Genomic DNA, 70,311 nt, shown 5'->3' on the forward strand with positions numbered 1-70,311 from the left:
GAGATAGGGTCTCCCTGTAGCCCCAGCTGGCCTGGAACTTGGCTGTGTAGACCAGGCTGGCCTCGATCCAGAGATCCACCAGTCTCTGCCTTCTGAGTGCTGGGATTAAAGGAGTGCACCACCAATATTATTTTTGATTTTTTTTTCTTTTGTAGTGTTCTGCCTGCGTGTATACAAGTGTGCCATGTGAGTGCAATGCCTGTGCAAGCCAGAAGAGGGTGTTGGATCTCCTGGAACTGGAGTTATAGATGGTTGTAAGTCACCATATGGGTGCTGGGAACTGAACCTGGGTTCTCTGCAAGAGCAGCCAGTGCCCTTAACCACTGAGCCATCTCTCCAGCCCCTCATTAGAGTTCTTAATGCTATGAGGAGACAGCAACATGGCTGGGGCTCTGAGAAAAGTTCAGGCCCAGGAGGCAGAGCAGGGGTCCTTGCTTATAGGTCTTGGGGGAGGATGGGGGCATGTTTCCTGTCATCTGGTTGATGAGTAGCCCATTATCAGAGACCTGCAACCCAGATGCCTCTGGTTCCTGAGCAGCAGGGAGAGAAGGAATTTCCGGGGTATAGGAGAGGAGGGGTAACCTCTAGTAGAGATGTTGGGGGGATGTGTAGCCACAGGTAGCCCTCTAGCCCTCTGATGTCTCTAAGTCTGGAAGCCTGAGGTCTGAAAGCTTCCATGGGAAAGTGAGAACAGTGTGTTCCTTTCTCCTGGGGAGTCAGGGAGTTAGAGATTCATTTCCTTTACAGTGGCTGCAAGGAGGAGGCTTGGGGTGAACATGGCTGCTGCAGTCTGGTCTGGATTCTAGCTCCATTTCTACTCTTCCCACTTTTATCCAATATAGTACTAGAAAACAGTGGCAGGAGCAACTGAAGGTAAGGAAATAGGGGCTGGAGTGGTTATGAGTGCTTGCTGTCTTCCAGATCAGAGTTCTGTGCCTAGCACCCATGTTGGGTGGTCCACAACCAGCTGTAACTCCAGGGGAATCTGACATGCACTTCTGGCTTCTTCAGACACAGCCCCACCCCTCACATCACACACACTCTCAAGAATAAATTAATCTGGGGCTGGAGAGATGGCTCAGTGGTTAAGACCACTGGTTACTCTTGCAGAGGACCTAGGTTTGATTCCCAGCACCCACATGATGGCCAACGACCATCTGTTACTCTAGGTCCAGGGGATCTGATGCTACCTTCTGACCTCCAAAGCCATTGCATGACACGAGTGTACTTACAGATGTGAAGGCAATACATATACATAAAAATAAAAGAAAATCTTAAAAGTCTAAAGCTAGGCATGGTGCTCCACACTGTAATCCAAACACTTAGGAGGTGGAGGTTGGAGGAGCAGGACTTCAAGTCCATCTTTAGCTATGTAAGGAATTCAGGTCCATCCTAGGCTACAGGAGACTGTCTCAAAAAGTCAAAACAACAGGAAAATAAGACTTGGGGGCTGAAGAGTTGGCTTAGTGTTTATGAGCATATACTTTTGCAGAGGACCTGGGTTTGATTCCCTGCACCCACATGATGGTTCACAACTGCCTACTGTAACTCCAGTTCCAGGGGATCAATCTCTCTCTTCTGGCTTCTGCGGGTGCTGCACACACCCAGAAGTAGCTAATGTACCTGTCAAGACCTTTGTCTTCAGAAGAACCCTTTCTGGGCCTCAGGCTCTTCTCAAGTAAACGATTTCTCTCTGGGACTGGAGAGATGGCTTAGTGGAAGAGCACTGGCTGCTTTTACCGAAGACCTAGGTTCAATACCAGCACCCACATGGTGGCTAACAACCGACTGTAACTCCAGTTCCAGGGGAGCCAACGCCCTCTTCTGGCCTCTGTGGGCACTGCATGACATGAATACACTTACATGCAGGCAATAACCCATACACACATATAAAAAAACTCTCGACGGGCGTGGTGGTACACGCCTTTAATCCCAGCACTTGGGAGGCAGAGGCAGGTGGATCTTTGTGAGTTCAAAGCCAGCCTGATCTACATAGTGAGTTCCAGGACAGCTGGGGCTTGTAAGCCTCTCTCTGTAGGTAGACCCTGCTTCAAAAAGACCAAAACAAACAAACAAAACAAAATAAAAAAAACTCTCTTGGGCTCCCATGAGCATCGATCCCTGTCTCAGGAACAACTAACTCATGTCCAAAGGCTGTGAGGTGGAAGCCCCCACCATTCTAACTGGGATATTAGCTCCAATTCCCAAGGTCTAATCAAAGGGACCCTGCTTTCAAGGCTGCTGCAAAGCACACTGTCCCAGAGCCTGCCTGCCTTGTGGTTCACCTTCAGAGAGAACATCGAGACAAGATATCCAATTCCAATAACTTAGATTATTTGGTCTCTTAACTATCATCTGTTTTTTGAGACAGAGTCTCATGTAGCTCAGGCTGTCCTTAACCTTGCAATATAGCTCTGGCTAGCTTTAAACTCCTAGTCCTCCTACCTCTACCTCCAAAGTGCTGGGATTACAGGTAGATCCCTATCTGTCTTTGTCTCTGTCTCTCTTTCTCATAGGGTTTCATGACACCCAGGCTGGTCTCCAAGTCTATGTAACTGAGGAGGACCTTGAACTCCTAATCTTCCTGCCTCAACCTCCCTTCCTGCTGGGATGATAGGTGTGTGCCACCATGTCCATCTGGTTTCTAAGAGTGGTTCTTCTGGGCTCACTAGGGGTCAGGAGCAACTTAAGTTCCTAACCACTCCTGGGTGCCTAGCCTGCTCTGGAAACTGATGATCACCAATCCATTAATGGGCTAGAAAAGCTGCAGTGTGAAAAAGCAGTCGCTGGGAGGCGACAAACAGCAACGTGGGAACCTAATGGACTTAAAAACTTTGGAGGACGGGTGGATCTTTGTGAGTTCAAAGCCAGCCTGATCTACATAGTGAGTTCCAGGACAGCTGGGGCTTGTAAGCCTCTCTCTGTAGGTAGACCCTGCTTCAAAAAGACCAAAACAAACAAACAAAACAAAATAAAAAAAACTCTCTTGGGCTCCCATGAGCATCGATCCCTGTCTCAGGAACAACTAACTCATGTCCAAAGGCTGTGAGGTGGAAGCCCCCACCATTCTAACTGGGATATTAGCTCCAATTCCCAAGGTCTAATCAAAGGGACCCTGCTTTCAAGGCTGCTGCAAAGCACACTGTCCCAGAGCCTGCCTGCCTTGTGGTTCACCTTCAGAGAGAACATCGAGACAAGATATCCAATTCCAATAACTTAGATTATTTGGTCTCTTAACTATCATCTGTTTTTTGAGACAGAGTCTCATGTAGCTCAGGCTGTCCTTAACCTTGCAATATAGCTCTGGCTAGCTTTAAACTCCTAGTCCTCCTACCTCTACCTCCAAAGTGCTGGGATTACAGGTAGATCCCTATCTGTCTTTGTCTCTGTCTCTCTTTCTCATAGGGTTTCATGACACCCAGGCTGGTCTCCAAGTCTATGTAACTGAGGAGGACCTTGAACTCCTAATCTTCCTGCCTCAACCTCCCTTCCTGCTGGGATGATAGGTGTGTGCCACCATGTCCATCTGGTTTCTAAGAGTGGTTCTTCTGGGCTCACTAGGGGTCAGGAGCAACTTAAGTTCCTAACCACTCCTGGGTGCCTAGCCTGCTCTGGAAACTGATGATCACCAATCCATTAATGGGCTAGAAAAGCTGCAGTGTGAAAAAGCAGTCGCTGGGAGGCGACAAACAGCAACGTGGGAACCTAATGGACTTAAAAACTTTGGAGGACGGGAGCAGCCTGTCTGCCCAGTTTTTTCTTGTAGTGCCTATTTATTGCCCCAGAAGAGTCCAAGGAAAGTGGCAGAGAGGGACCTGCAGAAAATACCTGTAGGTGCCTGCGGGCTATTTGGCATCCTTAAGGATTGCAAGATGGGGTGGAAAACCTCAAGACTTGTCTGTAAAGCCAGTGCTTGGGAGGTGGAGGCAAAATCACCCATGTGAGGCCAACCTGGGCTACAAAGCTAGACCTATTTAAAAAAAAATCAGCTGGGCATGGTGGCACACGCCTTTAGTCCCAGCACTCAGGAGGCAGTGGCAGGTGGATCTCTGTGAGATCCACGCCAGCCTGGTCTACATAGGGAGTTCCAGGCCAGCCGGGGCTACAGGGAGACCCTGTCTGAAAACAAACACCCTCCCCCCAAAAAGGCTTAAAGCTATGAGTCCAGCTTAGCTTATAAAAGTTTATTACACTGGGAGTACAAGGCCAAGTAAGACGGATTGCATCGTTTGCTTGAATACATAGTTTTAAATGATCTCAATGCATATGAGTAACTTAATTACAAAACTATGCAAAAGTTTAGTTTTGAAGATGGCGTACAAGAGCCATTCCCAGAATTTCCACATATATTCTTCACCTTACTGCCAAAATGTTCTTTTGTTCTCACTGGGGAGGCTGAGGCAGGCGGATCTCTGTGAGTTCAAGACCAGCCTGGTCTACATAGTGAGTTCCAGGCCAGCTGGGGCTACAGGGAGACCCTGTCTTGAAAACAAAAACAAAACAAAACAAAAAACCAAAACCGAAATAAAAAGTAATGAATCGTGGGTTTCTGCTTGTAGTTTTTCTTGGGTGAATGCACACATATAAACCTTTAAGTTCCAGAAAGTTCTCAAGTGTCCATAAAAGAAGCCATCGTTTTCATTATTCTGATGTGTGGTAATAGTTTCATATGTATCATATAAACACTCATCAAACTTTACACATCAGCTTCAGACTGTGTGGCTGTCTTCCAGTATAGAGTGGGCAAATCCCCAGAGATGTGGAGATCCATGGTTTCCAGGGTTGGGGACTGGGAATGACTGTTCCATGAGTCTGAGGTTTCTTTTTTGTGGAAATGGCAACCTCTGGAATTCGTGCTGATAGCTGTACAACTCTGGGGCCATGCTAAAAGCTACTGAACTAGGCCATGCATGGTGGCGCATGTCTTTAATCCCAGCGCTTGGGAGGCTGAGGCAGGTAGATCTCTGTGAGTTTGAGGTCAGCCTGGTCTACATAGCAAGTTCCAACCCCCTCCCCCCAAAGGCTACTGAACTGTGTACCTGTGTGTGTATGTGGAAGCAGAGGTCAGCACTGGGTGTCTTCCTTGATTGCTTCCTGCAGGGTCTCTTACTGAACTTGGAGCTCACCCTCCCACCTAGGCCAGCACGTCTCTGGGCTCTGTCTGCTTTCGTTCTCCCACTGCTGGAACTACAGGCATATACACACCTGTGTACCCAAACTTTTACGTGGGAGCTGGGGATCTGAACTCAGGTCCTCATGCTTGTGCAGCAAGCACTTTATTCACTGAGCCATCTTCCCAGCCATGAATTATACGTTTCAAAAGAGTAGGTTTTTTTTTTTGTTTTTTTTTGTTTTTTTTTTTTTTTTTTTTGGACAGCCTACAGTTCAGGCTGACCTGGAACCAGTGGCAATCCTCCTGTCTCAGCCTCTGGAGTTCTGAGATTACAAGCAGGAACTACCACCCCTGTTTTAAAAGGTGAATGCTGCCGGGTGTGGTGGCGCATGCCTTTAATCTCAGCACCCAGGAGGCAGAGACAGGCAGATCTCTGTGAGTTCGAGGCTAGCCTGGTCTACATAGTGAGTTCCAGGCCAGCTGGGGCTACTGGGAGACCCTATCTCAAAAAGACAAAAAAAAAAGAAAAAGAAAATTATGAAACCAGAAAGCAAGGTTCTGGTAGCCAGTGCTCAGTCTGCCACTAAAATGTCATACTGTAGCTATGTGAAGTTTATGTATATCAGTTCTATGCTGATAAAGCTGTATAAATACTTTTATATAGGGCTGGAGGAATAGCTCGGCCGTTAAAGGCTCAGGCTAACAACCAAAATAAATACATTTTTTTTGTCTTTTTGAGACAGGGTCTCTCTGTAGCCCCAGCTGTCCTGGAACTCACTATGTAGACCAGGCTGGCCTTGAACTCACAGAAATCCACCTGCCTCTGCCTCCCAAGTGCTGGAATTAAAGGCGTGCACCACCATGCCCGGCTTATGTTATGTTTTTTAAAGAAGACTGATCTGAAGAAAAATTCAGTTGTTCAAAGCCTAATATGAAAGTAAAAAATAAAGCTGGAGAGATGTCTCATCGGTTAAGAACACTGGCTCTCTTACAGAGGACCTGGGTTCGGTTCCCAGCACCCACACGGCGGCTAATAACCACCTGTAACTCCAGTGGATCAGACACCTTCTTCTGACCTCTGTGGGCATTGTATGCATATGGTGTACATACATACATGTAGGCAAAGCACTCATACACATAAAATAAAAATAAATATGTTTTAAATTGAAAGTTTGTAAAGTGTTATTAAGTTTCTGGGAGAAATTCTGATCAAAATATTTAGTGGTCATAGGATTTCCCATGGTTAGGCTGGAGATGTAGTTCAGGACAGAGTCCATACAAGAATGAGACCCTGGGGTCAATTTCTAGGGCTAAAAAAATTTTATTTTTCTGTTGCCAGGGAGTCAATTTGTATAAAGATTCTATCCCTGGGCTGGAACTCTGGGAAGAGATTACAAGTTTTGTGTTGTTTCTTTCTTTTCTTTTCTTTTTTTAAAAAAAATTATTATTTTCTTTTTATTTTATGTGTATGAGTATATTGCCTACGTGCATGTATGTGTCATGCAATGCTGTGGAGGTCAGGAGAGGGCTTCGGATTCCCCTGGAACTCAAGTTAAGGAGGGTTCATAGCCACCATGTGAGTGCTGGGAATCAAACCTGGGTCCTCTGCAAGAGCAGACAGTGCTCTTAACTGCTGAGCCATCTCTCCAGGCCCTCTTTTCTTGTTTTAATGATTTAAAATTTTTATTTGTACAAGAGTTTTGACTTCCAGTGTGTTTGTTGGTATGTGTGTAGAGCCTGTGAAGGCTGGAAGAGGGCGACAGAGCCAGAGCTGCCATGTGGGTGCTGGGAGTTGAACATGGATCGTCTGGAAGAATAGCAAGCGTTCCTAACCCCCGAATCATCTCTCCAGCCCCTCCTGTGTTGTTTCTTTTTTTTATTGAGCTTTTGTACATTTTGTACAACAGTTCTTAATCAAATTTAGAGTCCCCCTCCCCCATTCCCACCTCCCACCAGACCTCATGTATTCCATTATACATGTTAAGTCATATCCAGGCAAGCATTTGTATCCAGATGTCCTTCAGTCTTGTGTTGTTTCTTGAGGTAGGATCTCATGTAGCCTAGGCTAGCCTTGAACTCATTATATAGTCAAGGATAACCTTGGACTCTGATCCTCCTGTCTGTACTTCCTGAGATTACAGATGTACTCCCCCTACAACTTCTTGTTTTCTTTTGAATTATGTGTATTTCTGTGTGCACATGAGTGAAGATACCTTTGGAGGCCAGAAGAGAATGTTAGATCCCCTGGAGCTGGAGTTACAGACAGCTGTGAGTCACCTGACAAGCGTTCAGTCTGGCCTTAAGTCACTATGTAGCCCATGCTGACCTTAAACTCAGGGCAATCCTCCTGCCTCAGCCTCTGAAAGTGCTGGGATTGCAATTGTAAGCCACCACATTTGGCTGCAGCTATAGTATTTTTAAAATAATTTTATTTACTATTTTATTATTATTATTATTATTATTATTATTATTATTATTATTGGTCTTTTTGAGACAGGGTCTCCCTATAGTCCCAGCTAGCCTGGAACTCAGTATGTAGACCAGGCAGCTTTGAACTCAGCAGAGATCTGCCTGCCTCTGTCTCCCAAGTGCTGGGATTAAAGGCGTGCACCACCACACCTGGCTTTATTACTGTATTAGTTACTTTTCTGTTGCTATGATAAGAGACCACAACAAAAGCAACTTACGGACAGAAGAGTTTATTGGGCTTCCAGTTCCAGAGGGATAAGAGTCCGTCACGTCAGGGAAGCATGGTGGCAGAAGGTGCCAGAGCAGAAAACCCAGAGCTCACATCTTCAAGCACGCACGGGAAACAAAGAGAGACGAACTGAAAACCAGGCTAAAGCCGGTTCCCAGTGACTTATTTCCTCCAGCATGGTCATACCTCCTAAAGGATCCATGACCTTCCTCAAACAGTATCAACTGGAAACCAAGTGTTCAAATCATTGGAGCCTAGGGGGGACATTCTCATTCAAACCACCATGTTTACTTTTAAAATATTGTATGTGTTGTCAGTTGTAGTGTTTGCCTTTAATCCCAATACTTGAGAGGCAGAGGCAGGCAGATCTCTGTGAGATTGAGGTCAGCCTGGTCTACGATGTAGCGAGTTCCAGGCCAGTTGGGGCTACAGGGAAACCCTGTCTCAAAAAAATTAGTGTGTGAGTGTGCATGCGTGTGGCAGACAAAGGACAACTGTGCGTCAGTCTTTGCCTTCTCCTTCTTAGGGACAGTCTTGTCATAGGTGCACTGGAATTACAGATGTATGCTGCCACATCCCAACTCATGTTCTCCTGTGCTGTGCCATGCTCCCCCCAGCCCCTTCTTAGTATTTTAACAAAACCAACTTCCTTTAGCTATTTGAATTTTTAAAAAAAAATTTATGGGGGCTGGACAGATGGCTCAATGGTCAAGAGCACTGGCTGCTCTTGAAGAGGACCTGGGTTTGATTCCTACCCCCCACATGGTGGCTAACAACCATCCATAATTCCAGTTCCAGGGGAATCCAACATCTCCTTCTGACCTCCCTGGGCATTGCACAGTGTGAGTGCACTTACATACATGGAGGCAATATACTCATACACAAAAATAATGCACGCCCATTTAGTGTCATGCAATGCCTGCAGAGGCCAGAAGAGGGCATCAGGTCCCTTGGAACTGAAGTTATGGATGGTCGTTAGCTGCCATGTGGGTGCTGGGAACTAAACCCAGCTCCTCTGTATGAGCAGCCAGTGCTCTTAACCACTGAACCATCTTTCCAGCCCCCTGCCTCAGATTTTTGAGTGCTGGGATTACAGATACGCACCTCCACATTTGGCTGTTTGAACATATTTAATTGTTTTGTTTTATTTGAGCCCAGAAAAGGTAAAACTCTTGGTGATCCTCCTCCCTCAGCCTCCTGAGTATTGGCTTATAGGCATGAACCCCCACATCTGGCTTATTTGAACATGTGTATAATTGTGATTTTGAAGACTTTGTCATTCAATATAATTCCTGCTCATTCTCACAGGCTGTCTTGGCAGTTGCAAGGGGGTCATGCTTTCTTTGTTCTAGAACTCACACGATTCCTCTTTGCTAACCTGCATTCCCAATAGAGCGATGACAAAGACATCTTTATCTGTACCATCCAATAGGTCACCCACTAGCCAAATGTCAGTACTGAGCACTTGATGGGGCAAGAACAAAATGAGAAGCTGAAGTATATTTATATTTCATTTTGATTTGCTGAAATAGCCATATGTGTAGACTAGACATATATGTAGGCTCAGTGGTTGAGGCCTTGCTGCCCTTGCAGAGGACTCAAGTTTGGCTCCAAGAGCCCATATGAGGTGACTCACAACCACATATAACTCCAACTTCAGGGGATCTGACACCCTCTTTGGGCCTCTGGTCTTCAAAGGCATCTACACACACATAGGACACATCCATACACAGACACATGCACGCATAAATAAATCTTACTTTAAAATATTTTTTTTTGGTCTTTTTGGGACAGGGTCTCCCTGTAGCTGACCTGGAACTTGCTATGTAGACCAGGCTGGACTTGAATTTAAAGAGATCCATCTGCCTCTGCCTCCCAAGTGCTGTTATTTTGTTTGTTTTTTTTGAGATAGTCTCACCATGTAGCCCTGAACTCATAGAGTACCTGCCTCTGCCTCCTGAGTTCTGGGATTAAAGGTGTGTGCCACCATGCCTGGCAAAAATAAGTCTTTAATTTTATCATTTATTTTTATTGTGCGTATGTTTTGCCTTCATACATGTTTGTTAAGTGGAACTGTGTCATGCAAAACCCAATGAGGCCAGAAGAGGGTGTTGGATGTCCTGGAACTGGAGTTAGGAATGTTTCTTAGCTATACATACCGAATGGCCACCTTCCTGGACAATGAGGTTCCAGATCACACGTTGAATCTCTAGTTTCCTGGGATTTATGCCTACATCCGAGTCAGCTTTTGGCCCCATGTGTGCCTCTGTCTTCCACCAGCACCCAGGGCAGATCAGGCTGATGTATGCATCCCTAGACCCAAGACATGAGCAAGAGGTACTCTAGGGGAGATGAACCAAGCCCTGGTGTGTAAAGTGGGTGTCCTTATACATGTGGATGACCCCTCAAAGGTGGGGGTCATGGTCACAGAGAAGGGTGTGAGCTCCAGGTAAAGAGCCTGGTTTGGACTATTGGTCTGGGATAAATGTTAGAGATGACGGGGTTTGTTTTGGAGGGGCCACAGGGTCTCACAGTGTAACTGGCCTGGAACTCACTGTGTAGTCCCAGCCGACCAGGGACTCATGGCAATCCTTCTGCTTTAGTCCCCTAAGTGCTGGGATTCTAGATGTGAACCGCCACACACAACTTGGGGAAGTGTGTGAGGGTGGGTATATGCATGTATATGTATGTGTTCATGTATGTGCATATGCATGTGTGTGTGTGTGTGTGTGTGTGTGTGTGTGCTTACCTGGAGGTCAGAGGCTGATTGTATTAGTCACTTTTCTGTTGGTGTGATAGAAACACTGACCCAAGCGATTTATAGCAGGAAGCGTTTATTTGAGCTCATGGTTCCAGGGGAATTACAGGCAGGGAGGCATGGTGGCTGGAGGTGGCTGGAGGTGGCTGGAGCAGGAGCAGCAGAAGCTGAGCTCTCACATCATCACACAGGCACAGGAAGCAAGAGAGAACAACTGGAGATCTGGCAAGGCTTAAGAACTCTCTAAGCCCACCCCCAGTGACGTGCTTCCTCCAGGATAGCCACACCTTCTAAAACCTCCCAAAACAGCGCCATCATCTGGGGACAAAATGTCCAAATACTTGGAGCCCATGGGGACATTTTCATTCAAACCACCACACTGATATTGGCTATTTTCCTCAATTGCTCTTCACTCTATTTTTATTTTTTAATGTTTTATTAATTTATTATAAATTTATAATTAAATATTATAAATATTTATTAATTTATTATAAAATTTTTATTTTTATTTTTTGGTGTTTTTGAGACAGGGTCTCTCTGTAGCCTCAGTTGAGCTCCCTGTATAGACCAGGTTGGCCTTGAACTCACAGAGATCTGCCTGCCTCTGCCTCCAGAGTGCTGGGATTAAAGGCATGTGCCACCACAGCTGGCTTGTTTATAATTTTTTCTTGGTGTTTTATTATTTTTATTTTTTGTGTATGAGTGTTATGCCCACATGTATACCACATGCATGCCTGGTGTCTTCAAAGGTCAGAAAAGGGTGTTGGATCCTCTAGAGCTGGAGCTACAGGTGGTTGTTAGCCACCATGAGAGTGCTGGGAATTGAACCTGAGTCCTCTACAGGAGCAGCAAATGCTCTTAACTGTTGAGCTATCTCTCTAGCCATCTCTCACAATTTTGAAAGTGATTTAAAGTGACCACTATTAGAGGGGCTGGAGAGATGGCTCAGAGGTTAAGAGCACAGGCTGTTCTTGCAGAAGACCTGGGTTTGAATTCCAGCACCCACATGGTGGCTAACTAAACCATCCATAACTCCAGTTCCAGGGGATCCGACGTCCTCTTCTGGCCCTTGCGGGCACTGCATGACATGGGTGCACTTACATACATGCAAGCAATACACTCATACATAAATAAAAAGTTAAAAAAATTCAAGACTAAAGAAAGCACTATTGGGACCAACCTCAAGCTGTCCTCAGGACCCACAAACCTTGTCTCGCTCTACTCTTCTCCTGGCTCTGAGTTCCAGCCACACTTACTTTCTTGTCCCAGCCAGCAAGGCTGAGTTTCTTGGAGGAGGTTTAGTTGGCCACTTATTTAAAAACCATTCATATTAGGACACAAAGCAGTGTATGATGGGGGTCGAGTGAGGTCTGGAGCAGACGGCTGGTGTGCCTGGATGATGTGGTAACTGCAGCTCCCCAGGGGCTGGGAAGAAAGGTACTACTTATGTAAGGAAGCTGGAGATGGTTCTGAAGGCTGCCAAAGAAGGACGCATGGTGGTGGAGGGAGCCATCAATCAGGTGCCCTGAACAGGTGGAGGCTGGGGCGACTCTCAGTGGAAAAGCCGCATTCAGAGCTCCAGTTACTGGGCTATTGCTGCTGATGCCAAGAGGGAAAGGAGGGGACAGAGGCCTGAGTCAGTGGAAAGAGCAACCGCAGAGCACCCGAGGTGACTGAAGACCCACAGGGAAGGCGCTAAAGACCAGTAACAGAGCGTCCAATTCAGTGGTTGTCAGAGTGACGTTCCCTGGGCCAGGAACTTCACCTTAACCAGAGAGCTCATCAGAAATAGAATTCTCAGGCTTCCCCTGGTGACAGTCAGGGAGGGAAAAAGATGGAGCACCAGTCTTTTCTATTGCTGGGCCACACTCCCAGCCCTCACTGGGAGATTATAGGCAAGTGCTCTACCACTGAGCCACACCCCCAGACCCTCACTGGGGGATTCTAGAAAGGTGCTCTACCACCTAGCTATATCCTCAGCCCTTAAAATTTTTTTGAGGGGCTGGAGAGATGGCTCAGCAGTTAAGAGTACTAACTGCTCTTACAGTCAGCACCTACATGATGGCTAACAATTGTCTGTAACTCTAGTTCCATGGGATCTGATGCCCTGTTCTGACCTCCGTGGGCATTGAACGACCCAGGTGTACCTATCTAGGTGTAGGTAATACACTCATACACATAAGATAAAAATGATAAATAAAATATTAAAAAACAATTTTGAGACTGTGTCTCACTACGTTGCTGGCTGGCTTTGAACTCATTCTGTAGCCCAGGCAAACCTTGAACTTGGGATCATACTGCCTCAGACTCCCAAGTATCTAGGATTATAGGACTATGCTATCAGACCTGGTGGTTTCTTTTCTTTGTTATTTATCTATTTTTGTCTTATTAATCAATTTTTTTGATCTTTTCGAGACAGGGTCTCCCTGTATCCCCAGCTGGCCTGTTGAACTCAGAGATCCGCCTGCCTCTGCCTCCCAAGTGCTGCGATTAAAGGTGTGCGCCACCACGCCCTTGGGATCAATTTTGTTTTCTGACAATTTCATACATGTATATAATGCATTCTGATTATCTCCCTCCCCACCCTCTCTTGTTTCCCTCTCACATTTGCCTGTTTATTATATATATTTAATATTTTTATTTTATACATATGAGTGTATTGCCTGCATGTGTGTAAGTGCACCCATGTCATGCAATGCCCACAGAGGTCAGAAGATGGTGTCAGATCCCCTGAAAATAGAGTTACAGATAGTTGTTAGCCACCACGAGGATGCTGGAAATCAAACCCAAATCCTCTGCAAGAGCAGCCAGTGCTCTTAACCACTGAGCCATCTCTCTAGCCGTCTCATATATAGAGTCCAGGGTGGCCTGAAACTCACAATCCTGCCTCTGCTTCCTGGGTGCTAGGATTAAAGGTGTGCACCATCATGCCTGGCTGCAATTAATGCTTTCAGAAGCCCTCTGGTTTGAGTCCAATGTCCAGTGAGCCTGAGAACCACAGAGCTCACTTTAATTAGCATGATTCTATAACAGGCACTGTTTTGAGAGTTTTACCTCTGAATTCACTGACCCACCTTAACAGCACTATAAAACAGAAGTGGCCCCATGGTGAGGCAGGCAGGCATGGGGAATTGTTCAGCAACCTGGCACTCCACTTGGCTTGGGCTATACATACGCCTCTTTTCTAAGAGCACTGTACTTGGCAGCCTGAGTCTTACCTGCATGTGCTACATGCACACCCCACTCCCCAAAATGGACCTAGGACATACCAGCAACACACACCTGCCTTGAGCTGCATGCACACCCAGCTCTGAACACTGGAATAGCTTTCTCCTCCCTTAATGACCAGCATATATAGATCTATTCAGTTACCCTCTCCTTATGTCTGTCTAAGAGACCAGAAAGGCTAATCGGGCTTGAACTGGTTTTGGGTACAGGCAAACTGTTTTCAAATGACCTTTTAGAATCTCTTATTTACTTCTGACTGCACATTAAGAGTTAAGCATGCATGTAATTAAAACCAGATGCATTATGGGACATAATCTATCAATAAAAAGAGAACCAGCTTTAATCCCAGCATTTGGGAGGCAGAGGCAAGCAGATCTCTGAGTTCAAGGCCAGCCTGGTCTACATGGTGAGTTCCAGGCCAGCAGGGCTACAAGGAGACCCTGTCTCAAAACAAAACAAAACAAAAAAAACCAGAACAAAACAAAAATGGAGGACCCCTGAAACTGCACCCCGTAGTAAGTCACCCCTCCTTCCTTCCTTTAGACCCTTTAGGGGACCCGGGGCTCTTAAGCATTTAATTCTTGTGGCCGCTTGCTCTTGTGCAGTGCACTTTGACCTGTACCATCACTTTGCTTTCAACAAAGTTTCCTTGCTACTTTTCAATCTGTGTGGCTTTTATATCATTCTTGAATTAGAGGCCAAGAACCTGGAAATGCCCGATCCAAACCCCGACCACCAATAATGGCAGGATGGTTTAAATCACTCAACTGAAATCAGATCCACTCGGAGGTGGAGGTGCACTCTGGACTTCCAGGGCATTTTCTTCCTTCACTGTGTGTGCTCCTGCAGCAGTGTTCTGACTTGTGCACACAGCCTGCGCTTCCAGGAGCAGGGCTACTTGAGCAGGCCTTGGAGACTGGGCTACTGCACCAGGTTTGTATTTCACAGGTGACCTGAGTGACGCTCAGTTCATAGAAGTACTGTGCTGTTAGGCGAACTTTCCAAGGCAGAATTTGGTCTGGCAGATGGAAATGCGTGCACACACACACACACACACACACACACACTTTTTATAAGTATCTTTAGCATTTAAAAAAAAATTCAGGGCCTTTTTTTTTCTCTTTTTTGAGACAGGATCTCCTGTAGCCCCAGGTGGCCTGGCTGGAACTTGCTATATAGACCAGGCTGGCCTTGAACTCACAGAGATCTGCCTGCCTCACCCTCTCAAGTGCTGGAATCAAAGGCATGTGCCACCATACCTGGCTGAAATCCAGGGTTTTGTTATGTAGCCCAGGATGGCCTGGAACTCACTATCTAACCCAGCCTGGCCTTGAATTTGCAATCCTTTCAGCTTCCAGGCCTTGACACAGGGCCTGATGCCTACAAGCTCCCTAAAGGGTCAGCTATGACACACTGACTTGATGGGGCACCAGACAAGACACAGTGGCTGCAGACAGAAGAATGCAACTCTAAAGGGCTTAAATCAAAGGAAATCCAGTACCCCACTCAACAAGATGGAGGTAGGTTCCAGCATTCAAGTTTTTTTCTTTCTTTTTATTTGGAGACACTGGTAGCCCAGGCTGGTCTCAGACTCAAACTCACTATGTAGCAAAGGATGACCTTGAGTTCCTCGTGCCTCCTCCTCTTCCCAATAATTTCATTGATTTACTTAATGATTTAATAATGTTAAATTAGAGCTAGGCATGGTGGCACACACCTTTAATCCCTGCACTTAGGTGGCAGAGACAGGTGGATCTCTGTGAGATCGAGACCCTGTCTCAAAAAATAAAAGTAAAATTATATTATATTTTAATTTTGTGTGTATGATTGTTTTGCTTGCATATATGTAAGTGCACCCCATGTGTGCAATGCCTGTGGGGGACAGAAGAGGGCGTCAGATTCCCTGGAATTGGAATTATAGACAGTTGTTAGCCACCATGTTGGTTCTGGGAACCAAACCTGGGTCCTCTGCATGAGCAGCCAGTGCTCTTAACCACTGGGTCACCTCCCCAGCCTCAAATTAATAGGTCAATTAAAGTTTTATGTAGGGGCTGGTGACATGGCTTGGTGGGTAAAGGGACTTGTCACCACGCCTGACAACCTGAGTGTTGATCCTTAGGACTGACATGGTAGAAAAAGAGAACCAGCTCTACCTGGTTATCCTCTGATGTTCACACACAAGAAATAAATGTGAAGTAAATTATTTTAGAAAAGTTATAGCAAGATTGATTCTTTCCATAAGATGAAAATAGGAGGGGCAGGGGGCTCAGTAGGAGAGCACATTTTTGGCAGGCATGAGGCCCTGGGTTCTACCAAGACAATGGTAAAATGTTCATTCAGGGTCTGAGTATATAGCTCAGTGGAAGAGCAATCACTCAGCATGTGCAGAACCCTGAATTTAGATCTCCAGCATACTGCAAACAAAACCAGAAATGTTCATTTAATGTCTTGCTTGGATAATTTGCCTTTTGCTATAGGAGTATCCGACCCTTACGACCTTCTTTGAAGGGGAAATAATCAGCAAAAAACACCCTTTCTTAACTCGCAAGTGGGATGCAGATGAAGATGTTGATCGGAAACATTGGGTGAGTAAGGCTATGCTCTGCCCTGGGCAGCAGAGGTCAACTGGAGACTGCAGACCTGCAACCAGAGGCCTTCCCCCTCACTGAGAGTTAGTTGGGGCCTATTCCCACACGCAAGCCACAGTTGCCCCACTATCCTGAAGAGAGTTCAGATTCTGCTGATCCTCCTTTTTTTATTATTATTACTACTATTTTATTGCCTGAATGTTAAGTGCACCTGTATCGTGCAGTGCTAAGAAAAGGGCATTAGATCCCCTGGAACTGGAGTTACAGACAGTTGTTAGCTGCCATGTAGGTGCTGGGAACTGAGCAAGAGCAGTTAGTGCTCTTAGCCATTGATCCATCTCTCCAGCCCCTAACCTTTTTTTTATTATTAGTTTTTTTATGAGTGTCTTGCCTGTATGTATATATGGAGTTTGAGTTATAAACAGTTATGAGCCACCATGTAGGTGCTAGGAACTAATCTTAGATCCTCTCCAAGAACAGCCAGTGCTCTAAACCTCTGAGCTATTTCTCCATCCCTGATCCTCCTCTTAAGTAACACAATCCCCAAGTTCCATGCACAGCTCAGTACAGCTATTAGAATTGGCCAGTGTCCTCTGTCCTGCCCACCTGTCTGCTCATCTTTTCCTATCATCAACTACTCCTGTCATCTCTATATGGGGAAACCCCATGAGACAGGTAGCAGTTGCCTCTCATGTCTGGGTTGGCCCACAGCAGACATGCTGTTCATGGAAATCCAGTGAGGGCAGAACTGCCTTGCTTCTTTTTGTCTCATCCTAATAGACTCAGGACAGACTTAACCTACAAACAATCCAGATAGTGCTGAGAAATTCAGGTTCCCTGTCCTTAGTGTGCAGTATTCTCATTCCCCAGTGGTAAGCATTTCAAGACAATTTAGAGCTACTGCCCTGAGCTCTCTCCTCTGGTTATTATACAAGTTTTTTGTCTTCAGAAATGTGTTTTGTTTGTTTGTTCTTTGTTTTGTTTTATTTTATGTGTATGGCTGTATTGACTACATATATGTAAGTGCACCCATGTCATGCAATGCTCTCGGAGTTCAGAAGAGGGTGTTGGATTTCTCTGGAATTGGAATTATAGACAGTTGTTAGCCACCATGTTGGTTCTGGGAACCAAACCTGGGTCCTCTGCATGAGCAGCCAGTGCTCTTAACCACTGGGTCACCTCCCCAGCCTCAAATTAATAGGTCAATTAAAGTTTTATGTAGGGGCTGGTGACATGGCTTGGTGGGTAAAGGGACTTGTCACCACGCCTGACAACCTGAGTGTTGATCCTTAGGACTGACATGGTAGAAAAAGAGAACCAGCTCTACCTGGTTATCCTCTGATGTTCACACACAAGAAATAAATGTGAAGTAAATTATTTTAGAAATATGATAGGGCTGGAGATGTGGCTCCGTAGACTCTATCATCTCTCTATCTATCTATCTATCTATCTATCTATCTATCTATCTATCTATCTATCATCTATCTCTATCTATCATCTATCAATCATCTATCATCTGTTCATCCAAGAGTCTAGTTTATGTCTGCAAATCTTTTTCACTATGAATTCTTCAATTGGAATCTATATCTATCATCTATCAATCATCTATCATCTGTTCATCCATCCATCTATCATCTATCTATCTATCTATCTATCTACCTATCTATCGATCTATCATCCATCTGTCTATCATCTACTATTCATCATCTATCTATCCACACCTATATGTGTGCCAGAGGAGAAAACAAAGTCCCTTTGGTGCCTGGGTGGCATTATGGAGGACTTAGGTTGCTCTTGTCCCCTTAGCATGACAGGCAATTCACCAAGATGGTGGCATCTTCCCTCAGCTTTGCCTCCCTACGTGGCACACTGAGAGGCACCACAGGGCTCATCCCCTTTTATACTCAGAAGTATAATATACTTGCAATGAGATATACCCACCTTACATGGAATGGAATGGATCCTCCAAAGTCTTTCACCTTTACTGTTCTGTTTTGTTTTTTCTGTTCTTCCTTCTCTCCCATTAAATAGTTACTTTGTGCGAATGTGGGCATGCCCATGCTATGGGGTATGTGGAGGTCAGAGGATGACCTTGGGCATCAGTCTTCAGTTTCCATGTCAAGACAGGGTCTTTGTTCCTTTGCTGGCGGGTCTCTGAGCTTCTGGAGCTGCTCCTGTGTGCACCGCTCCTCTCCCAGTAGGAGTGCTAGGGCTATACACACTCATGCCATCTGCCTGGCCTTTTTATTTTATTTTATTTATTATTTTATTTTACGTGTATGCACGTATTGTCTGCATGTAGGTAAGAGCACCTGTGTCGTGCAATGCCTTAGGAGGTCAAGGTCAGAAGAGGCTGTTGGATCCCCTGGGACTAGAGTTAAGGACAGTTGTTAGCTGCCATGTGGGTGCCGGGATTCAAACCCGGGTCTTTGGCAAGAACAACCAGTGTTCTTAACTGCTGAGCCGTTTCTCCAGCCCCTCACCTGGCTTCTTTACAAGGGTTCTAAGGATACAAACTCAGTTCCTCACAATTGCACAGCAAGCACTTTTACCCTCTTACCATCTGAGCCACCTCCTAAGCCCCTCCCCTTTTTGAGATAGGGTCTCCTTGGAGCACCAGCTGGCCTAGAACTTACTATGTAGACCAGGCTGGCCTTGAATTGAGTGCTGGGATTAAAGACATGCACCACCACGTCTGGCACCCATTCTCTCTTAAAAATGTTTTTATAGGGTTGGAGAGCTGGCTCAGTGGTTAACGTGCTTAGGAGCACTGGCTGCTCTTGCAGAGGATCTGGGGTTGGATCCCAGCACCCACATGGAGGCTAACAACTGTCTGTAACTCCAGTTCCAGGGAATCTGATACCCTCTTTGGACCTCTGCAGGCATTGAACATACATACTGCACTTACATGCATGGAGGCAAAACACTCAGATACATAAAATAAAAAAAATGTTTTCATCAGCATATTAATTATACATAATAATGGATTTCATGACATTTAAAAATATTTTATATTTTATTATTTTTATTTTGAGTGTATTGCTTGTATGTGTGTAAGTGTACCCGTGTCCTGCAATGCCTATGAGGGTCAGACAAGAGCATCAGATTCCCTGGAACTGGAGTTATGGATGGTTGTCAGCTGCCATGTCAGTGCTGGGAATCGAACCCAGGTCCTCTGCAAGAGCAGTCAGTGCTCTTAACCTCTGAGCCATCTCTTCAACTTTCATTGTGACGCATTCTATAAAACCTAATGTATTTCATCATGTTCATGCCCCTGTGATCCTCCTGAGTCCTCCCGCTGATCCCCTTCCTTTCTAACTAGTTCCTCTTCTGCTTTCATGTCTGTATGAGTTACTTTCTGTTGCTGTGATAAAAATGCTGACCAAGCAAACTTGGGGAGTGTGCCGTATAGCTTTAATGTCAACTTGACACACCTGGGTTGAGGGAGTCTCAGTTGGGGAATTAACTCCATTGGACTGGCCTGTGGCCATGTCTGTGGGACTAAGACAGGGAGGAAAGGGTTTATTTGGCTGCCCCAACTTGCAGTTCATCACTGAGGGAAGCCAGGGCAGGAACTGAATCATGGACCATGGAGGAATGGTGTTTTCTGGCTTGCTCTCCTAGCCTGTGCTCAGCCTGCATTCTTTTTTGTTGTTGTTTGAGATGGGGTCTTCCTATAGCCCCAGCTGGCCTGGAACTCACAGAGATTCGCTTGCCTCTGCCTCCCAAGCACTGGGATTGAAAGCGTGTGCCACCAAGCCTGACCAGCCTGCATTCTTATACAACCCAGGACCATCTGCTCAGAGGTGGCACCACCCACAGTGTGCTGGGCCCTTCCATGTCACTCAACAATCAAGAAAATCAAGCCTCACAGACATTCCCACAGGCCAATCTGACAGAAGAAATGCAACTGAAGTTCCCTTGACCCAGGTTCCCAGAGTGCCACCTTTGTCAGCTTCCTGATGGAGGTGCATGAGAAGAAGCATGACTGCCCAGCATCAGCTGCAAGAGCGATGGGCCACTGGAATCCTTGGGGATCAGCCTCTTCTCAGCACTGAAGGGGTGAGGAGCTGGAAATGCCTGCCGGCCTATCAGTGTCTCTTTATTGCATGATCTTGGTAGACACATGTGCCTAGTCCCTTCTAGAGCTAGGAGGTTTAGGACACAATTCCTCTGGTAGAAGGTAGGAATGTTGGGACACTCAGGAACAAACTTCTTCTGGAAGCAATGAATGGTATTGGGGCGTGGCTCAGTGGTAGACGACCTGCCTAGACTCCACTGGTGAGGGGCTGGGGTGTGGCTCAGTGGTAGAGAACCTGTGTAGAATCCCCCAGTGAGGGGCTGGGGTGTGGCTCAGTGGTAGAGAACCTGTGTAGAATCCCCCAGTGAGGGGCTGGGGTGTGGCTCAGTGGTAGAGCCCCTGCCTAGGATCCCCCAGTGAGGGGCTGGACCAGGGTTCATCGGTAGAGTGCTTGAGCAGCATGGGTGAAACTTTTGAGTTCAATACCCAGTATGACAAAAAAAGCAAAATACCACAAAGCATGCATGGTTCAGAGCTCACTTGTCCTGTGTTGATTCGGCTAACACACTACCACTGTGCTGGGTTCTAGAGATGACGTGGTGGCCAAGGAAGCCTTGTCCCCATCCTTGTGGATTTGTCAGTCTAGTGTGGGAGACAGGATCTTGGGGGATGGCTTAGTGCTGAAAGCACTTGCATGAGGACCTGAGTTTGGATCCCCTGCTAAGGAAGATGTCTGTCCCAAACCCAAGCAGCCAAAATAATTTTTAATTTTATTATTAGAATTATTACATTAAATTTTATTTATTTTGAGTGCTCATGTGTGTATAGGTGCGTGGCATGGCATTTGTGTGAGTTCAGAGTGTAACTTGTGAGAGTTTGGTCTCTCCTTCCACCTTGTGGGTCCTGGGGAATCAAACTCAGGTTGTCAGGCTTGGCATCTTGATGGCTCTCCTTTTAAATTTCCCAGTAACCATATAATAAAATAAAAACAAAGTTAATTTTAATAATATATTTTATTTAACTCAAGATATCCAAAATATTACCGTATCAACATGTGAGCAATATAAAATTATTTTTTGTACCATGTCTTTCAAATCAGGTGGGTATTTTACGTATAAAATACATTTCAGTTCATACCAGCCACATCTCAAATGCTGCAAGCCTCAGGCGGCTGATGGCTGCCCAACTGATTGAACAGCACAGTAGGACCCTTGCTGCTCCAAGCCTTGGGTCAATGCTAGCAATGCGGCAGATTGGGCCCTTCCCAGACGCTAAGGAGTTTTCAGCTCAGCAAGATCCCAGTAAGATCCCAGTGGGATCAGACACACATTCAAGACTGAGGAAAACGGGCCCCGTTCTGCTCGACATACTCCTGTGGTTGTCTCCTATTGCTCTCATGGTAAGTGTCTAGCTACTGAGCTTGGCAATCATCCATCCATCCATCCACCCATCCGTCCATCCATCCACCCGCCCATCCATCCATCCATCCATCCATCCATCCATCCATCCATCCACCCTCCTGCCCGCCCATCCGTCCGTCCGTCCGTCCGTCCATCCATCCATCCACCACTTGTTCTGCACATGTTCCTTAGCACTTGCTGAGTGCCAGGCCCTGTGCAGGGTGGTCTGGGTGGTGCTGGGGACACAGTAGGGCAGACAGACCTGACTCCTGCCCTCCTAAAGCTCCCAGGCAGGCATCAGTGATCACCAAATTCATGTTCCTTTTGACCACTGTTTAGGCCAGTGCAAAGTCAGACAAAGGAGGAGCATCCCTCGAGGCCTGACTTGGCCAGAGTGGACAGAGATACTGAAACTAACCCAAATAAGGGAAGAGGCCACAAACAAGGCAAACAGCCACAGGAAGATTAAACGTCCTGCTGCTGGGGATGAGACTGCCAAGCAACCTGGCCTTTCCCTGGCTATTAAGGATCACTTTCAGGCCACAGAGAGGTGAGGAGACAGGCCCCAAGCGTAAGGTTACAGGAAGCCCGCCAGGGACACAGCCAGGGTGAGAACATGACACCACACACAGAAACCTCTGCACTTGGCAAAGTAGGAGATAGGGAACGGAGGCCCAGAACATGACTCCACTGGTAGCAGGGGCATATCTTGGGTCAGAGAATTCCAGGCTATCCTTTTTAAAGAAAGTCTTCATGAAACACACTTGAATTTGCTTTTACAATTGACCAGGGGACGAAACCAGAAGGAAACAGATGGAGGCAGGCCTTTGGGAACAGGGGATGCATTTAAGGCTTTCTAACTGCATTTGTGTATGTTTCAATTTTTACCTAAAACAAAGGTTTTTTTTTTTTTTTTTTTTTTTTAACTTCAAAACAACTGGGGACATTGGGAAGGTTTTTAGTTGCTGGAGAAAGAAGTCATTTAAGCCTTTCTTCCTAAAGAGAGAACTCACAAGATTGGAAACCTCACCTCCTTTAAGCATGGAGTCAAGGAAGAAAGTGGTTCAAGGTGTGCCCAGGGAATCAGGACACCTGGCTTCAGACCCCAGCTGATTTAAAGTCAAAATGCTTGAGCCCTGTGGGGTGGCACAGGCCTATGATCCCAGTACTCTGGGAGGTGGCAGCTTGGGCTACATAAGACCCTGTCTTCAACTAAACAAAACAAGCATTAAGTTTAAACTCTTCCATGGCTTACTGAAAAACTGAGGAAGTAACGGTGACTACCTCTTAGGGGCTGTCCTAAGGCCACCAAGTCAAGGCTGTGCTGAGGCTCACTCTTAAGGCCCCAGATTCTGTCCCAGCACCTCTCCTGAGAAAAATAAAAGGTAACTGGATGAATGCCCACAAAGGGCTCAGGATGGAGCCTGGCAGGGAGAAGACACTGCTTAAGCACTGGCAGTCATTATTGTTACTAGCTTGGGTTTTGAGAAGTCTCACTATGTAGCCCAAGCTGGCCTAAACTTGTGATCTTCCTGCCTCTTGAGTGGTGGGATGACAGGCCTGTCACCACACCTATCTGGCACTGACTGTTACAGCATGGACACTGAGCTGCTGCCCCCACAGGTGGGCTCTAGAGTGGATCTCTCCTGAGGTAACCAACACCTCAGGAACCTGGCACAGATATGGAGTCCTCCACAGCTCTGTTACTCCAAATGTTGTGACACACTGGAGAGGCCTTACGTAAGTCATGGTTATGATGACACCCAAGTGACCGCCGAGACAGCTCAAATGCCTGTGGAGCTGCAGCATAGATGTGATTCAGGAGCACACAGACTCCTTCAAAGTCTTGCTGTGGCCACAGGATGGCTGCAGAGAACCTCACTCCATCCCCGCCTACTGCTGAGGAGCCTTGCAGCAGTAAAGCCATTCCCCAAGGTTTCCTTCCTCTTAAGCTAAGCACAATGCCGTTTCTTCTTCAGTTAACTTTTCCCTCAGTGGGTTTAACTGTGTTGAACAGGGAGATGGGCTGGGAGCCCACCTAGGCAAGGTGAGCAAGGGCGGTGGAAGGAGGCCTAGCAACAGAGGGAGAAGATGCGGGCGACTGGTGTCCATGAGTCCTGGTGGCCAGGCTGGGATGCGGCAGAGGGAGAGTGCAGGATGAGGACCAGGCTCTCTGCACTGACCATGCAGGGGCCACTGTGAGACAGGGCAGGGAGGAGCAGTGGGTAGAACTTAGGGCATGGTGAACGACAGGGGCTCAAGGCCCACCAGGGTCCAAGGGTATGTACAGGGAGTTTATGAGGCCTCAGGTCCCCCAGGTCTGAGGCCCAGAGGAGAAGTCAGGGTGAAGGATGGGGAGTGGACTGTAAGAGGGCGGGATGGCCTGGAGAGGACAGGAGAGCCCCCACACCTGAGGAATGGGGAGAGCACCAAAATGTGCCAGATGTGGTCCCAGGTCAGCAGAGCTGCAGGGACAGTGCCCCGGGCGGGGGGGCTGGCCTGGCCATCACTGCCAGTTTCTGCCAAGATGACCAGTAAGACAAGCACTAAAGAACCCACTGAGGTGGCCTCTCACCAGCAGGAAGGGAGTGCAAAAAAGGCAGGTGTGTGGACCCTCAGGCACTAGACCTGAGCCAGAGACGCTGCTCTGAACTCAGGGTTTACTCTCTGCACAGAGAATGCAGAGGTGTGCATGTTTTTGGACAAATGCACAAGTGCCCTGGCATTAGCCAGGAAGGAGACCCCAGTGTCTAACACTGTCCTCCAATAGAGAGACCCAGAGCGCCCTGGAGAAACAGCCAATTCTAGGGCCGGGGCAGGAAAATCTACCAGCTTGGGGCTACGGAGCAGGGGCAGAGGGAACGTACTCAAGGAGAGAGAGGAAAAAGAACTCAGGAGCAGCTGAAATAGCCAACCACCAAGGCAACAGCAGCTTGAGCAAAACCCTGAAATCCAACAGCACTAGATTAGAGCCAAGGATAAACGGATACCTGGGAGTCTGAGCTGATATGAACAATTATTCAAGAAAATAAACAGCAGAAGGGATACACCTTATGTGCAGAAGAGGGAATACTGAAAGTCTCACTAGACCATCACAGTAACTTACGGGCAGGAGCCAACAGTGGTGGGTTTGCTGTGCTTGGTGAGGTCTGAATGTGCCACTTAGGGGTGCATGTGCTGGAAGCTTGGTCCTCACTGTGATGTGGTCCCCCTCAGATGGGACCAAGTTCTGTGGGACCCCAGTTAGTTTCCGTAAGTGTGTTATAAAAAAGCAAGACCGGCCCCTCCTTGATGTCTGTCTTCCTGTCTCATCACTGTTCCCTTTCACTTGGTCTTGGACTTCCAGCTTCCAAAACTGTAAGCTAAATACATCTCTTTATACATTACCCAGACTCAGGTATTTTGTTGTAGCAGCAGAAAGTAGATTAGCATACTAAAGTAGTTTTAACATATGAATACAAATCCTTTTGATAATTTTTCCTTCAGGTACCAGAGCTTAACACTCTTCCCTTTGAGTGTAGACTGTAGTGACTATTTCTCACAAAGGGAATGGAAGAGAAAAACAGTAATACCGGTTTCTGCTGAGAAATGTCCAGACTCCCCTGAAGGGATTGAGATTAACATCACCTCAGTATTTTTTCCAAAACCTATAATCCCAATCTAACCATGATAAAAATACCCCACAAACCCAGATGGAGGGATATTCCATACCATACCTAACCAGTATTCCTCAAAAATTGTCAGGGCCATGGAAAACAAGGCTGAGAAGCTGTCACAGTGTGGGGAGGAGAAGGGGGTGTGATGTACAAACACAACATGGTCTCTTGATGGGATCCTGGAATACAACAATTCTCGTGGGAAAATGGAAGCCAGAGTTTAATGAACACTGACTAGCAGTGGCTCCTCAGCTTCAGCAAACGTGTCACATCAGTGGAAGTTAGCGGGGAGTCTGTGTGATCACTGACACTTTTTTACAAAACTAAAATGATTAAGGACAGTTCCAAAAATTGTTTGCATCTCTGCTGACTTGGCTGGGGTTCCCCATTAGAGTCTCCAGCTACCCTGGGTGACTTCTGCAGGCCTCTCTCCTCTGGAAGTCCTTTCATGATACCTCATGAAACAAGTGGGAATACCTGCAGGAAGGCTAGGCCTGGAATGCTCCTGAGCTGACCCTGAACCTTCTCAGCCCAGAGCCTGCTGGATCCCACCTTTGACGATGCCCACCTGCAGAAGTAGATGGCTGTCTTCACAGAGGAAGCAGCAAAAAGCAGCCACAGGGCCTGGCAGCAGGAGGCTGAGGCGCTGTCCCAGGTTCTGACCCTGTTCTTCTCCCAGCAGGGCCTGGCCCTCTCTTGCTCCACTGTCCATGAGGCATGAGGGCCCCGCATTCAACAGAATCCAGACTCTGTTAACTGCTCACCCTTCCTGGCACAGCTTCATAGCACAGTCACCTTGCACGGAGGTCCAGGACTCCCTGCTCTCATTCACACGCCCCATCTCCATCTCCCCCTGTACTCTCACAGGGCTTTCATGGCAGTAGTCTGGAAACCACTCTCAAATGTGCCCACCTGCAGGCCAGCCTGGGGCATCCCCACCTGCTCTTCCCATCCAGCTGCCAGCACCCTTCTGCAGGGAAGGCTGCACTTCTCTTTCTCACCCTACAGTCAACACCGTGCATCCTGCACTACAAACAACACCCCAAACCTGACCACCTCTCCTCTTACCACTCTGGCCAAGCCACAAGCTTCTTTTGGTTGGACTGCTGCGCGGCTGGTGACTGGAGTGCTGTTTCCACGCTGTTACTCATGTGGCAATGTGGCGGCATCAAGGCCAGTGAGCCTGAGATCTCATCCCCAGCTCTGTGGGCTCTGATGCCTCCCATCCCGCATGGCACTAAAGTCAAGTGATCACGCTCCATGTGTGACCTTGGCCTTTTGGTACCCACCTCCATCACTTACCCTTATCCACTTCACTTTCCTCTCTAACACACTGAGCAGGACCCTGGGGCCTCCGAACTTGCTGTTTCCACCCCCTACCTGGGATGTTCTTCCTTTAAGAATATATGGGGGCTGGACAGTTCAGTGGTTAAGAGCACTGGGTGCTCTTGCAGAGGACCTGGGTTCAGTTCCCAGCACCCACTTGGCAGCTAACAACCATTCGTGACTCTGGTTTCAGGGGATCTGATGTCCTCTTCTGGCCTCTGTGGGTATTATACAACATGGGTGCATTTATATATGTGCAGGCAAAACACTCATACACATAAAATATAAATAAAAAAAATTTAAATATGTGGCTTCCTCCCTTTTGGTCAATCTTGTCTTCCTCAGACATCTTTACGGGGCCTCTCCCCTACTCTAGGCTGCTAACACTCAACGCTCACAGCTCTCAGCAGCATCTCCTCACCATTCATCCTGCCCACTTGCCACTGCCACAGCAGCACCTCCCACACTGTTTGCAACGCACCCTCCACCAGATCAATCCACATGCAAATGGATCCTGGGCTTGGCTAGGATGTCATGGGTTCCAAGTAACAGGAAGCTCTACTTGATGTGGTTTGGCAACAACCTGCTTGATTCCTAAAGTCCAGGAGCAATCTTCCTCCAGGCCAGGCCTGATCTGCATGCCAACAATATCTCCAAGGACCTGATGCTCAGTGCCACTCTACCCATCTTTCCAGGAAAAGGGCCTAGAACTACACTCCTAGAGGTGAGCTTGTTTCTATTTACCTAACCACCTTTCAACAAACCATGAAAACCTTACTGCTGATGAACACATGTGGATAGTCACTATTGAGCATTCAGGGCTGACTATGGCAAGGTACCCTGTGTTGCTTTAACATCTCCATGCCTTCGCTTCATCTGCAGAATCGGCATGATCACAAAATCAGGTCCTGGAACAGAACAATGCTTGTGGGAAAATGAAAGCCAGAGCTTAACGAACACTGACCAGCACCTAAGACAGTGGTATCTTGAAAAATACTGGCCTATTTCAGTTGGCTACTGCTGTATAACAAATCACCCTAAAACAGCATCATTAGCTGGTAATTATTTATTTAATGGTTCAGGAATTTGGGCAAGGCTCAGGGGGCATGGTCTCAGGATGGTCTCTGCTCCAGGGTGGTAGCAATTGGCCACTGGGTTAGGACATCCAAGTTACCATCACATTCAGTGTGTGTGATGACACATCGCCATCACTTAGTGTCAGCTAAGATAGCTGGGACAGGCTAGCCGGGCCTCTACAAAGAAGGCAGGGCTCCAGGGATGGAAGCAGAAGCTTCCAGACCCTTTAAGGCTCAAGACCCCTCTTTGGCACAGTGCCACTTCGACTACATTTCATTGATCAAATAATTACTGGCCAGTCATTACTAAAGAGAAAGGAGACACCTCTTCTTGACAGTAGAAACAGCAAAGAATGGGGACTACCTTTAATCGCAGCTATTTTACTATCCTGTTGGGGTCTACTTCTTCTCAATTCTCTAGGGTCAACCTGCACACAACAGCCAGAGGAACCTTTAAAAATACACAACTAACTACACTCCCTTCCTTTCCACTGTTTAAAAATCTTTGGTAACAGGCTGGGTGTGGTGGCACATGCCTTTAATCTCAGCACCCAGGAGGCAGAGGCAGGCAGATCTCTGTGAGTTCAAGGCCAGCCTGGTCTACATAGTGAGTTCCAGGCCAGCTGCGGCTACAGGGAGACTCTGTCTCAAAAAGAAAAACCAAAAAAAAAAATTTTTTTAAGAAATTCTAAAAGGTGGGTCAAAAAAACAACAACAACAACAACAACAACAAACCTCAAGTAACTTCTCCTACACAGGCAGCAAGGAACCGTCATACCTCCCAGGGTGGAAAAGTTCTGGCCTATCTTTCCGCCTCAGCCTCTGGCTTCCTTCCCACCACCACACACTCCTGAGTAGAGTTGACACTAACTCCTTGATGGCCTCAACTCTCTTCCTAGAAGCAGGCTCCAGGATCCATTCAGCAATCTTGATCATGGTCACTGTGATCTCTGAAGCCACACCCCTGAGACTCAGAGTTCTTTCAGGGCAGGGGAACCATCTTTCTCTGTTGTGTTCCTAATGTCCAGAACAATGCAGAGCCAAAATACTTGATGGTGATTTGGAGCCTCAGAAAATATTAAGGTAGCCTTTCTGAGTTGTGTAGAAAGGGAAGAGTGCAGTCCCAGGAGGATGGAATCCAGGCCTATGCTCTACAGTTCCTCACCTGACAGCGAGCCCTACCTATGTACTAAGCATCTTCTAGGTGTGGGAGTAGACAAAAGTGCCTGCTTTCAAGAAGCTCAAGGTCTCTTGGGAGGAGAAGGGGCTGTCAACAAGTTAAATTTTAGAGTGTTAGAGATATGATTACTACAAGAAAAGTTGAAGAAGGAAAAAGGGACAGGGATGTTAGTGATGCAATTCAGGAGCGTGCTCAGGGAATGAGTCCGGGCTTTCTTGAGATGAATGTTCCAGGCGAGAATAGCAAGTAAAAGACTGGTGAGAGGACTTGGGCTTTTACCAAGTGAATGAGATGGTGCCTGGGGAGGACTCTCAGCAGGGGAGGGTAAGACCAAGATGTAGGTGCTCAGAGTTCCTTTGGTTGTAGGGGTGGAGTAGGGGGGAAGGGGAGGGGCAGGAAGACCATTGAGGAGGCTGCCATGGAAGTTCAACTGACTGAGAAATTATTCTGTAGCCACAGGAGGAGGTATCAGGCAGGCAATCAGCCTGGAGCTCAGGGGTTCTGGACTGAAATGCCAGAGATCCCATGTCCATCCCAAAGTCCTTACAGGACTTAGGCTATCTGTCCTGCAGATGTCTCCCTACTCAACATACACCTTGTTAAACCAATGATTGGTACACAAAGACACAGACTGACACAATCTGAGCCACCTTCCTAGTTGTGTGATCTTAGGCAAGTCACCTAACCTCTGCCCTCAATATCCCATCGCAAAGGGATCACAGCAGTATCTGTCTCCTACTACTGTCCATTCAAAACTATTTCTAGGGCTGGGCAAGGTGGCGCACGCCTTTGATACCAGGTAGGCAGGTGGGTCTTTGTGAGATCGATGCCAGCCAGCTCTACAGATAGTTCCAGGCCAGGTGTGGCTACAGGGTGACCCCGTCTCAAAAAAGATTATCTACTGAGGCTAGGGGTGACGCACTTGTGCGGCATACCCGCGCTCTTCTCTGCCCACCGGTCCACACAGCCTGAGTCCGGAAGTCTCGCCCACCAGCGGCCTGGTCCCATGCCCCGCAGCTCTACCTAGGAACCTGCCAGGAGACGCCAAATCCCGCCTTTTCCCACAACCTAGTCCCACACGTCCGGCCACGCTGGGCCATGCACCTTCCTTCCATGACGCCTCATTCCTTCCAGAGAATCCAGCTCCCTAGCTGGCTGGAGTCCCCACATTATCTCATCTAACTCTCAAACCGACCACACAGACCCCGCCTTGACCGGCCCACATCCCCGCAGGCCTCTTCCTGCCTGCGCCGCCTTCGGCGCCCACCACTCCAGGCCGCCCAGCTATCCTAGGTAGCCTCCCCTGGGCACCAGCCAATCACAGCCCCGATGCCTCTCCAACATCCGGGCCCCTAGCGACTGCTCTGAGGCGGCCTAAAAAGCCCACGCAGACGCGCAGAGAATCCTGGGATTTGTAGTTCCCCGAGGAAAACCGAGCAAACTTACACGGCCTCCTAAAACTCCATCTCCCAGAAACCACCGCGCCGTAGGGGAGGGTGACCTGACTGAACCAAGTGGTTCACGTATTGGCCAGTTGGGAGACAGTAGGTTCCAAATTGCCATGGAAACAAGATCACTTACCTGGAAGTCAGGGAGCGTCTCTTTGCCTGAGAATCTCAAAATGCTCTGCAACGGTTCGAGTGGGACCGGATATAAAGCCTAACCCCACTGGCCCGTCTGTTCCTCGGGGCAACAAGGGAGGCATGCCCGATACACCCAGAACCTACTGGATGCCTGCCTGACACAAGGAGCCACTCCTGACTGTGGGAACCCCAGCTGATGAGGGCAGCAATGGGTCAGAAGGGGGCCTTTACCCTTTCAGGGTTATTTTCCCAGGAAAAGGCCAATGTAGGCAAGGATCCTGTTCAAGATGTGTCTAGGATTCTGTTGCCCCAACCTCCTGCAGCCCTATGCTTGCACCAAGAGCATTATAATGTCCCCAGAAGGGATGTACCCACACCACGAAGCACCCCTTCCCCACGCAACCTTCCCCACCATGCCTCTGAGGGTCAGGGGAGGGAGCCAAGGCCCTGCAAACGCTCAGGCAGGCATGTGAGAAAGCTCTTTACTGGGGGGTACAGCGAGGAGGAGCAAGGCCATCTCCCCCTACCTGCCCCCACCCCCTCCTAGGGCCCTGGGGTAAGGGGGAATGTCCCTTCCACCGGACCACCACTGTCTTTGGTACAATAAATAGAAAACAAGGGGGGAAAGGGGGCCAAGGGTCCAGTCTTCATGGAAGGGGTGTGGCGCCAAACCCCTTTCCCTTGACCCCCTGCCCCGGGCCCCAATCAGTGCAGGCCTCACCCACCCCAGCTGGGTAGCAGCAATTCCAGTCAAGGGGAGAGATGAGGATGGGAGCCCAGGGCCCCCAAATGAGGGGGTATGGCTTCAGGAGGGGCCCCAGGGAGAGGGCAGGGTCATGAGCTGGCTGCTGTGCTCTGGGGTACACCACGGAGGCCCAGGCGAGGCCCCAGAGTGGCAGGGTCATCAGGAGGTGGGAGAGGTGGTCGACCTCCCGTCATCCGAGTCCGGAGGGCTGAGGCAGCCGGGTGCTGGGGGGCAGGCGCTGGGTGAGGTGGGGAGCAGTCTGGAGGGCTGCCCACCAGGCTCACATCCATCAGCTCTGGGGGTGGTGGTGATGTTGGTGATGGGGGACGGCCAAGGCATCGGGGTTGTGGGGGCAACTGAGCCCCAGGCCCTGGTAATGTCGAGGCAGAGGTGGGGGCTTGATGTGTCTTGTGGGGCACATCACCCCCTGCCCAGGGGCGCAGAGGCTGTGAGGGCAGGACCTAAAAAGAGAAAAGAGCTGTGTGTAGCAACAGATCCTTAAGGCCGAATCACCCGCCACCCTTCTCCAACGGCCTCACAGCCCAAGTACCTGGGGGCTGTTCATCTCACAGTCAGTGATGGGGGGACCAGGGCCCCCACAATATCGGTTGCTGTAGCGGTAGGCCCTGTTGTCACTGGAGGAACCACTGGAGCCTCCTGGAAGCACCGGGAAGAGAAAAGGCCAGAGGTGAAGACCTGGGAGCTAAGTCTAGGCCCAGGCTAGGACGTGGGGAACAGAGCCCATGAGAAGGCTCCAACCAACCGTCTGATGTTAAAATCTGGGGTTAGAGTTGTGTGGGGTGTTGGACCCGTTTTAAGGGTCTGAATCTCACACCCTGTTTTGCAGAACCTGTGGCCACGTGGACTCTCCCACCCACCTCAGTCTGGAGTTCGGAATCCGGCAGTTACAAAGCTCTAGGGTAGAGGCCCAGTGGCCAGGCCCATACAGAGCTGTCCCCGATCTGTTATACACATTTGGGCACTGGGCACCCACCAGAGCTGGAGATGGAGCTGGCCGTGCTAGAGGAGGGGCAGGTGTCGAGAGGTGCGGGCGATGTGGAGGCACTGCTGCCTGCCGGGCCCGTGTTGGTGGCCTCGTCGGCCGTGCGGCGGAAGAAGCCATGCTGCAGAGCGCCCAGGGGGCTGATGCGGGCGGCGGGCTCATACTCCAGCATGCGCAGCACCAGGTCCTGGAAGCGGAGGTAGTCGGCGGGGCTGTGGCCCGGCTCCCCCGCCCGCCGGCCCCCGGGCCCGCCCGTCTGCACGCCCAGCACCTCCTGCAGCCGCCGTGTCCCGGGGCCCTGGTAATCCTGGCAGGGAGGGGGTGGGAGGGGGGGCAAGAGAGTGGCCGTCAGTGGGCAGGAGGGGCAGGGAGACACACACGGGGGAAACAGAGGCACAAGAGAGAAAGTGGAAAGAGAAGAGCTAAGAAGATGGGGTGGGCAGGGGAGGAAGGAAAGGACAGACAGGGGATGAGGTAAGCAGGGAGAGACACAAGGAGAGGAAGCAAGGGGGAGGGAGCCCCAAGTGTGAGAGCGTGAGGGGCCACCCAAGGAGGGAGCAGTGGTGCAGGGCAGGGGCCGCACCTTCCTGAGTTCCTTTGTCCTTCGTAGGGTCCAGCCACCCCCAGGCAGCCGCTCAAAGTACTTTCGAGCCTTGGGTGCCTGCTCCAGCATGGGCGCAGGCGGGATGCCCAACACCTCCACAATGCGGCTCATCTGGTCCACCTGCAGGCAGGCGGCGGTCAGGGCCACCAGCCAGCCAGACTCCACCCCTCCACCTCCAGCACACCCCTTCCTGGGGGGCACACCTCATTGGAACCACTGAACAGCGGCTCTCCAGTGTGCATCTCCACAAGGATGCAGCCCAGGGACCACATGTCGATAGCCAGGTCATAGGGTGTGCCCAGGAGCACCTCGGGGGAGCGGTAGAAGCGGCTCTGGATATACTGGTAGATCTGGGGGGGGGGAGGACGATAGCTCAGGGCACCAGCTCTCTTGCTGGTTTCACTGGCACCCCAAAAGCTTTTTAACTCAAGGGAAGACACATCTTGAACAGAAGGGAGACTCCAGGTCTAGATGTTCTCAGCACTCTGAACAAGACTTGGCCACTTGTCTTGTTCATTAGCTTCCAGCCTCAGCTCCGACCCTGTTTCTATTCCCAGGCCTGGACCCTCTTGCTTACAGGGCTGGCCATCCTCATAACCCTACACTAGTGTAGCCTTAAGGCTTGGCTTACTCACACGAGTGGCCAGCATACTCTACCTGTAGCCTGAAGAGCACAAGTCAGCAAAGTAACACCCAGGCCTGGGGTGACAGCTCCACCCCAGGAGCTGGTCCCGCCCCTCAGGTTCACCCTTTATCTTCCTTTCCTAGGTCCCTCCCTGCCTCCTTCACCTGCCAGCCCCCACCCTCCAGGAGGGCCTCCCAAGTCCAATGGCATCTCTTAGGCATTAGCTTCCGTGGCCAGGGTAGAGTCTGTCCCACCCTGTCACCAGGCCCGCCCCTCCTTAGAGCCGCACCCGCTGGCCAAGCTGGCAGGAACTGCCGAAGTCTACGATCTTGATGGCACTGCGCTTGGGGTTGCAGAGCAGTATGTTCTCAGGCTTGAGGTCGCAGTGGATAATGCTGAGCTCCGGCGTGGCCAGAAAAAGCAGCGCTGTGCAGAGCTGCTGTGCCAGCTTCCGAGTCAGGTTCAGAGAGACCCCACGGAAGTGTGTGTTGCGCAGGAGGTCATACAGATTGTAGGACAGCAGCTCAAACACCAGGCACAGGTGGTTCCGGAACATGAAGTGCCGTTTCAGGTGCACTGTGGGGGAGGAGACAGGCAACAGATTAGAAGCAGGTAAGAGAGTGCATGGTATCCTGGGGCCACACAGTAATGAAGGCAGTTCTTGTGGACCTCTGGCTAAACTGCAGTGTGCCCTCAGGTACCATCTGCTAGTGCCAGTGTTCTCATACTGCAACTCATTCGAGCCCATTTTTTGAGACAAGGTCTCACTAGTTGGCCTTGAACTGAGATTCACCTGCCTCTGCCTATGGCAAAGCACCAGGACCAAAGGTGTGCACTATTATGCCCAGAAAGCTTTCTGATTTTACCAATAGGAAGGTTTCTGTCAGCAGGGAGTGGTAAGCATGTCTGTAACACTAGAACTTAGAAGGCTAAGCTGGAGTATCATGAATTTAAGGCCTAGCCTGGGTTACATAGCAAGGCCAGACCCAAAAACCCCTAAGAACAAACAAACCACCCCCAAGGGCTGGTGGAGTGGGGATGTGGGGGTGTGCAGTACAGAGGTAGAGTGTTTGCTTAGCATGCACAAGACCCTGGGGTGGATCCCAGCACTGCAAAGGGCAAAGTAAAAGGTATTGTTAACTTGTAACAGCCCTTTAGCACAATTCTTCCTCATTTACTTTTAAGCACTGAGCCTGGCCTCGTGGTGCAGGCATGTCACCCCAGCCCCTCGGGAGGCTGAGGCAGGAAGAGTGTAAGTTCAAGGCCACTCTGGGCAACTTAGAGAGACCCTATCTCAGAATGAATAAATAAAAGAGGGCTATGGATGCTGTTCAGTGGTGAGCTGCTTGCCTAGCACGTTTCTGAAGCCCTAGGTTTGATCCCCAGTACTGCAAAAAAAAGAATACCAACAAGAACCCCAAACAAACAAAAATCCTCAAACTTCTGTTTTCATCTTAGTTGTATTTATCTTTATGGCAAGAATGTCAATTTTCCTTTTTCAAAACTTTTTTTATTATTTTAATTTTATGAGTGTATTGCCTCCACGTGTGTAAGTGTATCTGTTATGCAATGCCCTTGGAGGTCAGAAGAGGGCGTCAGATCCCCAGGAAGTGGAGTTACAGATGGTTGTTAGTTGCTATGTGGGTGCTGGGAATTGAACCCGGGTCCTCTGCAAGAGCAGCCAGTGCTCTTAACACCTTGAGTGCCAGGGTTTCTTATCTCCAGTATGAGTGCAGCAAGGCCTGGTTCTCACCAGGCTGGGGGTTGGTAATTCATGTGTAGTGCTTTCAGAAGAGCCCAACCCTTACTGAAAACTTGATAGATTCTTCCCATTGTGCATCAAGTGAGCAGGAAAAAAAACATGACCATAGCAGGAGAATCAAGGGTAAGAGGCTGGAAGACCCTGAGCATCCTTACTTCGGGGTGTCCATGCCTACCTTAGGCACCCTGCACCCAGCCAGGTTCAGGCCTTACCTATGTAGTATTTCATTTCTGTGTCATGCTGGTTCATCAGCTCCAGCAGCCGCAGCTCAATCTGCGCCTGGTTCAGGAAGGCCTTTTTGTTCTTGATGATTTTGATGGCCACCAGCTCCTGCGTCTGGTGATCATAGGCTTTCACCACCTGTTGGGGGCCGGGAGAGCTACCAAGTGAGGCTAGGAGAACAGAGCCAGGAGCTCACTTCTCCTTCTAGGTGGGGGGCCCACCAGCCACACTGTTCAACAATCATTCATGGTTGAATGCTCAGTCACTTGTAGTGGTTAGAAAAGAACACAGTTCTCACAGTAGAGCCTTGTTATTTGTATTTTTACCAAAATTAAGACAGATGAAGACTAAGTGACCGGGGACTTGAAGCTACTGAACCACAGGGGGCAGCGGCAGCGGATGTGGGGAAGGTTAGTAGGTGTCTGCATCTAAGCCCTGGACCAGCCTGGGGAAGCCCCGCACCTGGCCAAAGGAGCCTTTGCCAATGAGAGAGTCAATCTCGTAGCGCTCTAGCCACCGCTCGCCACTGCGCACAATGTAGTCATGGTTGTCATCGTCATAGCCGTGATTCAGGACCTTCTTCTCCTTCTTGGTGCTTGAGTCCTGGGGTGGCGCCTGTTGGGCCCTCCGCTTCTTCTTCGCATAGTATACCTGCGGGTAGCCACCATGACAGCACTGTTGAGTAAGCAACCAGCCTTTCCAGCACCTAACCAGGGGCACCCACCCCCACCCACCTCATTGATGTGCTTGTAGGTCTTGATGAGGTCCACAGAGAGCTTGCGCAGTGGGGCTGAGGTTGCGTCCCGGAAGGCCAGGGGCAGTCTCCGGGACAGCAGCCGCACATCAGGCAACACCTGGGGTGAGGGTGGGGGAGGGCACACTGAGTATAGGCCTTCACCTCTGACTTCAAGGGCAAGAACAGTAGGCATGCTGTGACCACGCCCACATTTATCTGGCTTGACACTAGAGGAGAAAGTCCCCAAGGATAGATCTTGAACTTGCTTTATCTGCAGAGTAGGGCCTGGCACACAGTGTATGTTCCCTAAAGGTCTGTCCTGTGCTTAAGGAAGTGAATGATTAACCTCTGACCTTTCACTTAGCCCCGCAGTCAGAGGTCACTCCACATCTTTATTGTGAACCTCAGTGGAGCGACTGTGTGAGAAACCTGGTCTTTGTGCCCGACTCCTTCCACCCGAGACCCCCCTATTGAGGGAACCATGCCACTGAATTCCCTTTATCTCCATATCCTTGCCTTCAATAGCCCAGTTCCTCTGACTAAGGCTCTGGGATTAGCATTAAACCTGAGGCCTCCCCAGGCCTTCCACTACTATCTCTATTCTCAAAGATCTTCCCTGTGGACCCGAGACCCTCAGCTCACTGTCCATCCCATCCAGGCCTTTGGTTCTGGACTTCTTTTTCTTAGACTTACTGGCTGTCTACTGTATGCCAGGCACAGTTCTGAGCCTTTGACACCTATTACATTAACCTGTTGAACTCTCACAACCACAAAGCAAGGAGGGCACACCACAGGTCCCAATTCACAGACTAGAAAACTGAAATTGGAGAACTTCAGCAATTCAGCCCTCATGGCAAGATTTGAGTGCACTCTCCGAACTTGGATGGAAACCATTCCAATCCTGTGGGGCCTTTGATGTCCCCAAACTCAGGACATGCTATCTTCTGGAAACCGTTCTGTCTTTCTTTACCCCCAGGCAGGTGAGGAGCCAGCTGAATGCCTACCTGTGTGTGTTCCTGGGGCCCCGGAATGCCAGAGAAGGGACCATGGCCTGGTGGGATGGCCATGGTGGGCTCAGAGGGCCGCAGGGGTGTGAGGCCTGAAGCGGGAGCCCGGCTGGAGGGCGCCTTCTCGCATCCTGCACCTCGGCTGCCACCGCCGCTGAGACCTGAGAGCAGGTAGGAGGTGGGGAGACAACAAGGAACAAGGGTTTGTGGGTGAGGGCCATGCAGGGAGGATGTTAGCATAAGGAGAGGCAAGGCACAGAGGGGGACAATGAGGTGAATGTGGCAGAGCATCAGGTAGCAATGCAGAGGGAACAGAAGTGACAGGTGGGAGAGAGGGCTGGCACAGCAGTCCCTCAACAGATGATGGGCCAGATAGACGAATGAGTCAACACCACGAGAAGATGTAAAAGGGAATAAGTAGAGCCAGACGGGTGGGAGAGATGGGTTACAAGTCACGGCAGGAGGGACAGAAAGGGGCCAATATTGAAAAAGAAAAGATAGAAACCACAGAGTATGGGCAGTAGGATCCATTCTTCAAACTTCTACTGGTGGCTATCTCAAGGATCCCTCACAAGGCCCCACCCTCAACATCAGGATCTTCTCCCAGGTCACTGTGAGGCCCCCTCACTTTATGCCTACTCTACCCACTATTTCTTCCTACTCCAGAGAACTCTAGGATCCCCCAAACTACAGCCAAGAGTCCCCTCCAACCACACCAGGGTCCTTGTGGACTTCCCATCAACACCAAGGTTATCTGAGAACTCTTATGTGAGTGTCCTACAGATGTCTCAATCATCAGGGCACCTTTCCCAGGGGACCATCTCCAAGCCCTGCCAAGACCTAGACCTCTTCTCCACCAGGTAATCTTCCTACCCCTTATCACACCACGATCTATCTTCCCATTACTCTAAGACCTCCACCCAGTCCCACTCCTCATGGGAGCAAGGGGGAGGTGTCACTTCTCCAGTTAGTGTCACTGTTCTTCCCCCCACCCCCCACCCCGGATCTATCCCGATTATCCAGTATTACCAAACCGGGTCATTCTACAATTGTGCCTCTATTCCTAGAAGGGCCTCACAACGAAATCGCTAATCATCACAGAAGACTCCTCTCCAGAACGAAATCCTCTCCCTAGGAGCCTCCCCCATGTCAGATCCCTTCTATCCAAGCCTTGCCACTCCAGGTCCCCTTCTTTCACGTGGTGTCCCCCAAACCTCCTCTTCCCAGGCCTTCCCATACTGGAACTGGCTCGCCCAGCACCCACCCCTACCCGGGTCAGGGCTGGCGCCGGGCCCACGGGGGGCTGGGGCGCGGTGGGGCCCCCAGTGCGGTGGGCGAGCGGCCAGCATGGCGGTGGCGAGAAGGTGGCCGCCTGTCCCCGGCCCGGCCGGCCCGGCCAGCCGCGCGGCGGTGAGGGCAAGCGGGACAGGCGGCCCGGTGGGGGACAACAGCAAGCCGCCGCCACCGCCGCTGGGGGGCGGGGAGAGGTGGGGACGAGGGTCAGCCCAGGGCACGCGGAGGAAGGGGACAGCAGGTGGATGGGGGAGGGGCGGGTTAACCCTCGCCCGACCGGCCAGGCCCCGCCCCGTACGGCCACCCGCCCCCAGGGACCCTGGTGTCCCGCCCCCCACCCGGCAGGCCCGCCCCGGCCAGAGGAGTCCGGGCGGGAGGGGCTGACAGTTTGGCAAGCCGCACCTCCCATGGCAACAACCGTGCCATTGGCTGTGGCTGCCAAAGGCTCGGCCAATCAGCGCCGAGGGCAGCTGTTGCTAGGCGACGACGAAGCGCCCGTGCAGCCTAGCCCAAACAAAGGGCGGGAGTGGGGCCCGGCTGCCCCCTCCCAGACTCCCTCTCAGGACGGCTCCCCCGGCTCGGCCCCTTCCAGGAATCCGGCTATGAATAGCCGACAGGCCGCAGCTGCCAGACGCCCCCTCCTCCCCCTCTCCGTGCCGAGGCTCGCAGCGCGGGCAGGGTGGAGCCCGACCCACCCTCCCTTCGCCAGCGCGTGTTGCCCGTCGGCGCCGCACCGTTACCTGAGGGCGTGGGTAAGGGGACTCAGAGTGCTCGGGGAGCCCGAGCTCAGGCCTGCCCACTGGCTGAATGGGTCCGTCGGACGCGGCGAGCCAGGGCCCCGATTACCCAGTAATGCAACCAGCAAAATGGCGACCACAACAAACCGGCCCCCCGGTCCAGGCTCCGCCCCCACACCACTCACGTGACCCAGGGAAACACTGCGCGCCTGCGCTTTGAGGGCGCTGAGCGGCGCACATGCGTAGCAGCTACAGATGGAGCATGCACCATGTGACAGGATGAAACTTTCAAGCCCACCCCCCTCCCCAAGCACACACAAAGTTGATCAAGGACTCAAGCGTGTTTGCGGCCACAGAGCAATCAGCACCAGACAGGGGAGACAGATGAGTCTTTTAATAGAAAAAAAAAGTCACACGTGCAACAGTAGCAACACACATTTCTTCGAATCCAGACAGCATTGAGCTCCATTCAGTTCTTAGCTTTGGGAGGCGGCCTGTGAGGGAAATTGGAGATGAGATAGGGAGGGGTACCACACCCTGTTACCATTTTGGGGCCAAGGAAAGGGGGATGTCTACCGGTGCTCACCTGTACACACCCACCACCACAGCGTGGTCTCTCTCGTAGGGCTCTAGAGTCAGCTGTTCCTGGGGCTTCATGTTCTCCTGCTGCATTTTCTTCACTTCAGAGGCAAACACAGCTTCGGCAGAGGCTGTGGAGTCGATGCAGTTGGCCTACAGGATAAAGGATTTGAGGCCTGCAGTACAGCTCTGGGGTGTTCTTTCTGGTGGTTGTTTTAAGCTACAAGCATGTTTTCACAGAAATCTGGAGCAAGACCCAGGTTCTGGCAGTTACTAAATTTTATTACAGAAATTTTAAGGCAGTATTCAAACTTTAAACTCAAATTTTCTACTTCCTTTTAATAGTAGAAGCAGCTTGGAACAATAAAACAAATGTGGCAAAAGGCCAATTCTGAACAGTGAAGGTATGTGGGAGTTTTCTCTTTCAAATTAAAAATGTTCTAAAAAATGTACCTTGCACTTTTAATATTTATTCCATGCCAGATCTGTTCTGTTTAAACACTTCACACATTAATAACCCTACGGATAGGACTAATACTGCCATGTTACAAATGAACAGTAAAAAAGGGTGAAGTAACCCGATGGCACTCAAATAGCACAGAAGCCATCAAGCACTCACTCAACCTCTTGCCCCTCGAAATCCCAAGATAATCTAAATCCCAAAGATAACCCCATCTTAGATTCCAAGTCCCACACCTTAATGGAAATCACAAAGTGTCCTCCATTCCGCAGGAAGGTGTGGGCATTCAGGGCCACAATCCGGGTTTGGTCTGGCTGGGCCACGTCGGCAAAGATCACATCCACCATTGCTGAGGAGACAGGGACAGCGGTTACAATGAGGGGCTACTGGAGAACTTCCCTGAGCCTCCCGTGGGGGCCTGTGCTCCATCACCACCCAAGTTCCTGGGAGAGTCTCCCTGCCTCCAGTCGCACTCCCCACCAGATTCCCCGCCCTCCACAGTGCCCCCAAGATGGGTCAGAACCCACAGTCACTTCATTCATTCACTCCTCTTGTAAACCATGGTTGCCACCTACTCTGTGGCCAGCCCTGGGCTGGGCGTGGGGGACACAGAGACGAGTCAGACCCGGACCCTGCCCTCGAGATGCTCCCGGGTCTGGGGGGAGACAGACATGTCATCAAAAAGACAAGTAAAGGTGAGCAGTTCAAGCGTGGGCAGGACCGGGGAGTGGACAAGTGCATGGGGAAAAATGCACAGAAAGAAAAATGAGTGGAAGAAGTAATATTTTAAAGTAGTATGATTTTAAAAAAAAAAAAAGCCAAAACAAAAGTGATGTAATGAAAACATATCCTTTAAAAATCATGAAAGGCACATAGCAAATCTCAGTTACTCTGGGGGGATTCATAAGGCTGTCCATTTTTACACCAGACTTTTTTTTTTTTTTGGCTTTTTGAGACAAGGTTTCCCTGTAGCCCCAGCTGGCCAGGAACTCACTTTGTAGCCCAGGCTGGCCATGAACTCACAAAGATCCGCCTGCCTCTGCCTCCCAACTGCTGGGACTAAAGGCATGCGCCATCACGCCTGGCTTGTTTTTTTTTTTTAAAACAAAGCTGTTGGGCCGCACTTTGGGGGCTAGGATCTCATCAGATAATTCAGACACAAGCCATGGCGGTGTAAAAAGGACCAGCTTTTAGGAGACAGGAAGTGCAAGGGACTCAAAGGGGGAGATGAGAGCAGACTGGGTTTCGGACATCCAAACCCCTGAAGCAGTCTCCAATTCTATCTCCTCACACTCCTGTAGGTAGGAGGCCTGCTCACCACTAACTTCAACCCAGGCTCCACTGGCCTCTTCTGGGAAACATGCAGTGGCTCATCCTACCTGCCCTGGGCCACCCCAGACCCCTCACCGATGAGCATGCGGTATTTATGTGGGTGCCGGGCATCCTCAATCACAGGAATAATGTTGGTCCTCTTCTTGGCCAAGTTAATGAGGTCACGGCCGGAGCGGTGGGAGAACTCAACTGCATAGACTAGGCCATCCTAAAATAGATCCAACAGTGACACTGGTTCTCATGTATAGGGAGCTGACAATGGGCTCATGAACCAAAAACTGGTCTTCAGACCAGCAAAACCCTACTACATGGGGCTAGAGATGGCTCAGCAGTTAAGAGAATTTCTTGCAGCAGACCTGGGTTCAAATCCCAGCACCTACACAGTGGTTAACAGCCGTTTGTAACTCCAGTTTTAGGGGATCCCAACAAACTCTTCTGACTGACATGGGTGCACTTACATACATGCAGGTATAACACACACACACAACACTACCACTTAAAAACTATTAAAAAAGTTAAAAATTTTTTTTTAATTTTTATGCATATATTTGAATTGCCTGCATATACGTAAGTGCACCTGTGTTGTGCAATGCCATGGATGTCAGAAGAGGGTCCCCTAGAACTAGAGATTTGGATGGTTGTTAGCTACTGTGTGGGTTCTGGGATCTGAACCTAGGTCCTCTACAAGAGCAGCCAGTGCTCTTAGCTGCTGAGACGTTTTTCCAGCCCCTTAACAACTATTGTTATGTCCACATTCCAGATGAAAAAACAGGCCTAGAGATAGGAAGTCACCTGCCATGGGTTACTAGCAAGCAACAAAACCATAAGATACCTGACCTGAGAGAGTCCAGGGTCCCAACAGAGGCTAAAATCCAGACAGCCAGGGCAGAGATGAGGGGATGGAGCTAAGAGCATTTGCTATCAGGCCAGCTTATAGGAACTACAGGCCGAAAGGAGGCTGAGCGCCCAGGTGCCTAGCTGAAAGCCCATCATGGTTAAAAGTCTATGGAAGAACCCTGAGTTTCGTTTTTGTCTTTAAGCAGGGCCTCACTATGTAGCTCAGGCTGGCCTTGAACCTGAAATTTTTGGGGGTGGGCAAGTTCAGACAGGGTCTCATATGTAGACCAGGCTGGCTTCACAGAGATCCACCTGCTTCTGCCTCTTGAGTGCTGGGATTAAAGGTGTGCACCACCATGCTCGGCAGAACTTCAGATTGTTGCCTTTGCCTCCAGCATGAGGTCACAGAGGTGTGTGGCTTCACACCTGGCCAAGCTTGGGATTTGCAACCACCAAATCATTAACAGCCTGTAACTGTGTGAACAAACAAGAGGCCTTGAAGCCAAATGCCCAAGAACCAGGTGCTCTCTGCTTCAGAAACCTGTATAGTCACACAGAAACACAGGCCCAGAGCATGAGGATTACTGGGTCTTTCTATTGAAACCAGGGGTATAGCTCATCAGCAGAGTACCTGCTCAGTATGCAGGAGACCTAGGTTTAATTCCCAGTACCGGAAAAAAGACTTTAGGAACATGGTTTTGGGTATATGTGTGCACCCAGGCGTGTGTAGAGGCCAGAGAACAGCTTAGGTGTTATTCCTCAGGAATGCTGTCCATCTCATTTTTGAGACAAGGTCTCTCATTGGCTTGTCTCAGCTTCCCTACTGCTGATAATATATTCCTAGCTCTGAGTCATTCTAACCCTGGCCACCCCATGCTCACACCTCCTAAGGTCAAGAACACAGGAGTGGGGCTGCATGGGAATCCCCTTCAAGCCGTTCCACTTATACAGGTATGTGAGGGACAGACCTGGCTCTGCATCACAAAGCATGGATGTGGCCAGCCCAGTTCCCTCATCTCCAACCTCATCCACTTACCGGGCCTACAATGTCAGAGACGTGGGAGACAGTGGTGCCTGAGGCTGCTCCAAGATAGAGCACCTTGGCTCCTGGCTTGATGTGGATCTGATCCACACCGCCCAGGATTGCTGCTGCCAGCTTGGAGCGGAAGGGGTTCCAGGCACGGTACTCAATTTTGTCATCTCCCTCCTGGCCCAGAAGAGAAGGGAATAGAAGTCAGTGCTGGGTTCTTGTACAGGATCCCACTGCCCTTAACCCTCGAAAGAAATGGTGCTTTCCAATCACTATACAACAACTGAACGCAGATACATGGCAGGGGCCAGGACAGGTGTGGCCCTCATGGAAGCTGCTGATTTGGGGAGAAGAGAGAGCAACATACAGTAAACGTAAAGGGTGACAGGAAGACCTGGGCACTTAAGTCCTTTTCTGTCCCAGCACCTGCCTATTGGCACCCCATTCCAGACAATGGAGACCTAACAGTGAACAAGAGAGAGCCTGCCCTCAAAGAACAGGTACCACTAAACTAGTACAAGCTGGCAGAGCAGACAGTGACAGGTGCTATATACAGGCCAGGAGAGATGGTTTGAAATGTGGGGAACAGAGCAAGAAGGGGTGAAAAGGAGAAAGTGGGCAAGGAAGACCAAAGGGACTTTTGAATCAGACCTGGAGGTGAAGAGGGAGCCACCCACGTCATCTGGGGAAGAGCACTGCAGGCAGAGGGGAGGTGAGCAGAAGGCCTCAGGCAGGCAGGCGCGTGGCTGGCCATAGAGAAAAGTACATGGGAGAACTAGGGCTGGGATGGGGTGGGCTGCTTTAGACAGACAGGGTGATGTGATGTGGCCTTGTCAGAAAGGTCAGGTAGCATGTGACCAGAGACAGGTGACAAGAAACCAGCTTAGTATGGAGCCAGGAGAGGGCAGGGCGAGGAGGCCAGGGAATTGGGGGCAGTGAGGGATGGGAGCTGGAAATGTAGCACTCTGAAGCCACAGCGGGGAGCCTGGGAAGGCATGTGAGGAGGGGATCTATGTGTTATGGTCATACTGTCAGCTGGGATCTGGTGGTGTGGACCAGGATCCAGGACTCACCGAAATAGAGACTCTCTTCTCCCCATAAACAGATTCTCCAGGGACCAGATTCTTTGTGACAAGGGCATCTTCCTTTCCACGACATATGAAGACACCTGGTGAAGGGAGAGAAGCAGAGCAGGGCTGAGGATCCTGTAGCCCATCTCCAGGTCAGGCTGGTTCCCCACCTCCCTTGCTCACCTTCATGCCGGTGGGGCTCTACCATCACATTCTTCCCTGCCTGGTTTCCTCTTTTGCCTCCCCGGCCACCACGGCCCCGGTTGCCCCCAGACTGGAAGCCCCCACCTGCAAGAGAGAGCTGTAGGAGAGGGAGCCCCCCCTCCACCTCTGCCCCCTCCAGCCCCCCCAGCTTCACTTACCTCTTCCCCCTCCTCCACCTCCTCGGCCTCTGAAGCCTCCGCCACCACCTCGGCCACGACCCCCACCAAAGCCACCACGGCCACCGCCAAAGCCTCCTCGACCTCCTCGGCCTCCTCCTCGACCACCTCTGTCACCAAAGCCTCCTCTGCCGCCGAAGCCGCCCCCACGGGGGCTGAAACCTGCAGCGGGAACAAAAACAGCAATCAGAGAAACGAGGCTTAAGAAGCTAAACAAACCTTCCCCGCCAGTTCCACACAGGTGAGAAACTTGCCAAGCACATTTCTGTGTACTTCGGACACTATGTTTACCATGGCAGAGTGCAGGCCAAACCCAAGGCCCAGCAGCAGAATGGACAAGTAATGGGAGGGCCAGCCATCAATAAGACCTTCAGGTGTACAGCACACATGACACACCGGAGTTGCCTAACAGTAGGTGAACAAACTTAATTACTAGAAAACCACAAAGGCACACAAGCAGAGGTTTTGTTTTCTTGAGATAGGGTCTGGTGTCACCTAGGCTGGCCTTGAACTCACTATGCAGTTGAGGATGACCGTGAACTCCTGATCCTCCTGCTCCACTTCCCACTATGCCTGGCATGATTTCTCTCTCTCTCTCTCTCTCTCTCTCTCTCTCTCTCTCTCTCTCCCTTTCCTCCTTCTCCTCTTCTTTCCCCCCTTCTTTTTTGGTCTTTTTGAGACAGGGTCTCCCTGGAGCCCCAGCTGGCCTTGAATTCATAGAGATCTGCTTGCCTCTGCCTCCCAAGTGCTGGGACTAAAGGCATGCACCACCACACTCAGCTTGGCATGATTTCTTTATGAAGCACAGAAGCAACCAAACTCAACAGTGCTGTGCTGTATTCAAGAAAGGGGATGATAAAGGCCAAACATGCCCCATGCTATCTACAGATCTTGTTTTCTTGGTGGACAGTTACAGAGCTCATTCTAGTACTGGTGAGCCCTGCCATGCCCTAGGGGCATCTTCATCACTTCCCACAGGGACTGTTTATCTGGAATAAAAGCACAACCCCCAAAGACAGTTCCTGCTAACCCACCTCTGCTTCTAAGCTTGCAACATTTCTCATAGGCTCAGGGGGGGAAATAAGACTCTTTCCCACCAATTTTCCTTTTAAGGATGGGCAATGGCCTAATGTTTATCAGTAAAATCAGTTTGCACTTGAAGCCAGGCAAAGTGACACATGCCTACAATTCTAGCATGGGAAGGCTGAGGCACGATTCTGAGTTTGAAACCCGTGTGGGCTACACAGTGAGATCTTGTTTTGCAAAAAAATAAGGTACAGTAAACCATAAGTTTGAAGATTAGTAACCATAAAGTAAACCATAGCTTGAAGATTAGTGATAGCATAAAATGGTCTCATGATGTAAACTGTCATTAATAAACTTGTTTAAGGTTTTGTAAAGGTGCCTTAGGGCTATATCCTATGATAATCTCTTGTACCCTATTGGAATTTGAAACAAAACTGTAACTTTGCTTTTTCTCCTTTTATTTTGTTTGCTTGTCCCCAATTCCCTTTTTGAAAATGCTACTTAAGGAGGTAGGTACTGTAGTTCAGTAGTTCAGCAATTGCCTAGCATGTGCTGCCCCCAACCTACAAAACTTAGTACCTATTCCTAATTGAATTGTAAGCTAACAGTAGAAGCTGCTTACTCTGCTGACTACCTTCTACTCCCCCTACAGTCCACTTCCCACATAGCAGCCAGTGCTAGAGATCTGATCATGCAAAGGAGCCCAGCCCAGATCCCTCCCAGAGCTTTCCATCTTATCCAAAGAAGTCATAATTCCCTTCCCAGGCTCACAAAGCAAACAAACCCCTCTATCCCTGAGTCTACCCCATGACAAGATCCACCATGGGAAGGACCTGTCCCCACTGGGTTCTGACTTCACAGGCCCCTTGGTCTACCCCATCAGCTCCTACATCTTTAACATGGAGGGTTTCTACTTTCCAGCTCCTGCTGGTGAGCATGGTGCTCGCTTCTCATTGCACTGATGACTTGGGCCATCTCCCAGCTACCTTGCTTTATTTCTCTTCATATTAATTATAGATTGAATAATGGCATTGCTGCCCCATCCACAATGATTTCTAGTTCTGGTCACCCTGGTACCCAGTGCCCTGCAAAATAGATGATGCCAAGGATGATGCTCAATGGACAGCAGGAGGTCTCTGCTGATGACTTCTTTTTTGACACAGGGTCTAAAGAAGCAGAGGCTGGCCTTGAATGTGCTATGACTTTAGATTTGTGATCCTCTGAAGAGCTCCTACCTGAGGGCTCACCAGCTCCTCTTGGATTTACGTGGTACTGGATTAATCCCAGGGCTTCTAGCATGACAGGTAAACACTTTACCAACTGAGTCCAGCTGTAAAGTATTCCATACAGGAAGACAGTCCTTCACCACCCCAGATAGTAGGGAAGGTGTGTCGAAGTACACTGTTTTTGTTTTTATTTGTTCTTTTTGAAACAGAGTCTCCCTGTAGCCCCAGCTGGCCTCAATCTCAGATTGGCCTGCCTCTGCCTCCTGAGTGCTCGGATTAAAGGCGTGCACCACTATGCCCCACTGCATAGGAGTTAAGTTGTAAAGATTAATAGACTTAGTATACAAAAAGCTACATCACACACAGCCTGGCACACAGCCTGAACCCAACTTCCATTCATTAAGAATGAATCCTCTCTCCCTGCTACTTAGGGGCAAACCCACTAGCCAGACTGATGAGACATTCCACCCTGGCCTGACCTGGGAAGTATATCTCATAGGGTGCAGTGGGCAGGAGCATAAACTTTCAGGTCCAGATACTCTAATTCAATTTGGGTCCTGGGGTTTTTAGAAAAATGTACTAGAAGGTATCCACTACTCAGAAAGACCTCCATGCTTACATATATGTTAATGGTTTAGAATCTGCTTTCCTCCTAGAGCCGTCCCACTTCAAAGCTGCCAACTATAGCTAGGTGTGGGTATTACGCGCCTGCAATCCCAGTACTTTGGAGGTCAAGGCAGGAGGATCGGGAATTCAAGGTCATCCTCCACTAAGGGGGACTCCTATGTTGGGGAGTCCACTGGATCCCTCCTGCCAGGTCACATCATCATTTGTTTGAGGAAAACTGTCTGCTCCCAGCAAATCACTGGTACATAAAAGCAAGGATCCCCTTTAATGGATGTGCTGATGTTATTCTAGAACAGAGGAGGCTTATGGAAGATCAGGAATTTGAGGCCACAGCCTGGGGCTACACAACAAAATCCCATCTCAAAACACAAAACAAAAAAGGAGACTTGATCCCCTTTAAAAATGCCCACCGGGGGCTGGACAGATAGCTCAGCAACTGAGAGCACTGGCTGCTCCTAGAGGACCCAGGTTCAATTCCCAGCACCCACAGGGCGGTTAACAGCAGTCCTGAACTCCAGTTCCAGGGAAATTCTACGCCTCTTCTGATCTTCATGGGCACACTCACATACATGTAGGCAACACACTCAGTTACATAAAATAAAAATAATAAATATTTTTAAAATGCCTACCAGACTGCAGCATACATACCCTTGTTTTAAAATCTCCCTCAAGCCACTTTTGTTACTCAAGATTCAACTGTCACTTTAGCACTGACTGCTTCACATTCTACATTGATGGAAGAAGGTTGACTGAGAGGTTCACCCTCCATTCTGCAGGGGAATCACAGACTAGAATGCCTGCCAGCATGCGAGCCTCTTAGGATATAGAGCCCAGCAATCCCTCTGCCCTACTTCTGGAGACTCTCCAAACACCAAAGTGGAGTCCTGGATACACAACCAGTCCCGGAGGTATCCCCATCCTATCCACAAGAACGTGCACACACAAGAGAAGAAACTCTCATTTAGAGGGAGGGTGGGGGCTGAGCAGGCCTGACTTTGGAAGCTCCTGGACACCAGCAGAACCTTACCTACAAGAGCCACTACCATTATATGCCAAGCACTGGGCTGTTTTCTTTTTTTAAATTATCTCCCTTTAATCCTAACCAGGGGTCATTATTTCCATATATATTTTTTGAGACAGAGCTCTTGCTAATGTATTCCAGGATGGCCTGGAAATCACTAATGTAGCAGACTGGTGTCACACTGGTGGTCCCCCTGTCTCAGCCTTAGTGCTGGGACAGACAGGTAAGTATGTGCCACTACTGACCAGGATGACATATTACCGATGAAAAAAGCCTGAGCCTCTGAGGGAAAGTCATTTATCTAAGGTCACACAGTAGGCTAGGAAATCAAGACCAAAAAGAAAAAAAAAAAAAAAAGACGAATGACCCCTTCTGTCAAAGCCAGGACCCAGCAAGGAAAAAACCCTGAGCCTCTGAGGGAAAGTCATTTATCTAAGGGCACACAGTAGGCTAGAAAAACAAGACCAAAAAAAAAAAAAAAAAAAAAAAAGACGAATGACCCCTTCTGTCAAAGCCAGGACCCAGCATTCCACCACGCAGCAGGGTCATACCAGAAAACCGCGGGAAACAGATGCATAAAACCACTCGTGTCCCGTGACTACCCCCCACCCCACTAATGCGTGGCTTAAAGTTTCTGTGACCAAGGAGTTGGGACTCTTAGGTGCCCCTAGAAGATCGTCACTCATCTCTAGGGACCCGCCCCTCCCGGAAGCGCAGCAAGCGGGATCGTGGGCCCAGAAGCGAGGCACAGTACCCAAACCAGGGGTCCTCATCCACTCGGGCTCCTCTGGAGCAGCTGGGGTGGGGACCAGGGGGATGATGATGATGGGCGACAGGGGAGGCTTCTGGGGGCTCCCCAGACCCAGCTCCGACCCCAGTCGGATTCACCAAAGCCACACCCAAGACACTGGATGAGGGTTCTGAGTAGCGTGCCCGGTCCAATACAAAACAAACCCTAGGGGCCGTGGGCACCAGCCGAGCCCCGGGTCACGACCCTCAGGCTCCGGCCTCGGGTCTCCAGCCACTCCGGCGGGCTCAGGAGCTCCGCCCGGCCCTGCTCGCAGCCTCGCAGCCCGAGGCCCGTCCGCCCCGGCCTGGCGCCCCGCTCCGCCCGCTCCCGCTCGTGCCGGCCTCTACCTGGCTTCATCACTGCTCTCCAGGCGCGCGGCTCCGGGAGTCTGCGGCGTCCCTGACTCCACGAGTCTCAGGCTTTCGCACGTGGAAAGGAGCGCATGCGCGCGGCGACGTGCGGCGCATGACGCAACCGCGTAGCCCCGCCCGAAGTCCTGAGCGAGTTCTGTGCGACTCCTGAGCCTCTGGCGGTTCCGTCTCCTCTCTCTTCTCAAAATTCCAAGTAGTCTTTTCTACCCCAAATCCGCTTTGAGTTTGTCCTTCGCCAGGGCCCAAACCTTGTGTTTCTTTGTGGATTTTGAGACAGGGTCTTCTTGTAGCCCCAGCTGGCCTGGAACTCACTATGTAGACCAGGCTGGTCTTGAACTCACTATGTAGACCAGGCTGGCCTCCATCTGTGCCTCCCGAGTGCTAGGATTAAAGGGGTGCGCCTCCATGACCAGCTAGCCTTGTTTGTTTTTGAGGTTTTTGAGAAAGGGTGTCTGTGTAGCCTCAGCTGGCCTGGAACCCACTATGTAGCCCAGGCCGGGGCTGGCATAGTAATTTGCCCGCCTACAGTGCTGGGAGTAAAGGTGTGCACCACTATGCTCGGCTGAGTTTTTTAAAGATAGAGCCTAACTGTATAGCCCAGGCTGGACTGGAGCTGGGAATTCTGCTCAGCCGTTCATCAGCTCCCAGGCTCCACCTCTGTGTTTCTCTTTCCTTAGAATTTCCTCTACTCTCAAAAAACCTTCCCTCAGTGATTTCCAAGAAAGACTCCCCCTTCTGGATACCCATTCATACCTTAGAAAAACTTTGACTGGGGCTGGAGAGATGGCTCAGTGACTAACAGCACTGACTGTTCTTCTAGAGGATCTGTGTTCGATTCCCAGCACCCACATGACAGCTAACAACCATCTGTAACTCCAGTCCCAGGGGATCTGACACTGTCTTCTGACCACCCTGGACATTGCATAACATGGGTGCATTTACATACATGCAGGCAATACACTCATACACATAAAAAAAAGTAATAGAATTAAAAAAAAAAGAAAAACATGGCTGGGCATGGTGGTCCATGCCTTTAATCCCAGCAGTCAGGAGGCAGGGGCAGGCGGCTGACTGTGAGATACATACATAGCAAGTTCCAGGCCAGCATTTACTGTGCATCATTTTGTAAAATATATTTTACACATTTAGTATTTTTATTTTATGTGTATGAGTGTATGTATGTGTATGTGCATGTATGTGAGTGTGCCCTTGTGCAGTGCTGTGGAGGTCAGAAGAGGGCATCGGATTCCCAGGAACTGGAGGTAAAAACGGTTTGTAAACTGGCATGTGGGTGCTGGGAATTGAACCCGGGTCCTCTGCAAGAGCAGTCAGTGCTCTTAACCGTTGAGCCATTTCTCCAGCCCCCCTATTGTGCATCATTTTTAAAAAGATTCATCTATTTTTATTTTATGGGTATGAGTGTTGGCTTACAGATATGTTTTGTGAACCTCTTCAGTGTGGACCCCCTTGGAGGCCAGAAGAGGCATCAGGTCCCTGGAACTGGAGGTATAGAGCTGTGTTAGCCTCCATGTGGTGCTGGGAACTGAATTCAGGTCCTCTGTTAGAACAGCCAGTGCTCTTTAACTGCTGAGCCACCTCTGCAGCCCCTACTGTGCATCTTCTTTTTTTCCTGGTCTTTTTGAGACGGGGTCTCCCTGTAGCCCCAGCTGTCCTGGAACTCAACTATGTAGACCAGGCTGGCCTTGAACTCACAGAGATCCACCTGCCTCTGCCTCCCAAGTGCTGGGATTAAGGGTGTGCGCCACCACACCCAGCTCTGTGCATCTCCCTTAACAGATTCCTTTCTAGCTGCTGGAATACCGCAATGAACTGTAAAGCTCTTGGGGCTGGAGAGATGGCTCCAGTGATTAAGAACACTGGCTGTTCAATTTCCAGAGGCCCACAGAGGACTCCGGTTCGATTTCCAGCATCCACATGGTGTCTAGCAACCGTCTGTAACCCTAGTTCCAGGAGAATTTGATGCTTTCTGACCTCCGAAGGCATTGCACAACATGGGTGCACTTGTACACATGCAGGCAATACACTCATATACATAAAATTAAAAAAAACAACACCACCACCACTCTCTGGGAGACAGTGCTCACTGAAGGAGACAGACTGCAGGCTGGTTAATAAGCTGAATGTTAGAAGGCAGTAAGTACTTTTGAGAAAAAACAGCAGCAAAGGGGTGTGTGTGTGTGTGTGTGTGTGTGTGTGTGTGTGTGTGGTTTTCTTTTAACAGGCAGGCCAAGAAATGAATCAGGTAACTTGAGAGCGCTAAAGGAGGTGAGGGATGAAGTGTGCACCTGTAGGGGAGAAGAGATGCCAGACAGGGAGGGCTGCAGGTACAAAGGCCCTGAGGCAGCACAGATATGGGGGGTGGTGGAAAAATGGTGTGAGCAATGGGGAGAGAAGACAAAAGGAGTTAGTAAGGGCAGATTTGCAGGACCTTGTGGGCCAGGTGAAAATGTTGGTTTTCACTTTGTGTAGGATGGAGCCATGGAGGGCTCCTAAGTGGAGAAGGACTATTAACTGTCACGAAGTCACTTGGGCCATATATAGGAAAGTCCATGGGAGGAAGGATGGTAGAAGGAAGGCCCCCTACAGTAGACCAAGGAAGAGACAAGGACTGATCTGAGAGAGTGGGGGCGGAGGGTGGGATGAGCCCTGAAGAGATTTTGTGTGTTTAGAATCTTGTGCTTTACCATAACCCATTCATATCCGTCCTTATTCCACAAGGGAAAATAGAAGTGCTGCCACGACACATTACCAGAAACCTGCTGAAGCCTGGTCAGACTGCGGTTCCACTATTGTGTCTGTTCCCTTCATTGCTATATCACTGCAACCTCAGAACAGGCCTGTGGATCTGCAGAAGTGTTTGTTGAGTGAATGATCAAACCCACCTGTGGAGTTCTCTGCAGGGTGTTCTGATTGTCCAATACAGCCACTTTACATAGAAGTAGTCCTGAATATTTGTTTACACACTGAGATAAAATTTTTCTTAAACTTCAAAACTATGGGATGAAATAGGTATATTCTGGATTTCTTGGAGCTGTGCAGTATTCAGATGGATCCAATATGGGATAGTGTTACTTGGTCCTTACAGATTTTACTGTTGGTTGGTTTCTAATCATGTTTTTCTTCTAAAGGACAAAAATACCCGGAGCACAATTCGGATTTGGGTTGTGACAAATAGCGTGTCACTATTTACCATGGAGATGTGAACAAACAGCTACTCACCCCAGATAGGGAACTGACAACAGACTGAAGTAAGGGTGCCCCAAAGTCTAACGTGGTGAACCAATGAGTTTTTTGGGGGAGGGGCATTTCTTACAGGAGTATGGGTGAGGGGTTCCTTATCGGAGCAGGACTGACTCAAGACATCTGTATCTCCAAAGCCTACCCCAGCATGAGTGACAGCTCATGAAGACCTGGAGTGCAGTGAACAGCCTGCCGGCAGCTCACAGGTTGGAGTTTCCTTTCCAGGCAGCTCAGCTGGTCTGAGCCTCTTCTGGGCAGGTCTGCTTACTTCAGAAGGCCTCAGCTGTCCTCAGGACTTACCTAAGCTCGGGGAGGGAGGGATCTACTGCCTCTGCTCAGTTTCTGGAACTTCTGAAGCTTCTTGGTTACTTCCTGAAATCTTAAAAACAATTTTTGTTGAGACAGGATCTCACTATGTAGCTCCAGATGGCCTGGAACTTGCTATGTAGACCAGGCTGGCCTCAATCTCATAGAGATCTGCCTGTCTCTGTTTCCCAAGTGCTGGGATTAAAGGCATGCAGCATCATGCCTGGCCTTTTTAAAAAAATTTATTTTTGAAGGAGTGAGTTGAACTCGGAAGAACTGCAGGTTGAGAGAGATCCAGTGGAGTAATTTCAGAATGAGGAGATTTAAGCCTAGATTCTATAACCACAGCCTTAAACACCAGAACTCTGCATTACTGGCATTGCCTACTGCCTGTCCATGTTTTTTTTTTTCTTGTTTTGTGTTTTGTTTTCTGAAACCGGGTCTCACTCTGTAGCTCAGGCTGGCTTGGAATTTGGAGCACACCTCTGTCTCTGCATGTGTGGTACTGGTGGTGAGATTTCTTTACTGTTCATTTTGTGCCTATAGCATGTGGTTTGGTTTCAGATGGGTTTTTTTTTTTTAGCTGAGTTTCATGCCCCATCATCCCTGAGTGATAACCCCCCCATTACTACTTTTAGAGCCTTGATAATAAAATGAAATTATTAATAGACTAAAAAATTTATTTTTATTTTATGTGTATGAGTGTTTTGCCTAAATGTATGTAAGTGCACCACATGTGTGCAATGCCCAAGGATGCCAGAGGAGGGTGTCAGATCCCCTGGAACTGGAGTTAAGGATGGTTATGAGTAGCCACGTGGGTGCTGGGAGATGAACCCAGGTTTCCTGCAAGAGCTCTTAACCACTGAGCCATCTCTCCAGCCTAGTACTTCCTGAATCGTAACAAGCCTGCCTTTAGAGCGTCTTAACTACTGGAAAGAAATTGCTATTGGGAGGAAACAACAGTTGCCAGTTCTCTTGGAATCCTGGCACCAACTTCTGGTTCTGAAATGGTTCTGATGCCAACTTGCTAGTGGACTTGAAATTGGCACTAATTAGTGGAGGCCTGCCTGCTGCTCTTGGGCAAGGGATGAAACAGTGACTGAATAGCCCTCATCCCTGCCTTCCTGAAGCTGCCAGTCCAGTGGGGAGGAAGACTAGTCCCTACACTAGCCCAAGAGTCTTTGGGGCCAGCGTGATAGTTTGGGTCTGGCATCTTTGAAGTCTCATGCATTGAGGTCTTGGTCCCCAGCTGGTGACACTGTTGGGAGGTGGTTATCATTAATGCTACAGGAAGGCAGCTGGCCTGGCTCCTTTCACTCTACCTGGATATAGATTGTGATTGGACAAGGTGATGCTCTGCTAGTGTGGGTAGTCCTGGACTCCTGAGTGCCCAAGGTGTGAGGGATGGAGGTTTTATAAACCAGAGGTTTATAGCTCCAAGCTCTGAGACTTACAGTTCCAGGGCTCAGGCTGGAGGCCTGTTTATTGTGTGTAGGTTGTGTGTGTGTGTGTGTGTGTGTGTGTGTATGTGGGGGGTGGTGTAGCGAGCACATACCTGTGGAGGTCAAAGGACAACTTTGGGAGTCAATTCTGTCCTTCCATCATGTGGATCCCCTAACTGAACCCAAGTCATCAGGCTTGGGAACAAGAACAAGCACTTTAACCAAGTTGAGCCATCTCAGCAGGCTGGACTTGCTTTTTTTAAAAAATATTTTATTTATTATTTTTATTTTATGTGTATGAGGTAAGTGTACCCGTGTCATGCAGTGCCCGTGGAAGTCAGAAGAGACTGTTGGATCCCCCGGGACTGGACTTCCTGACAGTTGGCCATGTGGGTGCTGGGAATCGAACCCGGGTCTTCTGCAAGAGCAGTCAGTGCTCTTAACTGCTAAGCCATCTCTCCAGCCCCAACTTTTTAAAAAAAATTAAAGTGTATGTATGTGTGCTGTGCATATGTATATGTATGTTTGCATGTATGTGAGTGTACATGTGTGATGGTGCAGCTGGAGGTTGACATTGGGAGTCTCCGCCTTATTCATTGATACAGAGTCTCTCAGTGGAACCCATAGCTCACTAATCGAGCTAGTCTGCTTGCTCTGAGGATCCGGTCTCTGCCTTCTCAGTGCTGGAATCACAGGCAGGCCACCATGCACACCCAGCATTGACATGGGTGCTGGGATTCGAACTCTGGTCCTCATGCTTGCACAGCGAAATCTTTATCCACTGAGCCACCTGCCCAGCCTGTGTTCTGACTTTAATTGCTAGTAGCCCCAGCACTTATCAGCTATTATCATTCTGCGCTTCTAGCAATGGTGAGAGGCAGCAGCAGGCAGCACTTGCTTACGTTACAGCTCCTGAATGGGCCTTGGCTTTTGCAATCCTCAGCTCCTATAATACCTAGTGTTCCAGCTCTCAGAGTTTCAGGACCCTTGGCCCTTAAGGTTTGTCAGCTTCCTGGAACTCTTCCAGTTACAGCCTGCAGTTTCTCATCTCTTTTCACATTTTATTTACTTATTTTTATTGTATGTGTATGAGTGTTTTGTCTGTGTGTCTGTAAGTGCACCCCTGCGTGCAGTACCTGTGAAGGCCAGAAGAGGGTGGTGTACCTGATGGAACTGGAGTTACGATGGTTGTTAGCTACCATGTGGGTTCTGGGAACCAAACCTGGGTCCTCTGGCAGAGTAGTTAGTGCTCTTAACTGATGAGCCATCTCTTCAGTACTCCCCCATCCCCCCCCCATCTTTTTTGAGACAGGTTCTCACTATGTAGTTGTGGCTGGCTGGGAACTCCCTGTGTAGACCAGGCTGGCCTTGAACTCCTAGAATTCCACCTGTCTCTGTCTCTGAGTGCTGGGATTAAAGTCAGGGGCCACTACTCCTGGCTTTCATCTTTAGTTCCTCACAGCACAGCTTTTGTCTCCACTGGCTCTGCTCCCTGCCCTTGGCCGCTCATGAACTCTTTGGTTATTCTCTGGCTGCTGCAGAGGCTGCAACTGCCGCTAAGGCTACCGCCTGCCGCCAGCTTCCCTGCTGTAGCTTTAGGAAGGCAGCAGGGGGCAGCACAGGAGGGAGCTGGTCTTCTGACTGACTGGAAAAGTGAGCCAAACTGCCTGCCTTGAGTCAGATGAGGGGCAAGGGTGTTTGTGCTCAGGATGGCACAGCCTTTTGTGCAACCAAAGTTGGCTGTTTGCACCAGTCACCAGTCACAGGCCGTTTGTTGGGCCGCCAGGGAAAGTGCTTCCCTTCTGGCCTAAGTCGAGTGACTGCTAGGATACACGGAGGCTTCTGATGGTGGGAAGCTCCATGAAGGCTGTTTGAAAGTCATGGTGTTGTGCAGGACTGTCCTCCTAATTAAACAACTGCCGTCTTTGGGAGTTCAACTGGGCCTCCTTGCAAAAGATCATCACAGCTGGGCTTGTTGACTGTTGACCATCCCTCATAGGAGGAGGGCGGGGGACAGTCCTGGGACGCTCACCTGAGCACCCAGCACCCCTTGTGGCCTATTCTGCCCTAATTACACATGGCCTAGGGGAAGGGCTAGAGTATAGAGGCCAGGGAGGGCTAGGAAGGGGAGTGGCTCCGTTTACGTGGCTCTGGGAAGCCATCATCCAAGCCTGGGTGAAGACTTTCCTGTGTGGCCTTACTGGGGAGCACCCACACTCCTGTCAGTAATCCCTCATCTATGTAAGTAAGCCCAATAAACTCATTAGTTTCCCAGAATGCACTTTGGTGGAATTGTACCTCGAATTGTTGTTGGGACCAAGGGAGGAAGAAGTAGAAGCTGTTCACATTTTCCCCTGGGAAAGAGTTTTAGCAACACACAGCTAGAAAAGTACCTTCTAGAGGGAGGGCTGTGTTAGCCCCAAGCAGTTGTCATTATGACACAGCTTCCTCAAGGTCTCTGTGGAGTGTTCAAAGCAGCCAGGCTGCCATGACAGCAGACCTTCTGGCTTCCAAGAGGGGCCGCTTGAATGGTAGTCCTCCCCGAAAGGCAGGCTGGGTACCAAGGAAGGCTTTAACAACTGTCAATTAGGGTGACAAATCAGCCCAGCTTCCAACATCTCAGCTTATTAAAAAAAAAAAAAAGAAAGAAAAAGAAAAAAGAAATGGGACTGGAGAGATGGCTCAGCACTTAAGAGCTCTGGCTGTTCTTGCAGAGGACTTAGTTTGATTCCCAGCTCCCACATGGCAGCTAACAAGCATCCATAGCTCCAGTTCAGGGAACTGATGCCCCTCTTCTGACCTCCACAGGCATTGATTGACACAGGTGTGCTTACACACATGCAGGCAATACACAAAAAATAAAATTAAAAAAAAGAAAAATTAGGGGCTGTAGAGATGGCTCAGCGGTTAAGAGTACTGACTGCTCTTGCAGAGGACCTGGGTTCAATTCCCAGCACCCACATGGCAGCTACGAACCATCCTTAACTCCAGTTCCAGGGGACTCCGAAGCCCTCTTCTGACCTCCACGGCATTGTATGACATGGGTGCACTCACATACATGCAGGCAATACACTCAAACACATAAAATAAAAATAAAATGTTAAAGAAAGGAAAAGTTAAAGGGGTGCTTTTCAATAATGCTATGGCATGAGCATTAATAGTACTTTAACACCCGTGTGTGTGTGTGTGTGGTATATGTACACAGAGGTGTGAATATATGCATGTACATAGATGTGTGCCCATGTGTGCATACAGAGCACAGAGGACTACGTCCAGTGTCCTGCTCTACCACTCTCTGCTGTAACCTCTTGAAAAGAGTCTCTCACTGAACCCGGAGCTAGGCTGGTGGCCAGAAAGTACCAGAGAGCCTCCTGTCTCCTCAACCACCACCCAACACTGGTATTATGGCCACTTCCAGCTTTTTATCGAGGTGTTGGTGTTTGAAACCAAGTCCTTACGCTTAAGCAGTAAGATCTCTTACTTGCTGACCCATCTCCCTAGTCCTCAACATTAAAAAAAAAACCAACAAAAATTTTTATTGATAATTCACATAGCATACAATTTGCCCAGTTATACAATTTAATGGGTTTTGGTGCAATGTGTTCATAGGAATGTAAAATTATCAGCACTTTCCATTTTAGAGTTTTTGGGGGACAGTTTTCATGTGTACAGTGTGTTGTGATCAGTTTACCCCAATTGCCTTCTTATCTGCTTCCTATTTCTGCTGACTCCCTGATTTCTCCCAACTAATCATCTTATCCTTGTGCAGGTCTTGTGCAAGTGGCCACGACTGCTGTATGTTCACGATGGTGGTGCCCATGACTTACCCAGAGGAGTGTTTCACAGCACTCCTTCCGGTCCTCCAGGTCTTACCGTCTTTCTGGCTCCTTTTCCACAGCATTGCCTTGGCCTTTGAGGGGAGGATATAGATGTCCCGTTTATGGCTGAACACTCAATAATTACTTGTTTTCATCACTTTGGCCAGTTAAGAGTCTCTGCACTAATCATCATCACTGCAAACAGAAGCTTCTCTGTCCAAAGTTGAGAGGACCACTAATCAATGGACATAAACATAAATTCTTAGAAGAAAGTTTGATTAGATGTCCATTTAACAAAACATCAGTAGTAGCTTCCCTTACTAGGGCTGTGACCTTGTAGCCATGGTCTTTTGACCAGGTTTACAGTACCATTAATTCCCTCCTGTGGGGCTGGCCTCAGAGCCAATCAACTGTCATGCCACTATTGCACCAATGAGCACATCTTGCCTGGCAGGTTGGCATGGTAACATGCAGGGTTCATAGCTGGGCCCACCATTGATGACTTTCCTTCCCCAGTAGCCTGCCCAACACCTTCTGGTATTATGAAAGCTGCCAGTTCAGTTCCAACTTCATTTCTCTGTGTCCTGCAACCAAAGTGTGTGGTGTCTTCAGCAACAGGATGTTACTATGTAGTTCTGGTGGGCAACCAAGAGCAACGGCAATAACGTGTCTTGTTTCGTAGGTCTCGGGGGCCTCCCTGATCATGACTCATAGGAACGCATCTCATGCATGACATTGGGGTTTTCGTTTAGTATCTTTGGCTTCTAGGAGCAGCATTATCTATTTATACAGAATACCTCCATCTGAACTTTCTTCATAACTTATATTTTTTCATTGGCTTTAGTTGGTTTCCATGTTTTTTCAAATACATCCTTAGTTTTGGTTGATCATCCTTGCCACTGGCATCTTTTCCCCACCCCCTGCCCCATCTCCATTTAACCCTTTCCTGGTCTTGTCTCCCCTCCTTCAGATCACTTGTGTTTCTCTAGCCCTACCCCCTCAAAGCCCCTCTCCTCTCATGGTTCTTTCCCTGCTTCCTGGCCTCTGCTATTACTCTAACTTGAACAGAGAACTCTAAAAATTCAATCCAGGGCCTAGAGAGATTGTTCAGTGGTTAAGAACACTAGCTGCTCTTGCAGAGGACCCAGGTTCAGTTCTCAGAACCCACATGATGACCAACAACAGTCCTAACTCAAGTTCCCAGGGATCCAATGCCTTCCTTCTTTTGGGCTCCACAGGCATTGCATGCACGTGGTGCACTTATATAAGTGCAGGCAATACACTCATACACATAAAATTTAAAAAAATTCGAATTCTGGACCTGGGTAACCTCATTCAGCATGTTACTTTCCAGTCCCATCCATTTGTATGTTATGAATTGCTGTTTTTATTGTACACATAAAGTTTTCTGTTCTTATAGAACACAATTATGGAAATGAAAAGACTTCTAATATTTTACAGAACTCATTCCTCAGCATAGAAATACCACGTTGGTAACTCTTTGGATTATATTGGAATGTTGACTTTATTTTATTTTATTTTTTTGTCTTTTTGAGACAGGGTCTCCCTGTAGCCCTAGCTGGCCTGGAACTCACTACGTAGACCAGGCTGACCTCAGACTCACAGAGATCTGCCTCCCTCTGCCTCCCAAGTGCTGGGACTAAAGGCATGCGCCACCATACCTGGCATTTTTTGGTCTTTTTGAGACAGGGTCTTCCTGTACCCCCAACTGGCCTGGAACTCACTATGTAGACCAGGCTGGCCTTGAACTCACAGAGATTCACCTGCCTGTGTTGGGATTAAAGGTGTGTGCCACCATGCCCATCTTTTAAATTTGTTTAATTAAAAACATTTTGTGTATGTGTGTGTGCATGTATTTAGACTCCCCACCTATACTGTCCAAGAACAACCCCCCCCCGACCGGATTTCATACATTATGCCATATACATTAAAGCCTACTGAGCCAGGTTTCTGTCTCCAAATGTTCCTCAGTGTGAGTTCATACACTGGAACCTGGTCAGCCTATCTAGCATCACTTCCTTAAAGAAACCAACTCTCCCTTCTCCCAGTAGTCACAAGTTGCCAACAGTTTCTCAGCTAAGGTTGAGGCTTCTTCCCTATTTTCCCCCTTCTATGCTGAGTTTTTGTCTGATTTGAGCTTGCATGAGTTTTGTGCCTGCTGTCCCCACTGCTGTAAGTTCATATGGCAACTACCCAACCACCTGGAAAACTATTTCCTTGTGGTCATCCACCTCCCCTGGCTCTTACAGGCTTTTTGCCCCCTCTTTCACAACAATTCCTGGGCCCTGGGTGGCAGAGGTTTGATATAGGTGCCCTCCCCAGGGATAAGCACTCTGTGGTCTCTTCGTCTCTGCACTTTGGCCAGTTGTGGCTTTCTGGGTTAATCACCAAGAAAGGATTCATCTTCTCTCTGCCTCCTGTTCCACTATGTTTCCTGAACGTTAGGTGTGGAGGTTGCATTGTAGATGTGTCACTTAGGGCTGCCTCATAGACACTTCTCCTCTGTGTTTGACCAGTTGTGAAACTCTGTAATAGTCTCCATCTGTTGCAAAAAGAAGCTCTTTTATTTTATTTTATTTTATTTTTTTTTTTCTGACAGGGTCTCTGTAGTCCCAGCCTGCCTGGAAGTCATTATGTGGACCAGGCTGACCTTGATCTCACAGAGATCCACCTGTGTCTGCCTCGCGAAGGCTGGAATGAAAGGCACATGCCACCACACGTGGTGTAAAAAGAAGCTTTTTTTGATGAGTGATGAGAAGTACACTTGCCTGTAAATATAAGAATACATATGTAGAATGCAGTAAAAAATTACATTGGCCTAGGAGTGTGATAAAAGTATTTCTCTAGGATCTATGATCTCTTCATCTGTGTGTATTTGCTATGTTTACAGTCGCACACATGAGTTCCTTTCCAGTGAGTGGGCCTTAAGTTCACTTACACTTAAGTCCTTAAGACAGTTGTTGATTACCCCCAAAATGAAAGTGCCACTACTGCACTAATAGAGATAGTTTGCTGTGCTGGTCATTGCTGTGGTTATTAGGCTTTAAAGCTGGGGTTGCACAATTGATTATCTCTCTTAGCATCTTGCATAGTAGCCTCCAGAACTATGATGCTATACACACACACACACACACACACACACACACACAAAATGTTTCTTTTTCAATAAGCTTTGAACTAATACATTTACCCCTGGTCTTTCACACCACCCAAGCATTATTTATCTCACCTCTCTCCCCCCCCTGTATACCCTCCCTCTTTCCTTCCCAGTTAAAGTGCCCCCATTTCTCCCATTTCCTCCTTGATAACACCTGCCTCCTACTTTCCCTCTCTCTCAAGCTCCTTCTTCCCTCCATGATTCCTTTCCATTTTACTGGTTCCTATGGTTACATCTGGATATATATTTACATAGAAGGATTTGGAGCTAAGATTCACAAATGAGAGAGAACATTTGTCCTTATTTTTCTGAGTCTGTGTTACTTCACTTAATATAACACAGAGATCCATCTTCTTCTGCCTCCTGAGTCCTGGGATTAAAGATGTGTATTTGTAACCATGCCTGGCCTTCTTTTTAAAATTTAATTTTTAATTTTTATTTTATGTATATGAGTGTATTGCCTGCATGTAAGTGCACCCATGTCATGCAATGCAAAGTCAGAAGAGGGCGTTGGGTCCCCTGGAACTAGGGTTATGGATGGTTGTTAGCCACCATGTGGGTGCAGAGGACCCAGGTCCTCTGCAAGAGCACAAGTGCTCTTAAGTGCTGAGCCATCTCTCTAGCCCCAACATCAACAATTTTATTATTGTCATGGTGGCGCATGCCTTTAATTCCAGCACTTGGGAGGCAGAGGCAGGTGAATCTCTGTGAGTTCGAGGCCAGCCTGGTCTACCTAGTGAGTTCCAGGACAGCTGGGGCTACAGGGAGACCCTGTCTCAAAAAGACCAAAATTTTTTTTTATTATTTTTATTTTATGTGTATGAGTGTATTGCCTGCATATATGTGAGTGCACCTGTGTTGTGGAATTCCGCGGAAGTCAGAAGAGGGCTTTGGATTCTCCTGGAACTGGAGTTAAGGACGGTTTATAGCCACTATGTGGGTGCTGGGAATCAAACCTGGGTCCTCTGCAAGATCAGTCATTGCTCTTAACCACTGAGCCATTGCTCCAGCCCTAAATATATTTATTTTAAAAATATTTTATTTATTATTTTTATTTTATGTGTATGAGTGTATTGCTTGCATATGTGTAAGTGCACCCGTGTCATGCAATGCCCACGGAGGTCAGAAGAAGGCGTCAGATACCCCTGGAACTGGAGTTACAGATGGTTGTTAGCCACCATGTGGGTACTGGGAATAGAAACTGGGTTCTCTGCAAGAGCAGTTAGTGCTCTTAACTGCTGAGCCAGAATCTTCTCTCAAGCCCCTAGCTTGAAATTTTTAAAATAAAAATATTAACTCCAGCCAGGGTGTGGTGATGCACACATTTAATCCTAGCACTTCAGAGGCAGAGTCAAGTGGATCTCTGTGAGATCAAGTCCAGCCTAGTCTACTTAGTGAGTTCCAGACTAGCTGAGGCTACAGGGATGCCCTTTCTAAAAAAAAATTAACCAACTGCAAAATACCTTGAAGGTGCTCTTTTCTTGCAGTATATTCAGCCCAGACTTAATTCTTTGTGTAAAAATAAACATACATATCCATTTCATTAGTATGAAAATTTGCTTTCATGTTTAATAAATAGTAAAACTCTACGTATAGCAAAGAATTACTTCATAATAAATTTATTTATGATTATTTTCAGCAAATGTTTGATTTGTGTACCTATTGTGTATACCTACTTGAGATCATATAAAAACATTCTTGGGCAAAAGAGTCATGAGTGGAAAAAGTTGAGAATCCCTGCTTTGACAGTTTGACAGTGCCCTGACAATGCTTAACTGATGTCCCACTGCCCCCAGAGGGAGGTGGGTCCTTCTGATCAGTCACAGTAAGGCCAAGCTGGAGGAAACAAGTTACTGAAGGTGTGTATTCTAGTTCCATTTCTGTTGCTGTGACTAATACCCTGTCAAAAGCCACTTAGGGAGGCAATGGTTTATCTGGCTCACAAGGGTAAATTGCAGTCTACTACTTTGGGGAAGTCAAGGTAGGAGTCCAAGCATAGTCACATGGCATCCACAGTCAAGGGCAGAGAGGGAACAAACACATCCAGGCTTGCTTTCAACTTTTTCTTCTTTTATTCCATTCAATACCCAACTACCTAGAGAATTGTGCTGCCCACAGTGGGCTGGGTCGTCTTACTTCAATTAGCAACTGTGGTGGTTTGAATGAGAATGTCCCCCTGTCTCCTGATTGGCTGGTTCCTCCAATGGGCGGGGCCTGACACGAAGTAGGAAGGGAAGCCAGGAGCCCCCGGTAGAGTGTGCTGAAGACACAGGTGTGACTGTAATAGCCTCAGAGGCCCCAACCTGACACAGATCAGGGAATGATCCATCTTGAAACTGTGTCTTTCCCCAAATTACAGCCCCTTCAGAATCTCAGTTCTGTGTAACCTATTTTCTACCCATCCCTCCTATCCATCTACCTTAGTCTCCTTAATACAAATACTCCAAGATTTCTTCAGACCCAATGATCCATCAAGCTAGTCACCTCTTCACTGTCCCTTAACTTCTTTTTTTTTTTTTTAAAAAAAAACGTTTACTTATTTTTACTTTATGTATATGAGTGTTACATCTGCATATGTGTAACTGCACCCATGTTGTGCAGTGCCCACAGAGAACAGAAGAGGGTGTCAGATCTCCTGGAACTAGAGTTGCAGACAATTGTTAGTCACCATATGGGTGCTGGAATTCGAACCCGGGTCTTTTGGAAGAATAGCCCCCAGTGCTCTTAACTGCTGAGCCATCTCTTCAGCCCCTGTCTTAGCTTCTTAACTTATTTCTTGAACCTATTCCAATCAGGGTTCTACCTATATCACTTCACCAAAATCTCAATAAGGACTAAAACCAATGGTAAATTTTATAGCTCCATCTTATCAATAGTCTCTCCTGATTAATATACCCATTAAACCTGGCTCTAAGAACTCTCCTATGTCCTCCTGGCATCATTGTTGTTCAATGTTTTTCTCCTTGATGGGATTCTAAATCCTCACTCCAACTTTGAGATAAGTCATTCACTCTACTTTATAGATGACAAAACTGAGTCAGAGAGAAATTGAGTAACTTATCAGGATTATAATGACAAAGCCAGAATCTATTCCTCTCCTCTCTCCAACTTCCACTTCCCTCCATCCAATCGTTCATCTTCTCATCCATCCATTCCTTTAATCATCTACTTCTTCTACTTCCAATTTCTCCAATACTTTCCCCATACTTATATCTGTTTCTTGATCTACCCATGTGTCTGTGTGTGCAACCATCCATCTTATTACTCCTAATAAATACTCCTCAGCATCCAGGTCTCCTACAGTGTGGGGAGAAAGCTGGGGGAGACACATGAGATAGACACACCTCCATGCAGCTTGGTTCGAGATGTTTACTCTATGCTCTCAATTTAGCCTCAGTGGCTCAGAGGAAGGAAGGGACAGGGAAGGAGTGCACAGGTCATCCTTCAATCACTTAACCTCCAGGATGGGGGCAGGTCTTTAAGTCTTCATTGCCAATGATGACTGATCAGTTGTAACTGCAAGAAACAGACACTTAGCACCCCATCCTGCAGACTCAGCACCCACCCAAACGACCCCTTTCCCATGAGGATGCAGCTGTCCCAGCCCCAAGGCTTCCATCCTCCATCCCTCACCATGGGGAGAAGTCCTGTGCTCTCCACTTCTCAATCACTGTCTTTCCCCAGGATCCAAGCATATCATTGGCCTGGTCCCCATCAAAGTTTCCACAGGCCCCACACAGTCTGCCAGTATGGTCATTGCTGACCATTATAGCCAGCTCCCCATCAGTGCCAAGCCACATCTGGATCCCTGCTTTATGGTGGAGGAGCATGGAGCCATCAGGTGCCTGCTTCACAGACACAGATGTTAACACACTGGCTGGGATATCCACTCGGAGACCATTTACCTGGTGGAGGGGGCAAGCAAATGGAGAAGTGAGGACATGGTGACAGAATAGCTTCAGCGGGGATTACCAGGGTGGAGTCCTTGAATGAAATAATGAGTTCAAGCAAAGAGGTAGGTGCTGAAAGAGATGGATCCCTGAAGAGGACAGCTATATGGAGAGACAGGCAGGTGGGAAGGCAGCTGGACAGGTGGGAAGGCAGCTGGGCAAGTGGGAAGACAGGGGAAGGCAGCTGGGGACGTGTGTTCTCACATAGCTCACTGAGCACACTTATGCCCACTGCAATGATACTCCAAATTAACTTATTCATATTTCCAGAGTCTTCCTGTTTAATAGTTAGACTGTCAGTGGATGAAAGGATAGAGAGTGAGTGGATAAAAGGATGGATCAATGACTTCCCACAACATTCCAAGGTCAGGGGAAAAGCCCTATGGACCAGACAGATATCAAACAAATGAACAAAGCTGGGTTCAACTTTCAGGGTCTAGTTTTCAAAATAAAATGTCAATTTATTATGTCCTGTTTATACATCTTCTCCCTTTGCAATTTTACTTTGTATCTTCTTACTGCAATAATTCTTACCTATCTCTGCAACCATATGCTGAATCCTCCTAGGGAATCATGGAACCTGGGAATAGACATGGGGAATCTGACACTTTATTTGATGCCAGCCCGACCAATATAGCAATTCATGCCCAGGACCACGAGTGGGCATATGGTCCAAACTAGTCCAGTGTGATGCACTCCTGGGACTTTTTCCCTTAATTTCTTTTCTTGGTCCTTTTGAGACAAGGTCTCCTTGTAGAGACCAGGAACTGGCCAGGAACTCACTATGTAGACCAGGCTGGCCATGAACTCACAGAGATCCTCCTCCCTCTGCCTCCCGAGTGTTGGGATTAAAGGCATATGCCACCACACCTGCTGTATTGGGATGAAGAAGATGGACAGAAGGCAACCAGGTAGCCAGGAATGTAGGCCACTGTGTCAGGAGGAAGGAAACTCCAAGGAAGGGTTACCTGCCCTCTGTGCCCAGACTTACCCACACGGCCTTGCTTGGGGTCAGAGTCACCATCCCATCTCGGAAGAAGATGTGGACCTCACCCACAGTCTTATCTTGGCCATTGCAGCTCTGGACATCAGCAACCATGCGGTACCAGGGCAGGGTATTCTGGAGTCCTGGGCATCGGGAAGAAAGTTCATAGATGCCAGGAGAGCTGATGGCATTGAGGGCTCCATCAAAAGTGGTGAGGTTGGCACCCACAGAGAGTGAGCAGAGACCCCCAGCCGGCCAGCAGTCCTGGACTCCTGCTTGGATCTCACAGACACGGCCAAATGGGCAGCCAGCTGCCTGGCATGTCAGGCCAGTACTTGCTGAGCAGAAACAGCGCTTACTGCAGTCTGAGGTCAGTAGTGAGGAGTTCACCTGTGCACAGAAAGAGCCAGGTGATAGATGATGTACATTCACTAGAGAGAAATGACAGCAGGCTCCCAGTATATCCCTTACCCAGGTATCTGGGATGGCTTTCAGACTATGCTTTGTCAATAAAACAGCAGGAGCCAGGCAGTGCCAGATTCATATTCACTAGCCCTGACAGTCCATTCCATTTGTACCCTGTCTCTGTCTTAGAACTCTGCCCAACTACTATGAGAACAAGCCTGGGCTAGCCCACTGGATAATGGGTGACTTCATGGCACAGAGAAAATGATCCTAGCTCAGGGCACTTGCTATGGTTTGGAGATGGCTTGTCGCCCAGAACTATGCAGGAGTTTGGGTTCTAAATTTGAAATTTCATTTAACTATAGTATTTAGAAGTAGAGACTCTGTTTATATCAGCAGAGCATAAATGATCCCAGAAACTCTTTGAAAACTAGTACCATCTATGGCATGTGACTTATAGCTGAAAGGGAACCTAAGAATGAACGGCTGTTGGGGGGGCACATAACTGCCTGGAACAACAGTGAAGCAGAAGGGACACTGAGCATGTGCAACAAGCACTATCCCCCACAAGGAGGCCAAATAAGCTGGGACTTTATCATACCAGTAATAACCGGTCTATCTTCAAAAGCATAAAAAGTAAAACATAATTATTTTAGAAAAAAAGTTGTCTGGTTTTGTTACACAAGAAGCCTGGCTATGCAGAAACTTGTTACATAAGTAGTTGTGAAGGGTAAAAACACAAGGTAGTGGATATCACCATGTTTTGTAAAGGAAAAACCAATGGTCTCTGATAACACTGAATATGTATATTAAAAGGACAAAAAGACTCAGAGTGAAATAAACGATAGCATCTTCTTTTATTCACTGACTTATTCAAGTGAAAAACAGAGTAAGCATAGCCTCTGGGAGGTGAGTGCATCACTAAAGTCACTAAGTTGGAGTCTCCATAATTGAAGCCTTGTAGCTCATTCAGGAGACACAGACCACATGTTGACAGATGCACACACATGTTTCTGCCGTTATATCATGTGGTCAAGAAGGGCTCACCAGAGCTTGGACTTCCAGTTTCCTAAACTGTAACTATGAGCTATAGAAACCCCCCTTATCGATAAAGTAGCCTTCCTCAGGTATTGTCTTACAGTGATGAAAAGCTACTGTACTATATCAGGCACCCCTCAGCTGATCTACTAGATGCCTACAAATAAGCTCAGAGGACAGCAAAACTTTCAGCCTGTGCTGATTAGTTTTTGTCAACTCGACATAAACTAGAGAGAGTCACTGAGAAGAGGGAACCTCAACTGAGGACTTTCCTCTATTTGAATGGCCTGTGGCCATGTTTCTGAGGCATTTTCTTAATTGTTAGTTGATATAGAAGGACCCAGCCCACTGTGGGCTGTGCCATCCCTAGGCAGGCGGGCCTGGGTTGTATAAAAGGTAGCTGAGCAAGCCAAGGGAAAAAGCCAGTGAGCAGAGCCTCCATGGTCTTTGCTTCAACTCCTGCCTCCAGGTTTCTGCCCTGTTGGCATTCCTGCCTTGGCTTCCCACCGTGGTGGACTGTGATTGGGACATGCAAGCCAAATAAACCTTGTCCTCTCCAAGTTGGTTTTGGTCAGTATTTTATCACAGCAGCAGAAACCAAATTAGAACAGAAATTGGTGCCAGAGAATGGGATACAGCTGTGACGAACCTGACCATGTGGCTTTTGGGGGAGGATTATGGAAGAATTTTGATTTGAGATGGAAAAGTCTTTGAATGCTTGGAGCTCAATGGGCTAGTCTGTGGGAGCTTGGAAGGTAAGAGGACTGAGAGAAACGCAGGTGATGGAGTCCTGGTTTGAGAAGTATCAGAGGGAAAGTTGAAAGTCCCTCAAAGACTCTATTAGGACTGTTCTTGTGACATTTTTAATTACGCACTTGACTTCTGGTCAGCTGAGGCTGAAGAATCAGCTGTGATTAACAAGAGACCAGCACTAATAAAGTGAAATCCTACCTTTACTGGGATAATCAATGCTTGGAAATGGCTGAAAAATCATACCTGGGGGGCTAGAGAGATAGCTCAGCAGTTAAGAGCTCTGGCTGCTCTTGCAGAAGACCCTGAGTTCAATTCCCAGCACCCACGTGGTAGCTAACGACCACTCATAACTCCAGTTTCAGGGGATCTGACAACTTCTGACCTCCACGGGCATTGCATGACATGGTGGTACCTATACACATCAGGCAATACATCCATATACATAAAATAAAAATCATCTTTGATTAATAAGATATTAGTATCATTGAGGTAAAATCTTCTGGGAAGCATTTTTGAAGGGTCACCACACAGAAGACGTAGATGGGGTCCAAGGCTATATCTTAATCTGGAAGCTGAACTTAGTGATATGTAAGAGTCTCCCACATGGTACTGGTATTGGTCATATGAATACTGCAAAACTGAAGGGGTTATAGAGAGAAGCTGAGGCTTGGCACCATGAGAGGCCGGGAGGGGCCACCCTCAATTGCAGTGGAGGCCCCAGGATCCTGGAGATGCCTTTGAAGTATAAGATGAAATAAACTCTTTCCTCCCCAAGTTGGTTTTGGTCAGTGTTTTATCACAGAAACAAAAAGCAAAGCACAGCCCAAACTGCAGCCATAGAATTATAAACTTAAAAACAGCTAACTTAAGGTAATACATTTTATAGTGATTTGTTAATATATTAATTATTTTAATGTATGTATTAATATAACACAGCAAAAGCTACCTGATAGAGGTAGGAATGGGTACTGGGGACACCCTAGAATCCTGGTACCCATGGCCTAGAACAAATGGCCCTCAAAATGCCTTTCCATGAATTGAACTCTGTTTCTCCTCTCATCAGCA

The 70,311-nt window shown here is 48.5% G+C and overlaps 3 protein-coding genes across 6 annotated transcripts in view; all 3 read right to left on the reverse strand.

The window, feature by feature from the left end:
• Positions 1–31,091: 31,091 nt before the first annotated feature.
• On the reverse strand, positions 31,092–39,554 carry Dyrk1b (dual specificity tyrosine phosphorylation regulated kinase 1B). Of its 3 annotated transcripts, XM_008853970.2 has the most exons (12): positions 39,365–39,554; positions 37,329–37,492; positions 36,323–36,442; positions 36,051–36,239; positions 35,579–35,726; positions 33,894–34,180; positions 33,183–33,329; positions 32,959–33,099; positions 32,647–32,682; positions 32,367–32,562; positions 31,923–32,029; positions 31,092–31,833 (listed from the first exon to the last, which is right to left on the reverse strand). In XM_008853970.2, exons 2-12 carry the CDS (start codon positions 37,389–37,391, stop codon positions 31,462–31,464), a joined length of 1,806 nt encoding a protein of 601 aa, XP_008852192.1. In that variant the 5' UTR covers positions 37,392–37,492; positions 39,365–39,554; the 3' UTR covers positions 31,092–31,461. The 3 variants fall into 3 exon arrangements, with proteins under 3 accessions (XP_008852192.1, XP_008852191.1, XP_008852193.1); XM_008853969.2 differs by having other exon boundaries at positions 32,367–32,682; positions 39,365–39,531; XM_008853971.2 differs by lacking the exon at positions 32,647–32,682 and having other exon boundaries at positions 39,365–39,530.
• A 186-nt stretch (positions 39,555–39,740) lies between these two features.
• Fbl (fibrillarin) lies at positions 39,741–50,209 on the reverse strand. Of its 2 annotated transcripts, none has more exons than XM_008853972.3 (9): positions 50,087–50,209; positions 45,032–45,211; positions 44,853–44,957; positions 44,673–44,767; positions 43,606–43,776; positions 41,808–41,940; positions 40,637–40,749; positions 39,948–40,093; positions 39,741–39,855 (listed from the first exon to the last, which is right to left on the reverse strand). In XM_008853972.3, exons 1-9 carry the CDS (start codon positions 50,094–50,096, stop codon positions 39,831–39,833), a joined length of 978 nt encoding a protein of 325 aa, XP_008852194.1. In that variant the 5' UTR covers positions 50,097–50,209; the 3' UTR covers positions 39,741–39,830. The 2 variants fall into 2 exon arrangements, 1 of the variants encoding a protein (XP_008852194.1); XR_003847152.1 differs by lacking the exon at positions 39,741–39,855 and adding an exon at positions 40,976–41,055 and having other exon boundaries at positions 39,953–40,093.
• A 15,257-nt stretch (positions 50,210–65,466) lies between these two features.
• Positions 65,467–70,311, reverse strand: part of LOC103750794 (IgGFc-binding protein) — a 56,579-nt gene continuing 51,734 nt past the window's right edge. Inside the window, exons 17-19 of the mRNA XM_008854041.2 lie at positions 67,057–67,440; positions 65,749–66,020; positions 65,467–65,631 (exon numbers count right to left, since the gene is read on the reverse strand). Of these exons, the coding sequence (XP_008852263.2) occupies positions 65,622–65,631; positions 65,749–66,020; positions 67,057–67,440 (666 nt within the window). The 3' untranslated portion in view covers positions 65,467–65,621. The remainder of the gene's footprint in view (positions 65,632–65,748; positions 66,021–67,056; positions 67,441–70,311) is intronic.

This window comes from Nannospalax galili, unplaced genomic scaffold (genome assembly GCF_000622305.1).
Source record: "Nannospalax galili isolate Female #2095 unplaced genomic scaffold, S.galili_v1.0 scaffold886, whole genome shotgun sequence".
In the NCBI taxonomy this organism is placed as follows: Eukaryota; Metazoa; Chordata; class Mammalia; order Rodentia; family Spalacidae; genus Nannospalax; species Nannospalax galili.

What these genes read in the sequence shown, in the direction of transcription:
- Dyrk1b (XM_008853969.2), bottom strand. Translation starts at nt 37,391, where the DNA reads ATGGCCATCCCACCAGGCCATGGTCCCTTCTCTGGCATTCCGGGGCCC. An exon ending in CCTACAAGCACATCAATGAG is followed by an intron (nt 36,240 to 36,322) that starts GTGGGTGGGGGT and finishes GGCTACCCGCAG; the next exon opens with GTATACTATGCGAAGAAGAA. An exon ending in GTGAGATGAACAGCCCCCAG is followed by an intron (nt 31,834 to 31,922) that starts GTACTTGGGCTG and finishes TTCTCTTTTTAG; the next exon opens with GTCCTGCCCTCACAGCCTCT.
- Fbl (XM_008853972.3), bottom strand. An exon ending in AGAGCCCCACCGGCATGAAG is followed by an intron (nt 44,768 to 44,852) that starts GTGAGCAAGGGA and finishes TCCCTTCACCAG; the next exon opens with GTGTCTTCATATGTCGTGGA. An exon ending in TCTCTGACATTGTAGGCCCG is followed by an intron (nt 41,941 to 43,605) that starts GTAAGTGGATGA and finishes GATCTATTTTAG; the next exon opens with GATGGCCTAGTCTATGCAGT.